Source organism: Panthera uncia, unplaced genomic scaffold, assembly GCF_023721935.1.
Source record: "Panthera uncia isolate 11264 unplaced genomic scaffold, Puncia_PCG_1.0 HiC_scaffold_1538, whole genome shotgun sequence".
NCBI classification, from domain to species: domain Eukaryota; kingdom Metazoa; phylum Chordata; class Mammalia; order Carnivora; family Felidae; genus Panthera; species Panthera uncia.
The window spans coordinates 1-55,800 of record NW_026058182.1 but is presented as its reverse complement, the minus strand read 5'-3'; the positions used below and the strand labels follow the sequence as shown (position 1 = coordinate 55,800).

General features: G+C 40.6%; 1 protein-coding gene and 1 long non-coding RNA gene across 2 annotated transcripts; one reads left to right on the top strand and one right to left on the bottom strand.

The window, feature by feature from the left end:
- Positions 1-3,982: 3,982 nt before the first annotated feature.
- Positions 3,983-4,270, top strand: LOC125917154 (small integral membrane protein 3-like). The gene has a single exon (XM_049623422.1). The coding sequence runs from the start codon at positions 3,983-3,985 to the stop codon at positions 4,268-4,270; it is 288 nt and encodes a 95-aa protein (XP_049479379.1).
- Positions 4,271-16,626: 12,356 nt separating this feature from the next.
- On the bottom strand, positions 16,627-45,451 carry LOC125917153 (uncharacterized). Its single transcript, XR_007456098.1, has 2 exons — positions 44,850-45,451; positions 16,627-21,951 (listed from the first exon to the last, which is right to left on the bottom strand). It is a non-coding gene; the product is annotated as an uncharacterized LOC125917153 (long non-coding RNA).
- Between the last annotated feature and the right edge of the window lie 10,349 nt (positions 45,452-55,800).

Below are 55,800 nucleotides of genomic sequence, written 5' to 3'. Positions count from 1 at the left end.
AGTTACAACTTTGTATAGAGCATTATGAAGAGAGGGGTGGATAACTTTTAGAATGCTTCCACGTATTAGCTCAAAATTTCAACACTGCTTTGCCAGCAATGATTTTCCCACTACAGTTAAATATGCATGAAATGACAGAATTCCTCTTTCTGTTTTTCCACGGCATATTTCTTTAATTTGTGCTTCTTCTTCGGTGTGTGTACAGCTTTCTGTAACTGAAGTGCTGATGCCATTATGGAAACTGTCACTCTTCAGAGTCGCAAAGACCTGAGAATAAAAGCTCACTTTGACTTGTGTTTGGTCTGGCATGGCTGAGTATGCTGCAGGAGTGTATTTGTTTTTCATTAATTTGTTTGTCATTTTTCTCCATGATCTATGGAACATTTATTTCCCCTGAAGCAAAAGGATCTGAAATGTCAGAAGTTTCTCTTGGTTCTGCTGGGGTAATGAATTGTTGAGAAAAAGAAATTTTTCTTATATGCTATTTGATTGTGGAAGGAGACATTTTGTGACCTTTTGCTATTTTACGGTGATAATGAATTTCCTGACAAACCTGGAAACTTTGGGCTTCTTTATTGAAATAATAAGATTTGAGGAATAACTTTGACCTAGACCTTTGCAGAATTAATCAAATACAGATTTGGGAAAAATTGATGAGTTTGGTCTTTACCGAGACACTTTAATTTATTTCTGTCACTGCGGCAGTAGACAGATCTACACCACATAAAAACATCAAACAATTAACTACAGACCTAAGTCCCTGGACAGAGACTGGTGGGAGGGGTATAGGCTCAGAGACTTCCAGCCTGATCATACTGTTGCTTTATTTCCCTTTTCTTTTCTTCCTTTCCTCCTTCTTCTATTTTTAATTGCAAAAGTAATTCAAGCTTATAGAAAATCTGGACTATGCTGAACAGAACTAAAAAGAAAATAAGAAATCATCCATAATCTCATTCTCCAAAGGTAATGGACCATTAGAATGGATGATTCTAATCCTGTGTTTAATATGCCTATAATTTATAATTGAGATGATACTGAATATAAAATTTTATGTTCTTTGGTTTTTTTCTATTACATATGATGTTTTGTTTGTGATCTCTAAATGCTTTAAAGAAAGACTGCACTGAGTCCTTTTACTATGTTCTTAAAAAAGGCCCCAATTCATGAGGAAAAAGAAGGAATAGATCTTCTTTGAAGTACTTTAGGAACATCAGATTGTCCCATTGTCTTCGTGCATGCGATTCAGTTTTCAGATTCTCTGACATTACAGACATGTTTACGCCTTTATGTTTGAAAGGTGAGGAGAGAAAACAAGCTTGTTGAGTCAGGATGCCAGGTGAGCTCACATAAGGATGCCAGGTGAGGGTGCTCTGTGTCTCTCAGATACAGTGACTAACCAACAGGTGTCACAGCTACTGCTTTGCCCGGCCAGATGGATGCATGGATGTCAACACCCACGCCAGAGTAACCTCTCTGCCATTTACATGGGCATGAGCATGGGGAAGACTCCTTCTTCTCCACAGAAGTAGAACCATTAGTCACCTTGCTCGTCTACTTATTCTCTCTGGGAGCTTGTTAGTTTGTCTACACCCATTCCCAATATTCTGCAAGATCTGAGAAGTACTTGAAAGGTGTCGGAACTCAATCCAACTTGGAGTCTCAGAGTCTACCTCATCTTTAGGTAGAAATAGTACTATTACTGAGTTGGTAACCACTTCCTGGGCGGGAGGTGAGGGGAGGGGTAGATGTTAAGTTCACTGCCATTTTTTGGAAGTTCAGATTTTCTTCCTGAATGCTGACAGAATGAGAACATCAGGAACAAAAGGAAAAAGGAACTGAGCTACTGAGCTGAGCTCTAAAATCTCCATGCCTTGCTGGACTGAACATATTGTGAATTTTTTTCATCAAACACCAGATTACTTTAGGATCAGAAAACAATTTGGTATTTAGATGATGAGAAAGATCATGTAAAATGGTATCCAGCTAGTCTAAATAGGAGCTCCAGGGGAAATGACAAAGTTTTAATGACAAGTAATACATTAATTACATCATTGATTATATAATTAATATATTAGCAATTATAAAACAGTTCTGAAAGTTAACGTCTTCTATCTCTGTCTTCAACTGCATATCTCACAAAATATTTACTTAGTATTAAATTACATCTTCATACAAATATTTTAAATTATAAATCTTGGACTCCAAATTGGGTAAAAGCGCTTTCTCGATCGGGGGCTGGCTGCTCCAAGTGAAGTGTGGTCAGAGAGCCAGCAGCACTGGCACCACCTGGGAGTTTGCCAGAAATGCTGAATTAGGTGTTCCCTAGAGTTAGTCAAGTCTAGAAGCTCTGGTTTAGAGTGAGGTGATGGGACAGAACTTTACAATGCACGTATTTTCACCTGGTGATCAGAGGCAAGTTCCTAGAAGATTCAGCAAAGCTGTTAGCCCTGTTCACAGACTGCTTTTTTTCTTCCCCATTAACAGGCTAATTTCTAGAATTTTCTTTTCCTCACCACCTTCCTGGTGGTGAGAATCTGCCCCTGACTGCTGAGAGAGACTACAGCTCAAGTAACCATCCTTGATTTTCTGAAGTGGAAAACAGTGCCAAGGTCATTATCCTCTTGATTTGGGGTCAAGTTAAGATAGAGAAGAGGATGATTGGTCTGAAAGCATCTGAAAGGTTGGAGAAATGCACTGATAATGTAGTGCATTTGGGCAGATTATTTTGACTGATTATTGACTTTAAAACGTGCGTTTTCTCTCACCCGCTTACTTCTCTTCTAGAAGTCAAGCAGCCTATAGACAAGGTAAGTCTGAGTGCTCAAAAGCAGGCCTAAGGTCAGGAATGTGTTTGGTTTCTCAGTTAGGGGAATTTAAACTCAACCCCAGTTGGTTTTTAATTCAACGCAATCACCAAACTTGATGAAGTGCCATCAAGTTATCTAAAAGAAAGCAGTTTACTGCACAACAAAAGAGTTGATGTCATCCTAGGAGCTGCCAAACTGTCAACCGTTTGGAAAGTGATTTTTAGGGGGGAAAATGTAAGATTATAAAAAGCACGTAGTTCTTAGATTTGCCTGTCCTCTTCCAAGTGTCTGGTGATTTACATGTATCTCTTTCCATTCTTTTTAAATTTGGTTTCCACCGTCAACATTTTCATTTTAAAGGAATTGTGTAATCATTTCAGCTCAATGCAGGATAAATGCTACTCTTTATAATGCATGGAAAGATCAAGAAAAAAATAACCTTATATGCCTTTGAAAATAGTTAAAATTAGAAGAAGGGAACAGTGTGGATTTTTCTTTTTTTTTAGTTTCTAACATTAAAATGTTTAAACATTAGTTGTTAATAGTTAGAAATCAAGTACTATATTCTAGCTTGTCCAAGAAATAACCCAAACCCAACTCTCAGCTTTCTTTAAATGAAATAGATATATAACCAATAACTCTTATATCTCAGGCAAAATATTATAAGCAAGAGTGATACCTGCGTTGAATTTCTCTCTTTCCTCTTTTATTCTTATTTTCACTTTTGAGAAAGGAGTTAAAAATCAGGTAAGTACCGAATTTTTTGGAAGAAATTATGGAAGAAATTTTTACAAAATGCTATCAGAGAAAGGCTGTGAAATGAATTTTTATAAGTTGCCAAAATAATCATGACTTCCTGATAAGTCACTGTAAATTTATACTCATGTTGGACTCGAGCACTCTTGAGTCTCTTAAACTAGCCATCAAGTAAACCAAATCTAAGTTTTTTACATCTTACTTTATGAACAAACATTAGCTATTGCAAATCAAGTACCTCTGGACAGGTGTTATTACCCTCACTTGGTGAAGCCGCTTGTTATGGATCTTAAACTACGTACACCGCAAAGCAGAGCTCTGAGTACCGGCCCCTCAGCCCAAATGCATCGGCTAGACTTTCAGGTGTGTAGACTACAGCAGGAAAGGATTCTGGAGGACGCATTTCAGAGTGAAGTAGCATGGATGCCGTCAGCCAGGTCCCCATGGAGGCTGTGCTCCCCAAGCACATCCTGGCTATCTGGGTCATTGTCCTCATCATCCTGGCCATCATGGTCATCATGACCTCCTTATTGCTGTGCCTGGTCATTGCGATCATTATCTGTCACATGCAAACTTATTCTGTCCTCAATGGGACTGAGAATCTCCCAAGAGGGGCAGTGAGGGATGTGGGTGGTGTCCCCTCCCCTAGCCTCTTCCTTCTCAGAAAAGCGACGGACAGGCTTTGTTGTGTGAACTCGGGAGCTTGACACGTGACAGGAGATCTGAGCTCTTGTTTGGATTTTGCCACTGGCCAGCTGTGTGAGTTCAGTCAAGGGACCTAATTCTGTGGGTTCCGGGTTTCTTTTAAATGGGGATCGTGATCTCTGCCCCTTCTGCCTCATGGGGTTGTAAGAACCAATGGTTTGGTGGAGGTTAAAGCTGTTTGCGACTGTGAGCAGCAAACCCACCACAGATACACAGGGGTTACTGCTGAATGCTGAGAAGCTTTGAAGAGCCAAACAACCTAATTACTGATGGTGGACTTCAAGGTGGTGAGGGAGACACTGGGGGAAGAGGAGCCTTTGCCAGCGCCCCTCCGGTCAAACCAAGCAAAGGCACCCTATCCTCATTCCAAGGGGCCGGCAGCACTTTGGCTCAGAGTTATTTTCTTTGCGGTGCCCCTCCCTCATGTTATGTAATTTGGAGGGAATTACGCATGGCAGGGGAGGGAGATGGGTAGAACTTCCCAGGACCTCTGTGCCAGAATGTCTACAATCAGGAGGAGGGCTCTGCCATTTCTTGGCTACGCAAGGGACCTGGGGTGATGGGCTTCTTTCTGCATTGGAGTCTCATCACTTTGATAGTTGAGCAATGTGGGAAAACACACGGTGGCTGAGTTCCCTGGCCAGCTTTCACGATCTCCAGCCCCCACGCCCTTGTGTGCCCCACACTTGAGGAGCTCTGTCCCCCCACCCCAGTACCTGCTATATCAGCTCTGTGGTATAAAGTGCACGCCCTTCATTCCCTCCCACCAGCACTGCAGCCAATCTAAGCTACAGATTTTAAGAGATCTTCCAGGGGGTTTTGGAACTAACTTAAAACAATGATGGTTGTTTAGATGCTATGATCTATATTTATAGAGAGAGATTTCTGGACTGCTCAAGCTTTTGACCAAAATCAGAAACATCTTGGGACTTATTAAATTATGTAACAGCACAGACATCAGAATATTGTGTGGAAGTAATGCTTTTACTTTGGTCTGATTTCATTTATGTACACAGCCAATCTCCAATAAAGTGCTAGAATGAGAAAACAAACAAATTAAGTACCTCTGACATCTGTCTGATCTCTTTTGAAAAGATGTGTTAGGTTGCCTGGGTGGCTCAGTCTGTTAAGTGGCTGACTCTTGGTCTTGACTCACGTCATGACCTCATGGTTCATGGGATTGAGCCCCTTGTTGGGCTCTGTGCTGACAGTGCAGAACCTGCTTGGGATTCTCTCTCCTCTCTGCCCCTCCCACACGTGCATGCACACTCTCTCTCTCTCTCAAAATACATAAATATTAAAAAAATATCTGGTAAAGGCCTTCCCGAGTCTTTCCTTTTGTTCATTTTCCTTTATTTTTTTTAATGTTTATTTTTGAGAGAGAGAGAGAGAGAGAGAGAGAGAGAGAGGGAGGCAAGCAGGGGAGAGGCAGAGAGAGAGGGAGACATAGAATCCGAAGCAGGCTCCAGGCTCCAAGCTGTCAGCACAGAGCCTGATGTGGGGTTCAAACTCATGACCTTAGCCAAAGTCGGACACTCAACCGACTGAGCCACCCAGGCACCCCTCATTTTCCTTTAAATAAAGGACATATATTCGGGGTGCCTGGGTGGCTCAGTTGGTTGAGGATCTGACTTCGGCTCAGGTTATGATCTCATGTTTTGTGAGTTCAAGTCCTGGGTTGGGCTCTCTGCTGTCAGCACAGAGCCTGCCTCAGATCCTCTGTCCCCTCCTCTCTCAGCCCCTCTCCTGCACAATCTCTCAAAAAAAAAACAAACATCAAAAAAAACAAAACAAAACAAAACAGGACATATATTCAACAACTGCTTTTTGTCATGCCATGTTCTACATACTTGGGTACAGTAATGAATACAAAAGACAAAAGTGTCTGCCCTTGTGGAGCTTCTATTTTAATGGGAGTGGAAGATGATAAACAAATATTTAGAATATAATTATGACAGATGGTGATATGTGCTCTAAAGAAAGTAATGCAGGCAGGGGCTAAGTGTCAGTGGTGGGAGTTTGCTTAGACAGTGTCTAGAATACAGTGCATTGTCAACATTAGTTTCTTCTCTATATCTCTCCATGTGATTGCTCTCAACTCCTTTACTGTATCATGTATTTAACCTCTTTAAAACTGCTTATTTAGGCGAGAGGGCAACTAATAAGCACAGGTATGGGACACCCCTGACATTTTTTTTTTTAATTTTTTTTTTTTTAACGTTTATTTATTTTTGAGACAGAGAGAGAGCATGAACGGGGGAGGGGCAGAGAGAGAGTGAGACACAGAATCGGAAGCAGGCTCCAGGCTCTGAGCCATCAGCCCAGAGCCCGACGCGGGGCTCGAACTCGCGGACCGCGAGATCGTGACCTGAGCTGAAGTCGGACGCTTAACCGACTTTAATCTGACTTAAAGTCAGATGCTCAACTGACTGAGCCACCCAGGCGCCCCAAGAACACCCCTGACATTTTAAAGGAAGAAGCTAGAGCTGACTAAAAACTCCTTTCCTGAGAAAATAGTATGGGCGCCAAGAAATAAATAAGAGATCTGCTAACAGACTTTCACAAACATTCATAATTTGGAAATCAGGGCAGGACAGAACAGAAAGGAAGCCTTCGGGCGAGAACCTCTTTGACTACTGCGCGTCAAGAGGATTAGGAGTCACCCCAGGCACCTGGGTGGCTCAGTCAGTTGAGCATCTCTTGATTTTGGCTCAGGTCATGATCCCAGGTCATGATTTTGACTCTTGATTTTGGCTCAGGTCATGATCCCAGGTCTGTGGGATCCAGTCCTGCATCGGGCCCCATATTGAGCATGGAGCCTGCTTAAGATTCTCTCTCTCTCCCTCTGCCCCGCATGCATGTGCTTTCTCTTCTAATATTAAAAATAAATAAATAAATAAAAGATTAGGAGTCACCCACGCCAGGAAGTCCAAGGGCATCTCTAGCACACTAGACAAAAAGGCTGCACGCAGGAGGATCCATCCTAATACAGGGTCCAAAAGCACCAGGACAGGAAATGGCCATAGTCACTTGCATACCTGGAACAGAATCCAGCTGACTGCAAAAGGACCATAAAATTGGCTCCCGATCTATGGCTCCGTTGGATACAAAGAAACCACCTAGACACTATTTTCCCTTATGAGGAGGGCCCACTGCATTGGACCACTCTTCCTTATCCACTGGCCATTAGATCACTGAACTGGTTCTATATATCTTTTCTAAATGAGTCCTCCTGCTTTTATATTTGAAATGATTCTAATGGCATGAAAGGTGGAACACAAAGATAATTAATATAGGCAATTATTAGCAAAACCCACCTAATTTACACTCAGTAATAAAATATTAAGGACATGGAACATAATAAAATACACCTAAATATGAAAATATTTCACAACATAAAAGGAGATGAACATATCACTGTAGAGGTATAGGGACTGCATACTTAAGAACTATTTACTGAAGAAAAAGAATCAACTGTCGACCTCAACTTCATGTACTTAATACAATCAATGAAATATTAAATCTACAAAAGAGGCAAAAGATACAGTGATAAAACTGACTTTTTTTTTTTTTTTTTAATTAAAAGAGCTGGAAAGCCTATAGAAAGGCAGTGAGGAAAAAATCTGCCATATTACTTTTGAAATGCCACTGGAAGCATTAAAGGGACACAGAATGAGATCTGTAAAAAAAATAAAATAAAAATAAAAAAAAAATTAAGATCAGTGAAGGGGAACTCATCCTGAAATGTGGGGGGGGAAATGGCAAAGATATAAAAATGATTAAGAAGAAACGTATGAAGGACAAAGGATATCTAACATACATGTAAGTGGTGCTACTGCCCAAAAGACAGGAGTAAATTGAACAGAGATAAAAATCCCAACATCTGTCAGATTAAATCTTTCCCGGAATGAAAAATCTTGAATTGTGCAGTGCTCACTCTCTACCAAGAAAAACTGATGAAATAAAATCCAAAATACTGGTGACATATGGATATCTAGATATCTGTATCTATATCTATTTTCTAACCATCGATGCCAAAGACAGAACACTATAATTATCTAGTCAAGAAAAGAAAAACTGGATACCTCCAAAGTAAGTATCAGGCTATACTGAGATTACTTTTCTGCAACAATAGATGTCAGAGACCAGGAGCAATGTCTACAGAATTTTGAAGGGAAAAAAAAAAAAAAAAAGACCACGCGAATATTTACCCAACAAAGTTGTCATTATGGGCAATAATAACAGAAAGCCATATTCTCAAATATGCAAGGCTTCAGAAAGCATATTACTCATGAAATTTCCATGAAAAGAAGATAACTCAAAGATGTACGAAACAAACAAACAAAAAAGAATCAAAGTAAAAATTTGTATCTCAAGATGAAATTGTAAAAGGAAGTAAAGTACTGAAGCCTAAATGTAATTTATATACAATTAAATCTGTTCTTCACTCCTGCACCCTGGGATTATTCCCCAAGTAAACCAACTAAATTCAAGTCTTTGTCTCATGTTTTACTTTTTGTGAACTAAGACTAAGACAGTGAGCAAGAATGAGTAATTTAATACATGATGGTGAAAATAGGGATTAACTAAATTAAAAAAATTTAGTTCTCTAACTTATACCACATAGTAAACACTCATTTCTGGCAGCATGGTGAACAAGAAATCTCAACAGACCTTCCTTCCAAAAACAGTTTGTTTGTTTATGTTTATTTATTTATTTTGAGAGAGAGAGGTGGGGGGAGGGACGAAGGGCAGAGAGAGAGGGAGAGAGAGAATCCCAAGCAGGCTCCATACTGCCAGAATGGAGCCCAATGCAGGGCTTGAAATTACCAACCATGAGATCATGACCTGAGCTGAGATCAAGAGTTGGATACTTAATCGACTGAGCCACCCAGGCACCCCTATAAGTTTATTTTTAAAAGAAAAACTCTTCAAATGCCTTAGGTATATGTTAAGAAATTAACTTTGAAAATTACAAGGTGAGGAATGCTACTTAGCAAGTGGTAAGGGCTGGGTTTACCTTTCTATCATCAACGCCTAGAAAAGTGGACAAAATATAAGCAGCAATGGTTTTCAAGGATTTAACAAATACAAAATAAAACCACAATGACATATCACTGCATACCTGATAGCATGGCTAGAATTAAAAAGACTACCAATGTTAAATGTTGGTAAGAAAGCAGAGTAACTGAAACTCTCATATACTCATACAGGGCTGAAGTTTGTTAGACTGGATTAAAGAAAAGAAAATAGGTGCATGCTCCTTCGAAAAGAACATACTTAAAACACTTAAAATTCAGAGAGATTGGAAGTAAAAAGGTTGACAAAGATGTATCATCAGAATATTAACCAAAAGATGAAAAAGAGAGCTGGTATTCCTAGATTTAAATCAGATAAAATGGGCTTTCAGGCAAATTTTAAAAACTACCACCACACACTTTTAAAAAAAGACTACTGTGATGGGGTTCCTGGGTGGCTCAGTCGGTTGAGTGTCTGACTTTGGCTCAAGTCATAATCTCACGGTTCATGAGTTCGAGCCCCGTGTCGGGCTCTGTGGTGACAGCTCAGAGCCTGGAGACTGCTTTGGATTCTGTGTCTCCCTCTCTCTTTGCCCCTCCCCTGCTCATGCTCTGTCTCTTTCTCTCTCTCTCTCTCTCTCAAAAAAATAATATTAAAAAATATCTAAGTTAAAAAAAAAAAGACCACTTTGCTCTGGAAAAATGTTCATAAAGTTTGAATTTCAACTTAGAAAAAGAGCAGGAAAAAAACAAAGGAAGTAAATAATTACTAGTATAAAAGCAGACATATGGCCAACGGAACAAAAAGCCCAGAAATAAACCCAAGAACACACATGGGGGAAAGGACAGTCTCTTCAACAAATGGTGCTGGAAAAACTGAATACCCGCATGCAAAAGATGAAATTGTACCCTTATCTTATACCATACACAAAACCCAACTCGAAATGGACAAAAAAACTTCTTGGCATTGATTTTTTGGATATGACACCAAAAACACAAGCCACAAAGGCAAAAATAGTCTAGTGAAACTACATCATACTAAAAAGCTTGTGTACAGCAAAAGAAAACAAAATCAACAGACCTATAGAATGGGAGAAAATATTTGCAAACCATACATCTGATAAGGAGTTAATACCCAAAAGGAACACATACCACTCAAGAGAAAAAAATCCAATGAAAAAATAGGCAGAGGATCAAAAAGAAAAGAGTGATGGTGACACTGTGGAGAAAAGGGAACCCTTGTGCACTGTTGGTAATGTGAATTGGCATACCCACTATGGAAAGTAGCATGAAGGGTCCTCAAAAAATTAAAAATAGAACTATTATGGGGCACCTGGGTGGCTCGGTCAGTTAAGCATCCAACTCTTGATTTTGGCTCAGCTCGTGATCTCATGGTTTGTAGGTTTGAGCCCCGCATGGAGCCCCGTGCTGCCAGTGTGGAGCCTGCTTGGGATTCTTTCTCTCTCTCTCTCTCTCTCTCTCTCTCTCTCTCTCTTCCTCTGCCCCTCTCCACTTGCTCTAAATAAATAAATAAACTTTAAAAAAATTTAAAAGATTAAAAGTGGAAGAGGTCAGAGGAGGCATGATAACAGAAGCAAGGCTACGAGAAGGACTCAGCCCTCCATTGCTGGCTTTGAAGATGGAGGAAGGAGGCATGGGCCAAATAATGTGGGCAGCCGCTCCAGGCTGGAAAAGGCAAGGACATGGATTCTCCCTTAAATCCCCCAGGAAGGAATGCGGCCCTGCCAACACCCTGGATTTTTGTCCCGTGAGATCCATGTCAGACTTTGAACCTACAGGACTGTAACGTGAATGTGTGTGGTGTTAAGTCACTGAGTTTATGGTAACTTGTTCCAGCAGCCACAGAAAATTAATACAGTGTTAAATATTATTTTCCTTCATTCACATTTAAATCAAGAAAGATAAAACCAAAGTTATTAAAATAACGGGAAATTTTAAACTATACTTTTCGAGGAAATCTATCCTAATCACCCCCAAATGCCTCTCATCATTTCTTTGTTTCTCCTGAGTGCTTATGTATTCAATTTACATCACTTATCATTTGTTGCTACTTTGTTTTACTACTGTGTTAATATCACTTCCTGGGCATACAGTTTTTCCTCTCATCCTAAGGCTCTTCAGAAGCAGGGGCCATGTATTCTTTCCCTAGGTATTTGCTGCCAGAGGTAACAGGCTCAGTCTATAAATGCCTGATTACCAACATCTCACATTATGGATTGCTTAAGGTAGACCAGGTACTCAGCTTTCTTCCCAGAAATGTTTTTAAAAGTTTAATTTCAGGCTTATACAGAAGCACCCTAAAGGCCCTGAAACTCTCATATACTCATACAGGGCTGAAGTTTGTTAGACTGGATTAAAGAAAAGAAAATAGGTACATGCTCCTTAGAAAAGGACATACTTAAAACACTTAAAATTCAGAGAGATTGAAAGTAAAAAGGTTGACAAAGATGTATCATGAGAATATTAACCAAAAGATGAAAAAGAGACCAGATTAGTAAATATTTAGAAAAGGGACTTACTACACTTTAAGTCCATTGGATATGTCCCACAAAATTTAGTGAGGTTTTGGTTTTCCAAACTTTCATGGTTTGAAGAAAGGCATATGCATTTACCTTACAGATTGTAAGATTGGGGAAGTGAGGTAGGAAGATGTCAGGTCTAGACTGGGAGAGAAAAGGGGGAGTGTGGACATCCTCAAATTTTAAAAAAGTATATATTTTTAGTGTTTATTTAAAAAAACTATTTTATACTTATTCATTTTTGAGACAGAGAGAGAGTGAGAGAAAGTGCCAGAGAGGGAGGGGCAGAAAGAGAGAGAGGGAGAGGGACAGAGACAGAGAGAGACAGAATCCAAAGCAGGCTCCAGGCTTTGAGCTGTCAGCACAGAGCCCGACACGGGGCTCGAACTCATGCACCGTGAGATCATGACCTGAGCTGAAGCCGCATACTTAACAAAGGGAGCCACCCAGGTGCCCCCGGACATCCTCAAATCTTGAACAGACCTGGGTACTGAGTAGGTTTCAGTGTGGAGGGTGGGGGGCAGAGCCGCCATATCTGAAAAGGACTATGTGAAGGGTCGTCTATTTTGTGTGGGGTGTCAAGATCAGCCTAGCCCTTTGATCAACCCTTTTGATCCAGCTACTCTTGGAAGCCGTTAAGTAAAATTTCTAGGCTCTACCAGAATTAAAGAAAAGTAAGCAAATAAATAAGTGGTCAGTTGGAAATGAGAGGATTTGGCATCATTGTAACCCCGGGGGAAAAAATAAAGGCTGATGTGTAAATAGAGTTCTGGGCAAGTAACCACATGGTGTTGTGCAGGAGGGAATTCAGCGAGGCAGCTGGCCCTGGCCACATGCCCTTCCCCAGGAGGCAGGGCCAGCCCTAACCCTTCAAGTCAGCTTCTGTTATCCAGCCCTGGGAACCCTTAAAAAAAGTTGCTTACTCTGATTTCTCCAAACATAAAATTGGGGCAGTGGGATTTGCCATTGCTGTGTAGTCCAGGCCTGTGGTGAGGATTAATTAGTGTTTTTAAAGGGCTGTGGGTTTGGTGTGGTTTATTTATTTTCTCAGGATGAAAGCCAGGACGCCAGCACCAAGTGTTAACAGCAAAGGTTTGATGTATGTTACTTGAGATGCACTGTGTGAAGTGGGGTGGATGGGATACAAGGCTTGTGGGACTGCCTTCAGCATCCAAACACATTTTAATGCTCCCCAAAGTGAAGGAGGCAGAAGAAAAGTCTTTGAAAATTAAAAAGGAGCAAAGATATCTGAGTTTAGGCTCTGCGACTGAGGGCATATACCAACCCACACCAAGGAAAATCTGATGAGTCCCTACAGACAAATAGTGGCATGTAGAGAAGACACAAAATTTTGCCAACTTTGTGTCAAGCTGCAAAATGTGCTCCTATATTCAGCAGAGAGAAAGAGTCCCAGCAGAGGCAGTCAGGGGCTCGCGGCTGGTGGTGGTGGAGAAGGGTCACACAGCAGCTTCCCCACCATGGTACAGGTGGGCATGGGGGTCAAGGACACTGGTGTGGCCCCAATTCCCACTCACTGAAGACCCAGCAGCTTTCCAGATAGGACAGTCTCACAAGAACCCTCCTGACTGGTTTAGAAAAGTAAATCTTTACAGCTTTATTCCTGATTATGGAAGTTATATGTGCTCATTACTAGAATTTGAAATGGGAGAAATACATCTAAAAAAAGTACACATATGCCCCCTCCCAATCCCAGCAGCCAGAATATAATCGCCATTAACTGTTTTCGAGACATATTTATAGGACACAGATTTAATCGTCCTCAATTTAGAGGCGATGAAATGGGAAACTCAAAGAACTTATCCACAGGCTTATGGGAACTAAGTCAAAGCTGCAATTCTAACCCAGACTTCTGGACACCTCGGAACTCTGTGTGTTCCAGTAGGCTACACGCCCTGTCCCTACACCCCTCTCTCTCATCCCACCACCATCCTGCAGTGTAATTACTACAAGGCACTGCAGCACTTACATAACTAGCTTTACAAACAGAAGCTGGAGTCATGCACACAGGCTGGTTGTACATGAAAGTGCAAGACTAGTGTCACGGTTGTGTCCATTTTTCTAGCCACACTTGTGTGTGTAATGTTCCACTGACATGCTGTTATTTGAGTAAGATGACTGAAACACAGATCTGGGCATCCCTTTCGCCCAAATCCCGTGCAAAACAGAAAACAAAGAGACTCCTGAAATTAGTAGGACGTGACTGTTGTGTGAGGCCTGAACCTGGAACGCTGTGCATTTCAGGTCTGTTACTTATCAGCTCTGTGTGACCAATGACTCAGCGTCTCCTTCCTAGTTATAAAGAGGGTGGGTGAACTGAATGCCTTCTAATTTCTGGTATCCTATGCAATGATGAACACTCTCCTAAGGGAGAGGTGGTGGGCCTCATGCAGCCCACCTAACTTTTCTTCCTCTGCTCAGGATCACATTTCAGCCTGAAAGGCAGAAGGTTGCTTCTGGATTGCCACTTCGCAAATACGCCAGGAAGAATGAAAGTGCTTTGATAATAACATATGATATTATTGCTCTTGCTAGATTTATTCTATTTAAATGAATGAGTGATAATCAACTTCACTGGTTAATTTCTTAGCACGCATTGTTTCAGTGTGTACAAATCTCCACAACAAAACAGACTGAGAGAGCTATAGGTAAAATCTTGTCCTCCTTGGAACTTATGGCTCTGGTTGGGGAAAAGACACAAATACAAATAACTGGAATGAGGGAGCGAGAGCTCAGTGTCCTAGGGTGCTCCAGAGAAGCTCGAGGGACTCAGGTGTGGAGGGGTCAGACAGAGTTTCATGGAGGAGAAGGGATGTGAACTAGTCCCTAGAGGAGCATCAGAAAAACACAGGAAGATGACAGTGGCTGGAGGCGGACAGGGCAACGGTCCTGAGGGGTCACGTCAGCTGAATGATGGAGGTTGCAGCCCACATCACGTCAGCTGAATGATGGAGGTTGCAGCCCACAGGCTGAGGAGTCTGCGCGTGGCTGTGGGCAGTGGGGGACCACCGACAGCCGTCAAGCAGGGAAGTCGGAAGCTGTGTCCACAGCCTCTCCCAGACAGCTTCTAACAAAACTTAAAGTCTAACTGACCTCCAGTGTGTACATCAGTACCTAGCTCGTCACACCTGCTAAATAAATAATCTCAGAAATGGACTGAAGGTTGCTCCAAGGAGGACATGGGGAGGAGCTCGAGGCAGGCAAACCTGGACAACTCTTAGAACTCAAGTATAGATTTGCCAATTTTACCACAGAAAATGAGTGTGTGAGAGGGAGGGAGGGAAAGACTGTTCTTGCACTCTGTAATCAAGAGCAGAAATAACATCTCATTATAACCTTTAAAGAAAGGAGGCCTTTTAAACGAAATAGTAATAAAGCTGTATGGAATCACTTTGAAGACTTGGCCTTTGGTGGTGTGGAAAACGCTAACATCTGTCAGTGCCCTTCATCTATGATCAAGCTTCTACCAGAAGAATCTGAGGGCTTTATGTGTGTGCACGTCTGTCAGGTATATAGGTATACACTGTGCGACCAGATGTAGGTGAGAATTCTAAGGATGCGCAGGAAGCCACGTCTGACTTCCCAGGTGAGCTGGTGGTCTCAGACGGGGTGGGCTCATTAACTTCAGAACAGCCCATGTCAAGCCTGGTGCCTGTAGGATGGGTGTATATATTCTCTATCAGGCAAATGAATGCCTTTGAATTATTTCCCCTCGTGGTCTGGGGCACTATGGCTGGAACCTAAGGGAGTGTGGAGCTCCTCACAAGCACGTAGAGCTGGGCTCGCACCCACAGGAGCTCAGGCCCTGACTTGGAATCATGGCTGCTCCCTAGCACCGTGGATGTTTCCCAGCTTTTTGTAAATCAGCTTAAACAGCATCATCCCTGTCCCTCGAGCTCACACAGGTTTCCCCCACTGACTACCCTGACTGCTCGAGAAGGACCCTGAGTCTTGGGAGGATTAAAAGGTACTATCTGGACAGACCAACACAGGTCTGTCCAAGGTTACCTTACAACAAAGCCTCTAAAGATGAATAAAATGTTTCCTCAAAGCACACAGGAAAGCGAATACAGCCCACACGTCCGATACTGGCCCTGGGGTGGGGGGCGAGGTAGAGATAAAAGCAGAGCCAAATTGGGGCACTGAGAGGACAGTGGTCAATGAAACAATGACAGGGAACTTGCCAGAAAGGGAACACAAAGAGAACAGCCAGGAGAGGCAGCTCCCTGGACTCAGAGGGGAAGTCAGGCTGAGCTGCACACAGAGGCAGGGACTTTATTAATATATGTATTTGTCTAGCAAGGAGGTCCAGGGAAAGGACTGAAGAAAGGCAGGGAAAATCCCACATCATCTCTCTTCTGGCTGATATTTTCAATGCAGGGGAAGGGTGAGGGTGAACATTTATAAACTGGATAAGTAGCTTCAGACGTCTGTATATGATCATGTTAATGGTCACAAGCCACTTCTTTAACGGTAATTAAACTATTTTTATTTAGGAACAAAACGTAGGATGCAAGTTCAGGGATGAAAAGGCGGGTGTGAATTGCCATCTGGAGGTACTTTTAGGTTCAGGAAATGCTAAACGACAGTAAGACAATGACTTTAGCCTGTTGATCTATGATCACTCATTAACAAGTATTTATTGAGAAATCACTATCATGGCAGATTCCATGCTATGCACTGGGAATATGGCAGTAAATGAAAAAGATACAGACCCTGTCCTCATGAATTTCTATGCTTTTGTTTGTTTGTTTTACATTCTATTTATTTTTCATTGTGGTTAAAAAAAAATATATATATATATATATATAAACTCTGGGGGCGCCTGGGGGGATCAGTCAGTGGGGCATCCGACTTTGGCTCAGGTCACGATCTCACGGTTCATGAGCTCGAACCCCACGCTGGGCTTGCTGCTGTCAGCGCAGAGCCCGTTGCGGATCATCTGTCCCCCTCTGTCTCTGCCCCTAACCCACTCTTGTGTGTGCTCTCTCTCTCTCAAAAATAAATAAAAACACTAAAAACTATATTTTTAAAAAATATATAAAACTTACCATTTAACTACTTTTAAATGGACAGCTGAGTGGCATTAAGTACATTCACGTTGTTGAGCCACCATCACCCCACTCCCAACCACACAACTCTTTTCATCTTGCAAAACTGAAACTACACCCATTAGGCACTAAGCCCCATCTCGCCTCCTCCAGCCCCTGGCAGCCACCATTCCACTTTCTGTCTCTATAATTTTGACTACATAGTTACCTCATATAAGTGGAAGCATGCAGTATTTGTCTTTTGGTGACTGGCTCATTCTACAAATGTTCTTAAGGTTCATCCGTGTTGTAGCATGTGCCAGAATTTCTGTCCTTTTTAAGGCTGATATTCCACTTATGTGTGTACTGCATTTTGTTCACCCTTTCATGCCACCAACTGTGCGTTCCCATTTTACATTCCCACCAACAGTACATAAGTGTTTAACAGCATTCTACCGTCCCACCAACATTCCCACCAGTAGTGCATAAGTGTCCAAATTTCTCCACATCCTCACCAACACTTGTTATTTGTCTTCCTTCCTTTTTTTTTCTTTTGATGGTAGCCAGCCTAACGAGTGTGACCTGTGGTTCGTTGAGACTATTTATGCTTTACCACAGAATCTCCTGGTCTATGAGAAATCCTATGAACTCTAGTATGTGTTTATGTCTGTGTCCCAGTCTTTTGGGAATATCTTTGTTATTAACACCTAACTCAAAAAGTACCAAGGGTATGTGTCCATGAAAAGTGCCCCAACTCCACCAGTAGGAAGGGCCTTGGGGGCACCTTAGAATAAGAGGGAGGGAGTATAGCTGCTAAACCCCAACAGGCCAGCTTCTCAGGGGATCTGGTACTACATAGAAGGCAGGGCTCCCCTGAGAAATGTCTAATGCCTGTTTCTCTGATTCATCATAGGAGGGGATATTGGTCCACAACCCCCAACAAGACCCACTAAAGGGGAGAGAGCAGATGGGTAAGTAAATTGATGCAGTGATGTTTTACAACAGGGATCAAAAAAGTGGGCAGGATGTGGTAATAACAAAATCCTATAATTCAAATTACTCGAGCGCTGATTTTGTTTCTCATCTTTCCTTTTTTTTTTTTTTTATTTTAGAGACAACGAGAGAGCACATGCATGAGTGGGGGATGGGAGGAAGACAGAGGAGCCAAAATCAAGAGTTGGATGCTCAACCGACTGAGCCACACAGGTGCCGACAAATTACTTCAGCGCTTCTAATGTTTCTAACATTTTCACTTGTATTCATCTCTTTTACAACCATGCCTTTGGCTATGTTACTGCTTATCAATGAGCACAGGGTGGAAAAGGAGAGAGACTGAGTCAGGGGCTTTGCCCCTTTGAGATCCTGTTTAGAGACCCGAAGAATGTTGAAGCTGGAAGGAACTTCAGACATTTTAATTCAATGTTCACTTGACAGCTGAGGAGACTGGTGAACTAAGTGGCGTTTGGGAAGGAGAGGTAGAACACCACCCTCTTGTGCTATAAGGAAGGACAAACAATCTGGGAAGTGCTGGGGTTAGAAACCAAAGAAATGGCTCTGTGATAACATTGACTCAATCGTTAACCTTTCACATAAATTCTAGATCGGCTGCTGTATGATCTTATTCCACAAAGCCTCTAGAACATATTCATGAAACATACCCTATAAGTAGGATTTGGGGCGCCTGGGTGGCTCAGTCGGTTAAGCGTCCAACTCTTGGTTTTGGCTCAGGTCATGATCTCACAGTTTCGTGAGTTTGAGCCCCGCACCGGGCTCTGTGGTGACAGTGTGGATCCTGCTTGGGATTCTCTCTCTCTCTCTCTCTCTCTCTCTCTCTCTCTCTCTCTCTCTCTATCTATCTCTCTGCCTCTCCCCCACTCATGCTGTCTCTGTCTCTCTCAAAAATAAGTAAATAAACTTTGGAAAAAAAGAATGTGTAAATTTGAAGACTTGGTTGTCCTATAAATACATATTTTCTTATAGATGGATTTAATCCCCCCAATTAGTTGCATAGAAAAGGCAATGAGCTTGTTTCATCCTCCCATAAAGGAGCAGGACCCCAAAGATAGCTCTCCTTTTTTCAACTTCTGCTGCAAGGTAGATTGAAATGAATATAAAAACTGGGGAGAAAAGCCCATGGTGTTGTCCATGTACGAGGAGGAGTGGCACTTGGCCACTGGCAGGCAGAGACAGAAGTGAGCACCCCGTTTCTGTGGACCAACGGTGAATGTGGTTCCACGTCGATGCCAGCACCAGACAATGTCCCTCATGACAGGCAGGAGTTCCTAGTTGGCAGGGCAGGCCAACAGGGAGGCCTGGAGGGGGCTTTAAGGAAGGGGGGTGGGAGCAGCAGAAGGCCAGAAAATGTCCCTGACTTTGTGACAGCAGTAAAGGGTCTTCATAAGTCCATCACTTAATATGTGGGAAACTGAGTCCAGGAAAAGTGGAGGGACTTGCTCAAGGCCCTAGAATCGATGGGTGGCAAAACTAAGATGATTCTCTCTTCTGATTTCCATGCCTTCTCAACTTTTACACTGGAGAAACCTTGTGCCATGCTGTGATTTAGCTGCGGCACTTTAGGGGAGGTAGCAGATCCACAGCGGGTTGTACGTACTAAGAACCTGCCGCAGGCAGCATTACAACCGACTTACCCAGAAACATACAACCTACGCCCCCATTTCTGCTGCTAAGAAAAATTCAGCTTGGCGAGTGGAGGGGGCTTAAGGCTTTTCTTCTGTAGATGGAACATAGTTGGTTAAGGACAGTGGCAACTATTACAATGTGTGCAGCATACTCAGCACATCCTTGGTCTTCATACTGGGTTTCTCAGTGTGTTAAATTACCTACAAGTCTTAAAAACCCTTCCTGCCTCCCCTCTCTTCCCTTCTTGCGAGAGATTCTGATCTCACTGGTCAAGAATCACTGCTCTCGTGGGGCGCCTGGGTGGCTTAGTCAGTTGAGCGGCCGACCTCGGCTCAGGTCATGATCTCACAGTTCGTGGGTTCGAGCCCCGCGTCAGGCTCTGTGCTGACAGCTCGGAGCCTGGAGCCTGTTTCAGATTCTGTGTCTCCCTCTCTCTGACCCTCCCCCGTTCATGCTCTGTCTCAAAAATAAATAAATGTTAAAAAAAAATATTTAAAAAATAAATAAATAAAAAAGAATCACTGCTCCCGTGAGCCAGTTATGGACTATAACGTGTCACACCCCTTTGCTGTGCTGGGGCAGAGAAAAGGTTAAAAACCATGGATGTTGGGTTCTTAGTAACTAGTCATGGGAGTCTCTGCTCCTCTCACACTGCTGATCAAATCACTTCCTAGCACCTTCTAGAACAATCCTTGTAGACTAACAGAAATATAATGCAAATTCATATGTAATTCTACATTCTCTATTAACCACAGGAAAAGGAAAGAGGTGGAATTAATAATAATGTATTTAACTCAACATATCCAAAATATTGCCATTTCAACTAGTAAATATATTTTATGATATATTTCACATTTTTTAATACTAAATCCTCAGAATCTGATATGTATTTTATACTTTAGCACATCTCAATCCACAATTAGCCACATTTCAAATGTTCAATGGCCACAAATGGCTAGTGGCTACCATATGGACATAGAAGTACCCTTGTCTCTCCCAGGGACATAAGTGACTCCAATTTCTCCATACTGCCTCAGGCCCTTTCCTTTCCAAGTCTAATGCTTCTACTCTGGTCCTAATGCTATCCCAACGCCCCTCCATTAGTCATCACGAAATTATTACCAAGGGCCTACCCAGTGCTGGGTATTCATGTTAACTTATGAGGATGAAAAGATGAATCAGCCACAGAGCTTGACTTCCAGGAGCTCTCAGCTTAGTGGGAAATGAAGGCACAGTATAAGAGAATTCGATGAAGGATTTACACACAGATATGTACAAAGGGATGCTGAGGAAGGACTTTCTGGGGCTCCAAGGAGTGTTCACATAGATGGGACGTTTCTATTGAGTTTTAAGGAATGAGGAGAACCTGTGGGAGGGCAGGGTAAGGTGTTTCAGCCACAGAGAAAAGCATTTTCAAGACAAAAATAGGACGATCTGCCTCCTTAGAAAAGGCAAGCGTCTAGCAGGGCAAGGAGTGGCAGGTGGGAGAGTGGGGCCGCGGATGCCCGTGGACAGAGTTACTGTGGGGTTGCTGTCCAAGCAAGGAAACCCTGTGCCAGGCTGTGACACAGACTGGAGAGGACAAAGAAGTAAGGAGAGCCTGAAGGAAGGAACGAATAAAGGGGGTGGCAGTATACCTAGAAAGGAGGCGAATGTACAATGAATGAAAGAAATGGAGGAGCATTATTTTCTGAAGACACCAGGCTTTATGATGGAGGCTGGACAAAGGGCCTAAGAGTTAAGGCTTTCCAGGCCCAAACTCACTAAGCTTGGGTCCTCAGGGCCACTAGCATGGCATTTACACAGCACTGTTACAAACTGTAGTGACCTGAGAGCACAAATGGCTTCCTTCCCTGCAGAATCAATGGGGCTACCTATGGCTTAATCTTGGCAGTAGCCAGAATCAAGCTAAATTACTTCCAGGATTGCTGGGTGAGTCACACCTGTGTGATGCAGCAGGTGCTGGGTAGCAGCTGGCCAGCTCCATCAGATGATGTGGTAGCTTATTTGACCTTGGGTTTCCTGGAAGAAGGCTCTGGAACTCTCAGGTGAGAAAAAGGCAACAACAATAACATGACTCCCACAGTGAGCAGGAGCCTCTAGGACCCTCAGGAAAAGCTGAGGCAGGGAGATGAAATGGCTGGAAGATCACATAGCTAGTAATAGGCAGAGCCAAGAACAGAATTTACCCCCTGTGCCACTGAAGCCACGATGTGATCAGTACAGCAGGTGTTATGGAGAACTGTTTACCCTGTCAGCAAACTCAAGTGGCAAAGGAGAACGTTAGGCTAGAGACAAACCAGGCAGTAAAACTGTGTTCGTGAGCCAAAGGGATTCAGTTTAGTAGCAATAAACAAGGTACTCACACGGTGAAATATCCACAAAGTTTGGGTCGATATTATGCAGCAGCTCCTTTCTGGGGGATGGGCTTCCTTCACTAGAAGAGAATTTTTTAGGACACATTAATTTCCTCTCTCAAATCAATATGATGATTTTTAATATTTCCCTTTCTTGCACTACAGGAAATAACAAACCTGCCAATTAACAACTTTGTCATGCATTCAGAGATCTCTAAAATCTGCAGTTGGTGCGTCTTCAATTCATCATTTGTCCCCATGATAGCAATGATGAACATCTGATAAGACTTTCAGTGTCAAGTACTATGACAATTAAAAAATAAGAGTCCTGTTACCCTTGGGGCACCTGGGTGGCTCAGTCGGTTAAACGTCCAACTTCGGCTCAGGTCATGATCTCACGGTTCGTGAGTTCGAGGCCCGCATCGGGCTCCGTGCTGACAGCTGGGAGCCTGAAGCCTGCTTCGGATTCTGTGTCTCCCTCTCTCTCTCTCTGCCCCTCCTCTGCTTGCTCATTCTCTCTCTCTCTCTCTCTCAAAAATAAAATAAAAGATTAAAAAAAAAATTAAAGACTCCTGTGACCCTTTGCAATGAACGATGTGGCTGTATTTATACGCGGCCGTTCCTTACAGAGGGGCAATGAGAACCCAAGTTGTTCTGTGTAGGCTTCACGCTGACCATTCACAGGCAGACGCGGAAATAACATCTGCCAGGATAGCAGCATCAATACTACTATCACAACCTACATTAGTGGTGAACAGAAACTTGGGGATCACAGACCAACCCCTTATGTTACAAGTAAGGAAGGCACAAAGTTATTGGTCAAATCGTAGATCATGTGACTCTCAAAATGGTGTTCTCAAAAAAATGAGAGTATTAACACCACCAGATGTATGTGGGGAGTGCATGATGCACCCAGGACATTTGCTAGTATGTACTCAGCCTTATGTAAGAAGTTGTTAGATGCAATTTCAACTGTGGGGAGAGGACTATTTGAGAACCCAATAAAAGGTTGCAAAGTACTACTTGTTAACACTGTAGGCTTTGTATACAACTGAATAATCACTAAGGTCCCTGATGTAACCAAGAGGACATGGTTTCAGGCAGCCCAATAGCCACACCCCCAAATCACAGGTAGCTATCAGCAGCAATGGCTTAGGATTTCAAGGAACATAGAATTGTGTATTTGCCAAGTAAAAAAAAATATTTTTTAGCAAAATTTAATTAATTAAGAAAACCCCAAGTTTCAACTACCATCAGCATTATTTTATGAAATAAAGACGATTTTAACAGCCAAAAAGGTAGGAAGAATATGATCTCAGAATAAAGGACAGCTCTTCAAAGTGAGTGCTTTTAACTTCAGTATTCTATAAGATTTCCTTGTTCTCCACTCCATAAAACACACCAATTAGAGACTGGGAGGGAAATACACAGGGATGCCTCTAGTCCCGCAGGCACCAGAGGCAGGGTTGCTGGGGAGAGGGGGCTATTTCCCAGGACTTTTCTCATTTTCTTCCTGAGGCAACTAACTATCTGATTGTCCTGGAGACTGTCAACCAGTCCAAAATGATAGGAACTAGAGTTTGATTCCAGAAACTCTGAATGCAAATAAGCACGATTAGCAAAGAAAATGGTAAACATGAGAAAATCTAAACAGGATAATGATGATGATGATGATAATGATGATGTCTAATTTGTGGGTTCAAAGTAAATAGAGTTAAAATCTGGATAATAATAGCAAGTAAGTCAGGAGGGGAAATCAGAATGGATGCATTTTATAAAGTCTTATCATTGAGAAAAAGTTAATACTATTGATGAGATTTACAGTTAGCTGAGTAAAATCTGCATGTTAAAATTTTAAGGTGACTTAAAAATAAAGATAGAATTTTTCTGGACTACCTAAAAACAAAACAAAATTCATTCAATTCAAAAAAATATCCAAAAACGTCAGGGCCAAGATATTAGTACATAACCACTTGTCTTTAAAAGCAAAGTTCACTGGAATACCCCAAAGCATTAGGCACAGTTAAATAAAGGATATTTTTCTAATAACTTTTAGAAAGAGTTTCTCTGTATGTTACTCATTCATATTTTTTTCATTACTCAGAAGAGTCACAGATATTTCAAAATAAGGAAACTAAAAAGAAGAGATGACGTTTGGAATACCTGAGTTTGTGAGTAATCCTGGTGACGGATTAGGTCCTGGAAAAATCTCCACAGGCAGAATCACCATGATGCAAATAGGAACAAAAACAACAACAAAACCCAAACAAAAAACAACCAATTCTCTTGAGCATGTTATGATACTACTTTTTAAAATGTAGTCATTGGAATATTTTGAAAAGGATGTGGTTACGGATATGAGGCAAGAAGACAGTATGTGATCAGTGAATAAAACAGTGATCAAACACCCTTAGTCACTCCAAGAAATTTATTAAATAAACCAAAGAAATCAAATGTACATTTAGCGACTGAGTAAAATACCATAAATCTTGGATTACTCCCCCTCAAAATATAAATTAAAAGCCCAGACAAGTTCATGTACTAATTCCCTGGGGCTAGCCTTTTGGGAAATGATGGATTTTAGAAATATCTCCAGGTGGATTTTTAAAAAGATACATACCTACATGGGAAGTAATTATGGGAATATGAAAAAAAAATACACACCAAACTGTTAACTGGGGGGGGATGGATGGGTGGAGTGAGGTTATCAGGACTTTTAATTTTTATAACTAGTATGTATTATGATAATTGGGAAATTTTTAAGATTTTTTAAAAGTAGTATATAATTTCTAAAAATTTCTAAGGCCCCACAAACACATTTAAAAGCGTAACAAGGGGGAAAACTCAGGTATTTTACAGGATTTTAAAGACAGGAAAAACTATCCAAACTAGGACATACATGTAATATTTAAACATGTTAACTTTTGGAATGTGATTGTATTCTACCTGCTTGCAATGTAGTCATCACAACGATTGATCATGTAATTCCCTCTCAGGAGTCTGAGAATTCCCATGCACATTTAAGAACAGGATTGCTTTTACCAAAACGGAGAAAACACAATAATGGGTTTAGAGTCACTGGGTTCTCAAATCTCGACACTAAAGGCTTTGTTTCAATAATGGGTGCAGGGTCTTAATGCCTGAGAAGGAGGGGAGGAGAGGAAAGGAGGATGGGGAGGAGAGAAGATGGAGGAAGAAAAGGCGGGGGGGGGGGGGGGGGAAGAAGAGGGAGAAGGAAAGAAGGGGGTAGGGAGAGAGGGAGGGACTGTGGGTTTCCTTTAACAGCTATGCCGCACTAAGTTACCGGTACAGTTGCACGAAAGTGATTATGCACACACATATACACATACACACATCCACTCGGGAAGGCACAGAAACCGTGTGGCTCACTGCAGGGGAGACCAGGGCACAGCACACTGATGCTGGATGGGAGAAGGGGACTCAAGCCTCCGGAGAAGAACACAGGAGAACCCGGCAGGTGAGGGGTGTTGGGGAGTCGGGTGATAAACAGGGATCTCAAAGACCAGCCCTGCAAGCTCCATAGTATTGCATAGGGAATAGTTTAGAGTCATGATTCTCAAGTGACCAGCAAAGGGCACAGAACTACTGGTCATTATAGAGGTGTAGCCCAATAATGACGATGCCTGGAAGGAAGAATAAACACCTCCCTGACTCGGCTCAGCTCCCAGGAGGAACTCGGTTTCCCCAGAACCAAGAAACTGGACTCCAGCGCTCTGGTTACTGGGAGAAAAATCTCTACCACTGGATTAATAAACGGACATTCTCTTTTTAGATTAAAAGAGAGGAAAGTTCAATGAGCAGGCACGTGTTTTCAGTGCAGTTTAAAATACTCTTAAAGGCTCACAAATCCTTGATCATCTAAAGTTGAGTGGTCTCTAATAATCATATAAAAGATCTCACTCCTGTACCTGGAGAGAAAAATGCTTAGGCTTTTCTTTTTTTATCTTTTCCTCTTCCTGCGTATTTTTAGGGCAAACCTCTTGCACTGCCGTCATAGTGCCATCCTTTCTTCTCTGCGCCTCTGGAAATTTTTGTCACCAATAACCTCTACTTTTTTATGCAGTTTTTCCACATATTTATGTATTTATTTTACCTTTAACCATCATATCTTCTCTTCACCATTAAATGTCTCCGAACAGTATTGTAACTGAAGTTATTCTCACTTTATCTCACGTTAGAATTACCCGAGGAGCGGGGCCCCTGGGTGGCTCAGTCAGAAAAGTGCCAGACTTTCGCTCAGGTCATGAACTCGTGGTTCGTGGGTTTGAGCCCCATGTCAGGCTCTGTGCTGACAGCTGAGAGCCTGGGGCTGCTTCTCATTCTGTGTCTCCCTCTCTCTGCCCCTCTCCAACTCGTGCTCTACCTGTGTCTCTCTCTCTCTCTCTGTCAAAAATAAATAAAAGTAAAGAATTACCTGAGGAGCTTTCACATCCAGATGCTCCGACTACATCTCGTAACCAGAAAGATCACTGTGGGGCAGAACCCAGGCATCAGTACTTTTTTGAACTCCTAGCTGATTCCAGTGTGCAACCGAGAGGCACCGGGTTGCGACCACTGCTCTGGAACAGAGCTATTCAAACATTAATGTACATGCAGATCCCTAGGAGATCCTGTTAAACGGTGGATCTGATTTATTTGAGCAGGTGGGGCCAGGAATCTGCATTTCTAGCAGGTTCCCGGGTAGTACGGTTGTTGCTGGTCTGAGGACCACACTTTGAGTAGCAAGATTGGAGAAAGTCCCTTGGAGCCCTGTTACACAGGACTGGAACTCCTTCAGCGTTTCCTAAATTAGAAATTCATTTAGTTTAGACCTGATTCTAGAGCGATGGTTCTTGACCCTGGCTACACAATGCAATCACCTGGGAAGCTTTAAAACATACTGATGCATGAGTTCCACCAAAAGAGCGTGATCTCATTGACATGTGCTTCAGCCTGGGCATGCAGATTCATAAAAGTAATTTGTTTTAAATTAGCTTTATTAAAATATAATTTACAAATCATACAATTCACCCATTTAAAGTGTTCAGTTGGGGGTGCCTGGGTGGCTCAGTCGGTTAAGCATCCCACTCTTGATTTTAGCTCAGGTCATGATCTCACTGTTTGTGAGCTTGAGCCCTGCAATAGGCTCTGTGCTAACAGGGCGGAGCCTGCTTGGCATTCTCTCTCTCCTCTCTCTCTGCCCTTCCCCCATGCTCTCTTTCTCTCTCTCACTCTCTTTCTCAAAATAAATAAACATAAAAAAAAATAAAGTGTACGGTTAAATATTTTTAGAGTATTCAGAATTATAAAATAACATCTAATAAAACAAAATCGAATTTTATTTTTTTCCCCTACTAAATAAAAATTATGTACCCTCGCAGAAGCCCTAGGCAATCACTAATCTGTAGCGTTCCTTCAGATGTGCCTATTCCAGACATTTTATAGAAATGGGATCATAGAATATGTGGTCTTATGTGACTAGCTTCTTTAACTAAGTGTAATGTTTTCAAGGTTCATCCATGTTGTAACATTTATCAAGTACTTCATTCCTTTAAATGGCTGAATAATATTTCATTGTACGGATATAACATGTTTTCTTTATCCACCCATCAGCTGATGGACATTCGGTCCACTTTTTGGCTATTATGAATAATCCTGTTATGGCTGCTCATGTACAAGTTTTTGTATGGACCCTTGTTGTCATTTCTCTTGCATATATATCTAGGACTGGACTTGCTGGATCATATGGTAATTCTATATTTAACATTTAACGACCTGCCAAACTGTTTTCCAAAGCAGCTGTGCCATTTACACTCTCACCAGCCTGGTATGAGCATTCCAATTTGTCCACATCCTCAGTATCGCTTGTTAATGTCTGTCTTTTTGATTATCGCCATCTTAGTATGAAGTGGTATCTCACTGTGGTTTTGATTTACATTTTCCTTTTCATGTGGATATCGACTATTTGTATAGCTTCTTTGGAGAAATGTCTATTCAGATACTTTGCTCATTTTTAAATTGGATTGTCTTTTTATAATTTGTAACTGGGTTGTATATATTCTGGATATATTCTGGATGCAAGTCCCTTATCAGATATGTGATTTGTTAATGTTCTCTCCAAGTCTCTGGGTTGTTTTTTTTTGTTTTGTTTTGTTTTTTTGTTTTTTTGCTTTCTTGATAGTATCATTTGCAGAACAAAGGTTCAAAATTTTTGATGTGTTCCAACTTATCTATTTTTCCTTTTGTTGCTTTTGGTGTTTTATCTATGAAACCAGGGCTTAATCCAGGGTCGCAGAGATTTACTTCTACATTTTCTTCTGAGAGCATTATAGTTTTAGCTCTTACACTTAGGTCTCTGACCCATTTTAAGTGAATTTTTGTGTATGCTGTGAGGTAGGGATCCAATTTCATCCTTTCACATGTGGATATCCAGTTATCCCAGTAACATTTATTGAAAAGGTTATTCTTTCCCAGCTGAACTATCTTGGTACCCTTGTCACAAATGCAGCTGATTCTACCACACAGCTCAGGGTGAGAATCACTAATCTTGAGACTTGTTACAGGAAGTCACATGTGATTATATGTTCTAACTTCTTGATTTTCTTCAATAGAGCAAAAGATGGGTGACTAGCTTCTAGGACACTTATGTAATGAGCCCATGTATAATGATAATGGCTTACCCTTGAAAATACATCCTAGGTCCTCAGAAAGTACCTTAGGAAACCCATTGATAACTCCCTACCATCAGTCCCTTTAAAACACCCCTGTATAGGGATATAAGTACCTTGAACACAATTGTTTTGCATATGATGCAGTTTCTTCCCCAGAGATATGTGTACCAAAGTGAGATGGAAAAAAAAAAGTGTTTTGTGTGTTCATGACACAGTCTTCAGTGAAATCAAATGTGTGATCACCACAATCTTATACATAAATAGTGGCTTCATCAAACTCATAAATGCTTATGGGGATGGAATATTGTTATATTACAACATGTGTTAGCTTCTATCTTCTTTATGTATCTATGTATTTATAGGTAATGTGACAAATATTGTAGTACTTCCTGATAATTTTGTACCTTATACTGTTCGGAAGTTTTATTTCCATACAACCAAAGCACTAGAAAGTAGACTGTGAACTGCTTCAGTAGTTTGTGGTCCTCCTCCTGACCAGTTCTGAAGACCTCACTCTCTGACATGCAGTCCTGCACAGTCTGGAAGGGCATAGCCTTTCAGGGTCTGCATCTCAAGTCCACAAGGCTCTATAATCCAGAGCCTTTTTTCCCCACTCACTAGCAGAAGGTGGATAAAAGTGGGGTGCCTGGGTGGCTCAGTCGGTTAAGCGTCCGACTTTGGCTCAGGTCACGATCTCGCGGTCCGTGAGTTCGAGCCCCGCGTCGGGCTCTGTGCTGACTGCTCAGAGCCTGGAGCCTGTTTCAGATTCTGTGTCTCCCTCTCTCTCTGACCCTCCCCCGTTCATGCTCTGTCTCTGTCTCAAAAATAAATAAACGTTAAAAAAAAATTAAAAAAAACAAAACAAAACAAAAAAAAGAAGGTGGATAAAAGTACCTTCTTACAGAACTGTTTTGAGAATTCAATGAGGTAGCCTACATAAAGCACATACACATAAAGCTTGAGATACAATATGTGCTGAATAAGCTGGTAGCTTAAAAACAACACCTTTATTGCAGAATGGGATCGTGACTCTGCGGACATGGAAAGAATATAACCACACATACAAGACTATAACCTGAGACACGCATATAAGAATAATATGGAACAGTGGAACATTTATATTCCCATCCTTTCTTCTTGCTGGTAAGAATTCCCCTTATGAAATATACTGGTGTAGCTATAACTTCAGTTTCTAAGACGTGTAACATATTCTCTCCCATGTGAGACTCTTGTTTCAGAAGTATCAGTGTCAAAAATAGCTAAGTCGCAGTCTACTTATCATGAACTGCATATAAAAAAGATATAATGTCATCTGTTATCTAGGGATTTTCCCTATTTTTCAGATTAAAGGACATGGTGTAGTTTGCTATACAAGCAATACTATCTTCATTAGGTTGTTGATTCCATTTGTGAAATTTATATCTCTGAATAATGACTGATGATGTATGTGGGAAATGAGTTTTCAATAATGAAGTTCATGTAAATGACCTCATTTTATTACGGCAAGGTAATGGAAGTTTTTACTATGACAAATGTTTGGGCTCCAGACTGATAGGGACAAAGCAGAGCTCTCTAATTAGCTTCTTAAGATAGGCACCTAAAGGACTGTTCAAAGATCTTTGCTGTGCAATGCTCACTACCCACCCCAGCTTACATTAATGATTATGGCAGTAAGTTGGCAAAGAACTATGTGAAGAAAAAGAACCGTAGCATGTTGTTCCCATTGACCGCTTAATGACAGAGACCTATCTCTAAACCAGTGAAATGGGCATGTTTCATCCATGTCTGTAACAGCCAAACTGGAGTTTGGTTGCAGTTTTATGTTGCAGTTTGTTTTGGCCAGGCTACTTTGAATAACAGTAGCTAGTATTAATAGAGCATTTATTATGTGCCACATATCACTTTAGATGCTTTACATGCATTATTGTATTTAATCCTTGACACTAGGACATAGATACAACCTTGGCACGGAGAAACTAAATGATTTGCAAGATCATGTGGTTGAACAGGTGATAGAATTGGGTTTGAGACTCAGGCAAATTAACTCCTGAATTCCCAACTTCTCACCACTATGCTAAACTGTCTCCTTAGTAAGATGTGGGCGTGGCCTCACTATCTCCTTGAATGTCTTACGTTTCCATTCATTCAGCTTATTTTCAAGGCTCTATTACCAAATATCTCTATTAACTTCAAAATGCCTCTACTAACAAAAGAGATAATCATTTCCTCCACCCTCTTCTCTTAAAAACTTACATAATATGGTATGCAGTTAATTATCTTTGATGACATTTTAGCATTCAATTTTAACTTAACTCAAATTTCATATTCTCCGGATTTGCTTTAAAAATAACAGGACCCTGATCAGTGACTAGTTTCCAATATGCTATAAATATTTTCTAAAAGTCTACAGTTTCAGACACTGAGATCACAGCACTGTCCATTTATAAATAGAGTTTCCAGTATTTGACTTTCATTTTCCAACTAGTTGAAGGGTGGGGCAGTAAAACATTCCCCATAAATAAATGAAATGCTATTAAATTCCATACTCATTTTGCCACTAGCTGCTGACCATCTGTCATAAAAAGCCACACCCTGAAAAGCAGTATCAAATATTTAGAATAGAAATAGGCATGATGATATTTTTGCAGATGAGATTTTGAAAAAAAAAAAAAAAAGTTACTGATTAAAAAACTCAAGAAACACCCGCATAGTAATATCCGTCCTGTTACCTCCTCGTGAGCATCATCATCATCGTTACCATTTCATCTCGAGCAACTGAGCTGTGACCGTATTCCAGGCACTACGCTAGCTAGATGTTTTATACATAGTCTTTCTCTAAATGCTCACGTAAGTGCCTGTGAGGTAGGTACTCCTAATGTTACATTTTACACACAAAGGAACGGACGCTTATAGATGGTAAGTAACTTGCCCAAGGTCACACAAATAACAAATGGAAGAGATAAGACCTAAATCAGATCTAACCACAAAGGTCACATTTTTAGCCGTTATACAGTTGACCTTTAACAATTTGAGGATTAGGGGTGCTGACCCCTGTGAAGTCAAACCTCCATGTACAACTTTTGACTCTCTCAAAACTTAATTACTTACAACTTAGCCTACTGTTGACCAGAACCCTTGCCAATAACATAAGTGGTTGATTAACACATGTATTATATGTTATATGTAGTATATACTATGTTCTTATAACCAAGTAAACTAGAAAAAACAAAATACATTTGCTGTACTGTGCTGTATTTATATTTAAAATTCTGTGTATAAGTGGACCCATGTGGTTCAAACCTGTGCCATTCAAGGGTCAACTGTACCAGTGAAATTCCTGGAGGGACTTCTTTTCCTTGTTATGTGGGTCCAGGTGACTGGGTTTGCATAAATCCCATGTTCCTTAAAAAGTCATTTTAACATGCATACATAACCATGAATAAAGAATTTAGGCATGGGAATTACAAGATTTTGACTAAATGTGGTGAGGAAATATGTAACTTAAATTCACTTGATATAAAGTTATATATGGAGAGATTGTTTTCATGTATATTTTTATTAAGAAATCTTATTAAATTTTTAAAGTAGACTACTTAAGAGATAAGTAATATTACTAAGAATAACTGCATCAGTCCCCTAAATATCATCTTTTCCTATTCATTACTGAAAAATAATTGGTAGGACTTCTGGGTTAGTCTCAGGGCAAACCAGCAGGGCCTAATATGCCTTTCTTCCAATTTCCATGATAATACCCATGAAGAATTACAAAAAGATGAAAACTGGCAAGCGCACTGGAAACTAAAGACCAGATGCCAAAGTCTCCAGGGGATTTTCACTAATGCCAGTGCTGAAGACATGAACAACATATTCTTGAATTCCACCATAAGAATCAAAACCTGGTCCCAAAGAAAACAGAAAAAGATGGATTTGCTCTGTCTACCTCTAACTATGGGACTCAGAGATCACACTACAGATAAAAAGGGCAATGAACTCCCATTAGCTGTCTTCAGAACTAGCCCGTCACGGTTCTTCCTCCCTCACTCCCAGTTACATCCCACCCCCCCACCCCCGCCCCATGTCCACCAAGGCAGCAAACACTAGCCTCCACGAGAGGAAACAGAAGAAACTAGACATAATATGTAGCATCCTTGCATGTGAACCCACCTGACCAAAGGGGGTAAAAAATCTGAACCAAACCTCAGAGCACTACATACTGTGGGCTTAGGGTAGAAGCAGGTTTACTAAAAACGTTGGTAGAGAATCAAAGAACAATACATCATTTCTTAAACATTTTGCTTTAACTTACAAACACATATATATTCCCTTGGCAGTCTTTGAATGCAGGGCTACTGGACAGAAATACCTACCATCTTCATGACCATACTTATAATATGGTTGCACACTTACATGCTTCTTCTAGAGTTTCTAGGGCTGTTTTCTTAAGCTGGAGCAAGAGCCTAAGAACATGTGAGTTTCAAGATTTCTGCAGAATAACGGTGGCCATGTAAATTTTAATCTCTCCACACATTCTCCCTAGAAACCATCTTGAAAAGGAAAGAAAGTAAAATCACTCCGTGGCTAAAGCCTACAACATACGTGGGAGATAGAACGTGTTTAAACCCTGGATGGCTGTGAGGAAATAAGCATCTGAGGCCTGAAGAGTCAGCACCAGGGTCAACTAGAGTAGAGTCAGGCGGGGATTATGCAAAAGAGGGTCAGGGAGCACAAGAGGGAAGGACTCACATTGTGCTTGGAAATATACACCCCAGAAATAGAGGGCCCCGCCCGGCGTGATAAAAGATTGAGATACAGTTCTGATACCGAGTGGATCAGAGAACAGGTTACTGAGGGTTCAAAAGGAAGGGCTTGGACAGTGTGCAGGACAAGAGTGGCACTCTCAGGCAGGCACCAATTCTGACAGGAGCAGTTGGAAGGTGGATAGTAAAGGGAAAGAAGGAAGGGCAAAAGATCAGGGTCCTACTGAAACAACCGAGCATCACAGAATCACAAGAAGGTGGACCAGAAAGACAAGGGAACATTTATTTGTTTGTTTGTTTGTTTGTTTATTTATTTATTTATTTTAACGTTTATTCATTTTTGAGAGACAAAGAGAGACACAGCATGAGCAGGGAAGGGACGGAGAGAGGGAGACATAGAATCCGAAGCAGGCTCCAGGCTCTGAGCTGTCAGCACAGAGCCCGACACGGGGCTTGAACTCACGAACTGCGAGATCATGACCTGAGCCGAAGTTGGACGCTCAACCTACTGAGCCATCCAGGCGCCCCATGGGAACGTTTATTTTTTAAAGTGCACTTCTTGGGGTGCCTGGGTGGTTCAGTCGGTTAAACATCTGACTCTTGGTTTCAGGTCAGGCCATGATCTCATGGTTCGTGAGTTCAAACCCAGCGTCAGGCTCCACACTCACAAGTGCAGAGCCTGCTTGGTATTCTCTCTCTCTCTCTCTCTCTCTCTCTCTCTGTCCCTCCCCCAAATAAATAAACTTTTTTTAAAAAAAGTATATTTTATTTTGCAGTAAAAGAAGGTACTCTTGAACTAAGAAATAAATGAAACTATCCAAATCCCATCTGCACAGACTGCCTGCCCATCATGTCCAGGAAAGGCTGACCTATGTACATGTGAACAACAAAAAGAACCCAGCATCTAAACCAAGTTAATACGGGAGTTTAAAAAATAGGAGATGAGAATTAAAACTTTTGGGCAAATGAAAGCATTCTCCCCACTACAGCAAACAACAAACAACAACAACAACAACAACAAAAGAAAGAAAAAGAAAAAGAAAGAAAAGAAAGCCACAAAGCAGAAAAAAATGGTTACATGATATTTCAACATGAATTAAATAGAATTAAATCAGCAACTGCCAGTATAAAAAAATACCATGAATCAAAAATTTTAAAACTCTGACAACGAACTAAGGGAAGAAACTAAAAGAAAAGACAAAATCTCATAAATGAAGGGATAGTATACATAACTGAAAGTATGTGAAGGCGTGTAAAGGATAAAAAATGAAAAGAGAGAAGATAATTAGAATAAAGAAAAAGGGCCAGAGAGAAACACCAACAAAAGATATATAAATAAGATTCAATAATATCTATAATGGGAGTCACTGAAGAAGAAACACAAAACAGTAAAACATTTAAAACTGTAATTCACAGCTCTCTGAAATGAAAGACCTGAATGTACAGACTGAAAGAACTCACGGTACATTTAAGAAAATTGACCCAGCACAGTCACTTTGAGACAGAGCTAGTAAATGTCTTAGACTTTAAATCATAATAATAGTAACAATTAAAATCTTCTGAGACTCCAGGCAAAAGGACCAAATCACTTGAAAAGGAAATGAAATCAGGTTGACATTAAGCTTACCAACAGCAGCATAAAAAAACAAAGAGTGGGATAACATTTTCAAGAAACTCAAGCAAAGAAAGTATGAAACAAGGATTTAATATCAGTTGAACTGTTTTTCAATTATCAAGGTTATAGAAAACGCTTCAATAAATATGCAAGAATTCAAAGAATCCTGAGAAATCTATTTAAGAATTAATTCCTCCAACTAAGAGATAGTTGATAACATTTCAGAAAAGGACAAGGGGGGGCGCCTGGGTGGCTCAGTCAGTTAAGCGGCCGACTTCAGCTCAGGTCATGATCTCGCACTCCGTGAATTTGAGCCCTGCGTCGGGCTCTGTGCTGACAGCTCAGAGCCTGGAGCCTGTTTCAGATTCTGTGTCTCCCTCTCTCTGACCCTCCCCCGTTCATGCTCTGTCTCTCTCTGTCTCAAAAATAAATAAACATTAAAAAAAAATTAAAAAAAAAAAAAAAAAGAAAAGGACAAGGGGTTAGCAGGGAATATATTATTCTAAAATAAAATTGTGAGTAAGGATAGAAGAACAGTATCATGTATATTACATGCTCTGATTAGGTAGAAATAATACAACTAAGAATAAAACTGGAAGAAAGGGTAAAACACGAGAGGTGAAAGTTCAATACGCTGGTTAGTTTCCTCGTAGGTAATAAGCAGAAGTCAAAGATGCCAGGTAGTAGAACCTAAGTAAAAGAGGAGGACTAAGAAAATTATATACAGATCCTCCTTGACTTATAATGGGAATATGTCCTAATAAACCCATTTGAAGTTGAAAATAGAATAAACTGAAAATGCATTTAATACACCCAACCTATGGAACATCATAGCTTGGCCTGCCTTAAATGCGCTCAGAACACTCACATTAGCTTACAACAGGGCAAATCATCGAACACAAGCCTATTTTACAACAAAGTGTTAAATACATCATGTAATTTAATAAATACTGTACTGCAAGTGAAAAACAAAATGGTTGTCCACGTATCAGTTGTTCATACTCTCAAGATTGCTTTGACTGGCTGCGAGCTTGCCAGCAGCATCGTACCGCATATTACTAGTGGTGGAAAAGATCAAAAGTCAAGATTTAAAGTGTGGTTTCTACTGAATGTGTACCATTTTTGCACCATCATGAAGTCAAAAAATTATAAACCAAGGACTGTCTGTAAAGATATCAGTATAATGGTGAACACTAGAATACCAGTAGTAGAATAAACAGTAGAATAAAACGTAACTCATTCTAAATATTAAAAGAACTAAAAAATCAAAGGTCAAAGATCTGAGTAAATATAACATAAAACAATACGACGAAGCTAGGAATAAAAATACCAGTCATAGCAATATATATAAACTTACCTCCTAAAATAAAATATTTTCTGATTGGATCATCAAGAAAAACCTAACACTGCACCTAACAACTACAGAATACACATTCTTTTCAAGTTTCCATGGCACAGACACCACAAAAGATCATATGTGGAGCCAAGCTCAATTTAAAAGGACTCAGTAATAAAAGTATGTCTTCTGACCACAAGAGAATTAAGCTAAAAATCAATAACTAGAGAAAACCTAACACATTTGTAAATTAAGCAACATGCTTCTAGAGACTTAGGTCAAGGAAGAAATCACTTGCACTGTCCCCACTGTTATATTTACCACAAATTTTGACATAAATTCTGCCTTGTCAGATACCAGGATGGCAATCTCAGCCTTCTTTTTTGTTTGTAGGAAAACCTTTGCTGTAATGGTACTTACCAGAAGACAATAGAGCAATGTCTATAGAATCTTGAGGAGAAGAGATTTGGCAAGAATTGTGAAATTATTATCTATGCTTGAAGGTAATTGATACTCTTTCATATGCAAAGATTTTTTAAAAAAACTCATCATTTATGTACCTCTGCTGAAAACTACTTTAAAATATTAAGCAACCAACCAAAAGATTAATTAAAATTAGGAACTGAAGAATGGCGAACCTATATAATAAAAGGAATGTTGGTAACCTTAAAGATAATTAAACGTAGAGATCAACATATATAATTTCTCTATAGGTGGTTACAAAGTTGAATGCAGAAGAAAAACTTTTTGAAAAGAAGAGTTATAAGATTCATAATATTATGTTTCAGAAAGCTGGGTCTACAATACCAGATTGAATTAACAAGCCCTTGAAAATAGAAAATAAGCAGGAAAATCTTGATCAAGAAAGTAAAGGCACAATAAAATTTTCTTTGAGTATTTCTGCTTGCAGCCAAGATGGAGTAGCAGGCAGAGTAGACTTGCCCTCCTGCCTAAAACAACCTAAAGAAAACCAGAAAGAATAAATGAAACAAAAGTTTTCAAAACACGGAATACCAGGGAAAGGACAGTGATCCCTGAGGGGTAGGAAACAAAGGAGGTGAGTCTGGTCATTAACCTAGCTTACTACCTTGAGAGAGTTTCCAGGCCCTGGTGCAGAGAAGGGAAGGTAATAGCCCAACAGAATCTCTGAGTTGAGAAGGTAGAACTGAGGGTCTAGGGAGACTGAGGGAACTAAAGTACATAGGACAGCGTACCAGAGAAGAGAAAGCTGCACAGAAGGAAATTTGCAGAGGGTCCCATAAAGTACTTAGCTGAGCACTGATCAGATGTATGTGAGGGAACTACCCCAAACTGGGGAAAGAACCTTCAGAAAGGATGAGAGGGAACAGTGCCCAGCATTTCACACAGAGTTGGGAATAGCACCTGCTCCCTCCAGCCAGATTCACAGAGCACCGTGTAGATTACTAAGGAGGTTCTGACTCAGTCGTGGAGAATAATTAGCCCTAGGCTCAGCACAGGTCTGGACCTGCCTAATAAATTATAGAGCAATACCCAGAAAGATCAAACTATTTCTAAGTAACTACATCTCAGAACAAAGCAAGAAGATTTATAATAATACATAAATATCTAGCACCTAACGAGGCAAAATGCATAATATCTGGCATCAAATCAAAGATTAAAAGTCATGGAAACATGCCCCACTGTAAAGAGAATAATCATTTAGTCACAACCAACCAAGAACTGACATAGATGTTGGAATTAGCAGAAGTCATTAAAAGTTACTTTAACTGTATTCTTTATGTTCATAAAGTTGACTAGACACATGGAGGACATAAAAAAGACCCAAATGAACTTCTAAAAATGAAAACCTACAAAGGGTGAGATGAAAAATATGCTGCATAGAATTAATGGAAGATTAGCCACTGATAAAGAAATAATAAACTTGCAGGTATAGCAATAAAATCTATCCAAAATGAAAGAAAGAAGAAAAGTAATCTTTTTAAAAATGAAAAAAGCATCAGTAAGCTAAGGGCAACTTTAAGTATCCAAGTAAGAAGACTGGATACTTTCATTCTTCCCAAATTAATATTAGGGTTAAATCTCATTCAATCTAATTTATAAGAAGTTTTTTTTTAATTTAACAAAATAATTCTAGAGCTCAGAAAAAAATTTAAACGGTGGGACAGTGAAGAAAACTTTGCAAAGGAAATAGAATGGACAGGTGGATAACTATTTCTACCAGGTATTTAAACATACTCTAAAATGTATATTTACAACACATTACACATTACAACAGTGAGATGCGAACATGAGAGCAGCTAAGTGAGACTAAAACAGATGCACCAAGACAGATCACAGTAGTAATAAGAACTTAAAAAATAATTAAAGTGGTTCTATAAAGTGAAAATGAAAAGAGTATTTAATAATAATAACAATATAAATATTATTCAATAATAATTATTCAATAATCAGTCTGGGTGGTCTTGGTAATACTTGGAGTAAAGTATCATTTTAAATCAGAGGTTCTTAATCTTTGGCTCATTGACCATTGGCCTTCATGGTATCTGTGAAAGTGGGGTGTAGAGTGAGTTTTCCCTTCAACTTTCCTCTTGAAGTTGAATCCATAGGGCAGAAGTTTTAAGTTTTAAAGTTATTAAGTTTTTAAAATATTTTACATCATAATACTTGATTGTCACTATTGTCATGTTCTAACATCCAGAAGAGTTTCCCATTGATGAGAAAGAAAAAAAACATTCCTACCATTATGACTAGGGGTTCTGCTTTTGTTTATTTAAGTGTAATAAAATATAAAATAAGTAAAAAAAAAGAAGAAACACTGTGATATATTGATCCTTTGAAATGTCTTAAAATAACCTATAGGCTGTTTACCAAGTTGAAATGCAGAAAAACTATACAGAAGGGGAAAGAACTTGGAGAAGCCATGTCCCCTAGAAATGATACCGTGCTTTGTGGTTTGGAACGAAGAAAAACTGAAGCAGGTGAAGGAGCTCCTATTGCAAATGATGTCACTCACTCCATAACTGCCATCTCTTCTAAAATGTTAATATTTTGAAGCAGGTCCAAGAGGAACTGATAACTTTGCAGCTAGCTAGTGAGGCCTCTGATGCTCTCAGCACAGCCACCTCTCTTACTGGGATTCCTAGTTCATAAGACCCTCTTGAAATTTTCAAAAACTACCATTATCTTGAAAATGGTATTCCAAGTAAATATCTGACTAGAAGAAAGTTCCAGAACCTTGGGCACAGACCAAGTATCCCTGACATTTGGCTGTCCATTTGTTTTTGCTGCTTTGGATAAGAAGCTCCAGATATCACTGTGACTGGATACTTTCTCTACCAGCAGTTATGGGTGCCGAATGTAGCATCACTGATCCCAAATGATGGCTTGCCTAATGCTATGAGAAGCATCAACTTCAAGGCCAGAGGGGCTGAATCATTTGTTAGGATCTTTCATCAAGGAATAGGAGCAGAATGAAAGTAGTTCTTCATTTACTGAATAGAAATTTGCTGGATTTCCAGAGGAAAGTTTTGAAATGCTTGATTAAATTTGGGCAAGAAATTTTACTGTCTTTTTTTTTTTTTTTTTTTTTTTTCCAAATAGGACAGGAAAGCCCTCTCAATCACAGTATAGCATACTTGGACAATATTTTTGGCCATATCTCTTGGCTAAAGCCCCGCAGTCAATATTATGTATGCTGCTTAAGAATGAAGTGCCCTTGTTCTATGGGAGATGGGTCATTAGGAGGTCAGTATCCTTCTAACACTAAAGAAAGACTTTCCCCAATCCAGAGTTAAGGGTGCCCAAACTTTTTCCAACTTCTTGGCAGGCAGAAGCAAACATATGCCAAACTTTTAAAGGTTATTCATAATCAATATAATCTTAAGATTGAAATGTGGATTTAATAATCTAAAATCTGGCAATATGGATGAACATCCAAGTCTTTGACTTTGCCAAAGATAATAGCCTCAGTGAGTTGGGGACAGAGGAAATTATTCACCCTGAAGTCAACTATGTCTCAACTCAAAACTACCCTCATTTGGCAAAGTGTACTACAGACTTTTGACTCCATTTGCTATGGTGTGCTTTTGCAAGCCAGGATTTACAACACTTCTGCCACTGAAACAAAAATCAAAGCTGATTGGGTATCAAGCATGACCCATATATTGTCATATAAAAACCACTCAAAACTTTCTCCTACTTCTATAAGTCAAACCACAACAGTTTTCACAGTGAAATTAGTGATCTGCTGAGTTGAAGTTGAAATTTTGCTCTGCTTAGAAATTTTTGTTCTATTTCCTTTTCATCATAAAGTAGGTATTAATTTTTACATTAAAAATTAATGACAAATCAGGGTGCCTGGGTGGCTCAGTTGGTTGAGTGTCCAACTCAGGTCATGATCACGTAGTTTGTGAGTTCAAGCCCTGCATCAGGCTCACTGCTGTCAATGCAGAGCCCGCTTTGGATCCTCTGTCCCCCCCTCTCTGTCCCTCCCTTGTTCGTTCTCTTTCTCTTTCTCAAAACTAAATAAAACATTAAAAAATTAATGAGAGAGACACAGGTTGGTAAAGAATGTTTCTCAAATATGTTTCTATGTGTAATCACATAAAAAAGAATGTGTAATCAGTGTCTAATATTATAAAAATTAATTCTTCCCAAATTTTTGTGCATATGTAAATTCATAGTTCTCAGAATCTCAAAGAGGTCCATGAATCAAAAACCTGGATAAAAACCCACTCCTCTGATTTAGATATAACATAACACACACAGGAATCTCACAACAGTTCAGGAATTATATGGAAGAAAATCAAAGCACCACACTTAGAGAAAAATATATAGCACATTTCAGGCTGAAAAAGAGCCTTCTGACCAAAACAGCAAACAAAAAACTGATTTCAGCAAGAAAACACAAACTTCCGTAAATGTAAAAAGTCACAAACATTCCCAAAAGAGAAAATACAAATGGAATATAAAACATTTAAAAATTAATTTCTTTAATAATCAAAGAAATTCAAGTTAAAATGAGACAATTTGCCTATGATATTAACAGAGGTTTGTTTTTTTTTAAGCTGTATAAGGAAAAGTTGTGAAAGTACGTGAGAATTCTCATACACCAGTGGAATAAAAGTACTGTGGTACTTTGTTGGAAAGCAATGTTATAATGTCCATCAAATGTTTTCAAAATGGTCATTCTCTAAATACTGCAGGATATCTCTTATACCTGGAATCTAAAAAAAAAGGGGTGGCTGAAACTCTTAGAATAGAATGGTGGTTGCCAGGGACTGGAGGGTAGGGGAAATAGGAAGATGTTGCTCAAAGGGTACAAACTCCAGCTATAACATGAATAAGCTCAGTGGATCTAATGTACAGCATGCTGACTATAGTCAACAATACTGTATTATAGGGCACCTAGGTGATTCAGTCTGTTAAGCGTCTGACTTCGGCCCAGGTCATGATCTCAGGTTCATGAGTTCAAGCCCCACATCAGGCTCTCTGCTGTCAGTGCCGGGTCCACTTCGGATCTTCTGTCCCCCTCTCTCTGTGCACCCCCCACCCCCGCTCGTGTTCTCTCTCTTTCAGAAATAACAAATGAACATTTTTAAAAAAAAATACTATTGTATACTTAAAATTTATTAAGAGAGTAGATCTTAAATGTTCTCACCACACACAAAAAAATAGTAATTATGGGAGGTGATGAATGTGTTAACTAACCTTATTGAGGTAATCACTTCCTAGTATATATGTATATCAAAATGATCACGATGTGTACCTTAAATTCACACAATGCTTTATGTCAATTATATCTCAATAAAGCTGGAAAAATGAAATTAAGCTATATCATTTTTCCTTACCTTATGAATTCACCAGTCCTAAGTGAGTCAGAGAAGAAAAAGGTGTCAGACACCATTCAACTGGACTATAGAACCCTAACCACCCAGCGCTCCTTGACTATACATCTCTGATTGCTACTTCTTGCCTTGCAGGTGAATGATGAAATATATAGACATTTTAACAAAATTAACCTCCAGATTTTTAAACAAAATTTTGTTTAACATTTATTTACTTTTGAGAGACAGAAAGAAACAGAACATGAGCGGGGGAGGGGAAAAGAGTGGGAAACACAGAATCCGAAGCAGGCTCCAGACTCTGATCCGTCAGCACAAAGCTCGACACAGGGCTCGAACTCAGGAACCGTGAGATCATGACCCGAGCCAAAGTCGGACACTCAACCGACTGAGCCACCCAGGTGCCCCAACCTCCAGATTTAACTCGATATCTATTTTCTTCACTATCCAAAATCAGGCCAACTTTTTCAAGGTTTGTGTTCAATGCAAGAAAAAAAATTTTAGTGTATGCAATGAAACTGAGTGACATTCAAAAACAAATAAAATAGTCATTCTCTAGTTTAAGAATTTAATTTAAAATAATTTCTATCTAGTGGGAAAAAATCCAAAATATAGAGATTTTATGAATAAATTGTTTACTCTAGTGTTATTAATAAAAAAAATAAAAATTAATCTACATTAAGGGAATGGTTAAGTTGACATATCAAGGTATATGATAGAATATGCATTCAGGGTCCCTGGGTGGCTCAGTCGGTTCAGCATCTGACTCTTGATTTTGGCTCAGATCATGATCTCATGGTTCATGAGACTGAGCCCCACATCAGGCTCTGTGCTGACAGCTTGGAACCTGCTTAGGAGTCTCTCTCCCTCTCTCTCGGCCCCTGCCCTGCTTGTGCAAGCTCTCTCTTAAAATAAATAAATAAACTGAAAAAAAAAAAAGAATATGCAGCCATTGAAATAATGTTTGTAATGGGTTTTTTGGATGACATGATCAAAATTGATGATGTATTAAGTGAGGAAAAAAGGTAGTAAAAAATACTAAGAAACATTTTAAGGAAATATGACACATATTTATGGTAGCTGTTTCCAGGTAAGATTTGGGTGATTATTTTTATCACAAATTACTTTTGTGATACTTTGCAAATTATCTACAATGAGTATATATTACTCACACTCGGGAAAATTAAATAAAAATAGAGTAACTGCAGAACACATGTACATATCAAGTTTAGATCATGGATAAGGGACAGAAATATTTTAAAGAAAAAGAAAACCGTCATCTTATATGAATGAGCAAATAATGAGTATAAACTTTCAAAACAACTAATGAAAGAAGAAGTTTTGTTGTTTACTTCTTGGCTTAGCTGTTAGATGATGTGGATATGACTGAGTTCTGTTTAAATGGTAAATAATAGGGGCCCCTGGGTGGCTCAGTTGGTTAAGCATCTGACTCTTGATTCCAGCTCAGGTCATGATCTGATGGTTTGAGAGTTGCAAAAATAAGAAACGGTAAAAGAACACCCATGCCCTTTACCCAGATTATCCTATTTTTCATATTTTACTAGATATGTACACTTTATCTCTCCATGTATCTTGAAATATGTATTGAAATACACACAATTTTTTCTAAACCATTTGAGGGTAGGTTAACGTGTCATCATGACCTTTTACTCCTACTTCATTGTATATTTCCTAAGAATAGAAACCCTACTATTTTTGAGATGGGGCCTCTGAAGTGGGATGAAGAAGGAGAGTATGAGGAGGTTGTCTCCTTCTGGTCACTAGGGACCAATCATCCACGTTTTCTCCTTCTGTAACACCAACAGAGGTTGCAAACTATTGCACTAGACAAATGCCATTCCATCAATAACAACAATACCCCCAATATATATATATACACATAATTATAATTTAGATATATGTGCTCATCTATTATGTACCTTATAAGGCCTATTCTTAAACAAGGATAAGATAAAATTAAATACAAATACAAGTTGATAGTTTTCTTTCAGCACCCTCGAAGGTGTATACCGTGTCCTCACCTTGGACGCCATTTTTCTACACTGTGGCGGTAAACAGGAGAAGGACTGTCATCACTTCCAAAGCGGAGCCCCGGTTCTGCTCCCCAGATTGTACCCCCCTTACATTCTGTCAGTTCTCTCTATCACAATGCACTGTTTTATTACCTTCATAGTGTTTATTGCTGCTGGAAGTCACCTTGCTTATTTATGTGTTTACTTGTTTATTTCCTGCTCCCCCACCCCGCCCTTCCCCACTAGAATATAAGCTCCATGAGAGCCAAGATCTTGCCTCTTGTTCATTCCTAATTCCTTCACCCCTAAAACAGGGCTTGGCTCATAATGGGTGCTCATTAGATACTTATGCACAGATGCTCCCTGGCTCACATTCCAGCTCTACCCGCTGCTTGGTTCTCTACTCTCCCAGCAAACAATAGGGTAGGACCCCTGAGGGAGCAAACAATACCCTATCCTACATCTTAGAGAAGCTTCTCTGATTAAAACACCCCTGTACAAGGTGTGCAGCTGAGGACAATCTTCCTCTTTATGTAACACACAGGGCCACAGTCTCAAATCCAGAATGTAAAAGATATATATAATTAAAATATTCCTAAAGACATTTCTACTTCTTTGTAATCATTTATTTGTAAGCTGAACTATCATTTTTCACACAAAAGCTATCATTCTCACTCAATCCTGTCAGGCTGTTCTTGCCGTTTCTGCCCTAGGAGGGAAAAAAGGAAGATGTACAGGTACCTGATGGTTTTCCACACATCAAAGCCATCCAGAGGCTTGGTGCCTTTTGTGCTTCCCCTGGCCAGCTTCACGAGAGTCGGCAACCAGTCAGAAATGTGGATGAGCTCCCGGTTCTTCACACCCTTCTGCTTCAGCAAGGGGCTTGCCACAAAGCCCACTCCTCGAATGCCTCCTTCCCACAGGCTCCATTTTCTTCCTCGAAGGGGCCAGTTATTGCCCCCTGCCAATGTCTGTCCTCCATTATCTGAAATACAGTTAGGTCTTTGCGTGAGGACAATGGTAGACACATTTAAGAACAGAAAACTTCTTTTTTAAAAAAAATTGTTTTTGAGTGTTTATTTTTTTTCTTGTGGGTATTATTTTATGCAAAATAAAAAAATTATGGAGAAAGAAGACATACATAATTTTGGAGCTTTTTCTCCATGTGAAATTTTAAGGCACTGAAATTGACAATACAAATTCTCTTTTTAATTTATTTTCATGAAAACTGAAGAATTCCTTTTTTTTTTAATATGAAATTTATTGTCAAATTGGTTTCCATACAACACCCAGTACTCATTCCAACAGGTGCCCTCCTCAATACCCATCACCCACCTGCCCCTCCCTCCCACCCCCCATCAACCCTCAGTTTGTTCTCAGTTTTTAAGAGTCTCTTAAGTTTTGGCTCCCTCCCTCTCTTTTTTTTTCCTTCCCCTCCCCCACGGTCTTCTGTTAAGTTTCTCAGGATCCACATAAGAGTGCATGTTTATTTATCTTTGAGAGAGAGATAGAGTGCAAGCGGGGGAGGGGCAGAGAGAGGGGGAGACACAGAATCCGAAGCAGGCTCCAGGCTCTGAGCTGTCAGCACAGAGCCCAACACAGGGCACCGTGAGATCACGACCTGAGCTGAAGTCAGACACCCAACCGACTGAGCCACCCAGGCACCTCAAGAACAGAAGACTTCTAGGTTGCTTTTAAATGGTGCTTAAGAACTAAAAAGATACCTCCTCCTTACCTCTTCCAGTACCAAGAGGTACTCAACACTCTTTTCCACTCAACACTCCCTCCATTGCACAGACATAACCAGAGGGCAGTGTGGCACAACTCTGACATGAGACCTTCAAATCCCCTTGGATAAGGTCACTGAAAAACAAGGAAGCCCCCTGAAGATATCTGCTTGGGACAGAGCCCTGTACTAATAATCAATGATGAGGTTGCAATTGCATGCAGGCAATTTTGTGTCACATAGGAGAATGAATCCAGGTAAGCTGAGCTCCCCCCGGTACACGGAAAGAAACCTTAGGGCACCTGTGTGGCTCAGTCGATTTAGTGTCTGACTCTGGATTTCAGCTCAGGTCATGACCCTAGGGTTGTGGGACTGAGTCTCTCATTGGGCTCCTTGCTGAGCGTGGAGCCTTCTGAAGATTCTTTCTCCCTCTGCCCAGCTCCCCCACTCTCTCTCTCTCTCTAAAATAAAATAAAATTTAAAAAAGAAACTTCTGAGTGAAATTTCACTTAGTCCTACTGAGTGGGGACAGAAGACCTTTTCATTTTACTCACCTGGAAAAACTTTCTAACATTTACACTGGTAACTGAATTAAACTTCTACTCCCTAGTGATATGAACTCTTTTTTAAGTGTGAAAGTTGAAAATTTCCCCAGTGGGCTCAACGTCTCTGTAAACAGAGCAGTTGGGTGGAAAAAATAATTGCAAGTAAAGTTCCTCCTTTCTTGACAGGATGGCAAGACGAAGCTTAATCATGCACTGTGTCCAGGGAAGAGGGGTATTCTTCCAAAACAACTGAAGTTGAAGCCAGAGGAGAAGTTATGAGTGACTGAAATTAAGTATCTTACCAGCTGGTTGCAGCTCAGTTAGAAATTAAGTTGGACCGTAGGGAAGAGGAGAGATATTGCTTTTACAGTAAGGTTGGAGAATCATCAGTACCTCCAAAAGTATCCATACATTTAGGTGACTCTAGAGACACATTTGAAATAGCTCTTATTTGCATACATAGTACACTTGGATTAAATCTTTTTTTAGAAAACCACTGTTATCCAAAGGAGCCACATGAGGGCAGTATGACAGACCCGCTCTGTGATGTAAAAATCTAACACAGAAATCAAGATCAAAGCCACAGGAAACACACGGAAGGAAAAAGAACTAACATTTGTTAAGCACCTCCTATGCAACAGGCACCACTTTAATTTTACATTATCTCTCAAAGAATCTAAAGTCTGATCGGCCTGGAATCGAAGCCTCATGCTAACTGCTCAGTAGCTGTGTGACTCAGGGCAATACCTACCTCGGTTTCTTTATATGTAATGTAGAACCAATGATTCCTACCTCAGGTACTATGATGAAAATTAAATGACACCACTTACGATCACTGCTTGGCTGAGTACCTGGCACAACCTAAGTGTTCAATAAATGGTAGCTAGTATAATTTATAACAACTCAGTCTAGTATTATCCATTTTGTTGTTAAAAAAAAAAAAAAAAAGGAGTTTGACAAGTCCAAATAACTAAAAAGTGGCAAAGCTAGGCTTCAAACAAGGTCTGCGTGACTCCCCAGGTGCCTTCTGCCCTCAGAGCGCCATGTTCCTGACGTCCCTGGGCTAGATTGAGTTTTATGCCTACGGGCCACATAAAGCTTGACTTCCCTAGGAGAACCACAAGCAGAGTAAATCTCAGCAAAGTGTATACTCTTCCTCTTGATATAGCAGAAGGTGATGGTATCTCAAGGCGGTTATAGTTCCCTTTAGAGGAACCTTTGTTGCTGGTAAGAAATTCAAGGTTCTGCCTCTAAGGATGCTTCTGCTCATCCTTAACACACTAGGTCCCCGGATCTTCTGTGTGCTTTGCGAAGGGAGGGAGAAGAGTCTGGAGCTAGACTACATGAAGATAACAATTCTGCAGCACATGGGTGGGTGACAATTAGTCTTATCGTTTGCTATCACAGACTTAAAAGAACCTTTCCTAAAACCTTACATCTCTTCTTGACAAAAAGTCAAGGCCCAAACAGTCACCCAAGCCAGTTTATTCAATACGCTTTCTATTTTCCGTGAGCCAACCTGTATATTCCCAGCAAGAAGTCGCCATCTTTTGACAGAGGGAATGCCTCTGTATTGCTTATACCTCACAGAGTATGTCACCCAAAACCAACGTTTCAAAACTTAAAAGGAGGCACTGTTCATGTTATACAAAAATACACTGGAAAGAAACGTTTACACTCTGTGCCCTGAGGTCAAGAATGGCTGAGCTGGCACTATTATTTTCCCTCTGTTGTCTAGACTGCCATAAACGATACTGGCTCAGGGCTTTTAGCAGATGCCTGTTGTCTGTATTTTAAATAGATTCACTCCTTTGAGAGATCATATAATCTCTTCCAGTTCCACACACTTGTCAGTGCTCAATACAAAAATACTGGATGATGATGGTGGAGGAAATGCACGTGGAGATGAGGAGGAGGGGGGCTGGGGCTGCGATCTGACTGACGCTAGGAGCAGGTCTGACTCCAAAAGGAAAATACTCTGTGCTGTAATAGAGAATTTGGCCACTGTGGCTACTGTGGGAGCTGGAAGGGGTTTCTACATCTTAGCAGGGGAGGGTGCTGATGCAGTGAGTAGGACTGTTTTTGCCACTGCTCATTGGGCCGTTCTTCCCATCGGCAACGGTAAGGGATTCTATCATCTGCTATCAGTCATGTTTTCAAGAGCACTCTAGACAGAAAGCACTGTCAACTGGCACACTGCAATGTCTCTCGGACTCCCCTATCACCGAGCCAAGAGCACAAGTGGCAGCATAAAGAGGGCGATTTGGCTTTGCCAGGGGTCTGCATCTCTGCAGGTGACACCTGTCTGAAGGCTGCCACTTATCAGCTAAGGGGTAGAATCCACAGTTGGGCTCTTCAGAAATAGCGTTGTGCATCAGTTCCAGCACAGTCTCCTGGGTATTTCAAGAAGTTGGACATAAAACCTGATCACAGGGGCGCCTGGGTGGCTCGGTCAGTTAAGCATTCGATTCTTGGTATCAGCTCAGGCCATGATCTCATGGTGATGAGATCAAGCCCCTCGTCAGGCTCCACACTGAGGGTGGACACTGCTTGGGATTCTCTCTCTCCCTCTCTCTCTGTCCCTCCCCTGCTCACATGTGCTCTCTCTCTCAAAATGAATAAACTTAAAAAAAAAAAAAACTGATCACAGTTGCAGCAAGAATACAATAAGCTCGGAGGTGGGGGACAGGGAAAGTGGGTGATGGGCACTGAGGAGGGCACTTGTTGGGATGAGCACTGGGTGTTGTATGGAAACCAATTTGACAATAAATTATATTTTAAAAAAATAAATAAATGGAAAATGAGCCTTAAAAAAAAAAAAGAATACGATAAGCTCATTTGAAATAAGGTTTCCAATATTGCTCACTTAAATCTGACAAATTAAAACTGAAAAAGACAATGGAACCATCACCATTTATTTTCTTTTTCCTTTCTTTTTATTTTTGAAAGAGAGAAAGAGAGAGAAAGAGAGGGAGTGAGCAGGGGAGGGCAGAGAGAGAGGGAGACACAGAATCCAAAGCAGGCTCCAAGCTCTAAGCTGTCAGCACAGAGCCCGATGCGGGGCTCGAACCCATAAGCCGTGAGATCATGACCTGAGTCGAAGTTGGATGTTTAACCAACTGAGCCACCTAGGTGCCCCACCATCACCATTTCAAACATGGTTCTTTTCACTTTCTGTCCTAATTTTCTTTTGGGCAGAAGTTACCTTTCGTTCTTGCTAAGAATTTTCAAGAGAAAATTTTGTTTCATTTCCTGACTTACAAAAAATCTTCCAAATCAATATAAGATGATTCCAACTAGTAAAGGAAGCTCTGAATTTTTTTTTTTCAGGGAAATAGTTTTTCCGCAATGTTTTTGGCAGAGGGAAAACCTAATTATAAACACTTTGCTGTCTAGAAAAGAAATGTCAAAAATAAATGTCGTCATATACAGATGGTAAATTTCACTTTATTATTCCTTACTGAACAAAAATAACTGTCAAAAGGTCATGGAAAAACATCGGTTAGCCAAAGATCTGAGCCAAAGCATTAAGTATATGACCATGAAGCCTCATCCTTACCCAGCTGATAAAAGTTAAGATGGAACCATGACAACAACATTAGTTTTTAGGACGACTCCCAAACAGTATAATGCTGTGGCTTGGCTGTGGAAAGCTGCCCTGAATATCGGTATATTTCCATCTCACTGCCCCCAACCTGGACTTACCCAAGACATCCTCCTCACTCTGACTCAGGGATCCTAAAAGAAAAAGCAAGAAAAGCTCCAACAGCCTCAAAGGGCCTGGACTTTCCTCTGAACAGGGCCAGCAACATAACTGTGACAAATGAGTAGACAACATGACTTCAAATACCAAGAAATACCAAGACACCTCCTTTTCTGAAAAAGAGGACTGCTTGCTGATGGTTGATTTTTTTTAGCCTACTTTTTTTTTCAAAACTTTTTAACTAAAATGCAAATTGGAGGGTTTGAAGTCATCTAAAGGATCAAGGAAACTCAATTTTCTCCTATGAAAAGATCTTGGAGAAAATACCTATCTGACACTGAATTTACAATTTAATGTTCTTCTCTGTCCCTCTTGTTCTACATTCAATTTCTTTTTTTTTTTTTCATGTTTTTTATTTAGTTTTCCAGAAAGAGCGTAAGTGGAGGAGGGGCAGAGAGAGAGGGGGACAGAGGATTTGAAGCAGGCTCTGTGCTTACAGACAGAGAGCAGCAAGCCCCATGTGGGGCTCAAACTCACCAACCACGAGATCATGACCTGAGCATAAGTTGGACACTCAACCGAGTCACCCAGGCAGCCCTGTACATCAATTTCTGATTGAATGTGCATTCCCTTCTGCCAAGTCGATCTTTCAAATAGATTTCAAATCCATTCACCCCCATCTATCCCAGAGCCTCGGGTCTGGCACTCCTCCCACCTGGACTGGGGGTAACTTACAGATTGTTTCACTTTGTTGTCAGAGGCATCACTGTGAAACCCCAAACCAATCAAGCCATGTTCATGTTTAAAGACCTCTAATTGGTTTCTAATCAGGAAAAAGTTCAAACTTCAGCCCACATATAGAATCCTTTATATCTGGCCCCAATCTACTTATTGGGCATCAACTCCTGCCCTTCCCAAAGAAAGTGCCCTGTGCTGGGGCACGTGGCTGGCTCAGTCAGTGGAGCATGCGGTTCTTGATCTCCAGGCTATAGGTTCAAGTCCCACACTGGGTATAGAAATTATTTAAAAATAAAATCTTAGGGAGCCTTGGTGGCTCAGTCAGTTAAGCGTCCAATTCTTGGCTTTGGCTCAGGTCATGATCTCATGGTTCATGGATTCAAGCCCCACGATGGGCTCTGCAGTTACAGTACAGAGCCTGCTTGGGATTCTCTTTCTCTCCTTCTCTCTCTGCGCCTCCCCTGCTCACTCACACACACACTCTCTCGCAAAATAAATAAATAAACTTAAAAAAAATAATAATATCTTACAAAAAAGAAAAAGTGCCCTGTGCTTCATTCACAGAGAACTAACTTTGCCCTGTTGTTAGGGTATGTCATGCCCTTTCGTGCTCATTTTGCCTTTGTACATGTTGGTTCCTCTCCCTAAAATGCTCTCCCTCTTCTTTCCTGCCTGACTTAAATTTTAATTCTCAGGATAAATGTCACATCTTCTGTTAAACTTTTCATATACTGCTCTCCACCACCCCCCTGCCTAGACAGTGTCTCTGTACATCTGCACTTTATATACACCTTTCCTATCACACTTATCTCTATATCTTGTTAATTAGTTGTTCACTATATATTGTTGATTAGTTGTTCATGGGTTCATCTTCCAGAACTCTGCCTCCCAAGGACAAGGACAATGTCTCATTCATCTTTGCATTCCCAGGACCTAGCATAGGACCCACTGAAGAGAAGGGCTCAAGAATGGGGGTGGGGTGCAGAGTAAGGAACAAATAAACAAATGGAGAAAGGGCCACTAAATATTGAGACTGAAGGCACTAAAAGTTTCCTTTGCTTATTGGATAGTGTTTTCTGAGCCGTCATCTAGCCATTCCATGATCTTGACTTTTAAGAAACCGTTGTGTACAAAGATGCTGCTTATTTAATAGGATATTTGGGGGTGGGGGTGCCTCCTGGTCCCCGTGAGAATTTAAGCAAATCAAAGTCACGATACTGGAATTTTTAGTCCTATGTGGCCCCTGATCAGCCACACTGAAGTCAAAGGGGATTGTTTGAAAGCATTCGAGGGAGCGCGGTCCTGGCCAGGAAGAGAGTCCTCGCTTACCCCCTTAACAAATCTTTTGGGAGTGCTCACCATGTACCAAGAACCATTCCAGCTTTGGGGAAATGGGAGCCAGGAAGACAGACAAGGCTTGCTATCTCATGGAGTGAGTAGAAAAAGAGATACGATCTCTTCATTCATGGGCCTCTCAGAAGAGCTGAAACCAGAATGACAGGACAGGGCTGACCAGCATCAGAGAGGGGGAGCCCAGGAACTGAGAAAAGGAGGCTCCAGGGCCTTACTCAGTTACACATTGGATCGTGGTGTGCTCTGCATCAAGGCTTCTCCTTAATTAAAGATTAAGTTAACTATACTCTTAAGAACACTCTGTTGCCAGAACGTAAGGAAAACTTGAGCTGAATGATGACTAGATATAAACAAAAACGTGTCTAGCTGGCTTCCGACTGTCAGCGTTTTTCTCTATCATCCCCACTGCCACATTTCTAAGTTCACTGAAATGGATTCAAAGAATTGGAGTTAAGTGCTGTAAGTTTGGAGAGATTGCTCACCGTCTAATTTCCTCATTCGTAAAGTGAGGATAACAATAATGCCTATCTTAATATAGAGGCTGGCACAAAAGTAGTGCTCAATAAATATTAACCATCTTCACTGATGGTAATCACAACCAGCAGCAGCATCAACTAGCAGAAAAGCCTCCTATCTAGGTATTTATTACACATATACTAGATTTAGGTATTACAAGCGCACTCTAAAACCCCATGCTTTCATTAACAAGAAAAGATTTTATGCACAGAGCCCTTCTCAATTACATTCTCTTCTCTGTAGGTAATTTCTTGAGAGTCATAAAAACACAATGCATTTGAGGGATTTTTCTGTTATTTTGGGGACAGAGCCAGCTGACACCTTCCTGTTTCTAGGAGTCTAAATAAAGCATATCAATTATCAAGGAAACAGGAACAATGGCCATAGCCTGTGCTTCAAATAAAATGTCAGAAACTGAAGCTCTATTCAGTCATTCACTTGAATATTTGTAGGGGTTTCAAATGGTTTGCAGCACTCAGGGCAGATCAATGCTGTGAGCTCAGTCCCAGCCAGACACAGTCTGACTTACATCTGGATGAAAGAACCAGCAATGGGAGCGCTGCTGCTGAACTAGCATTGGGAAGATGCTGCTGGAATGGGCCTGGCAACCAGACCCCAAATAACTGATGCAGCCTCCAAAAGGGCTGAAGATAAAGGGATAGAGATGCAGGGAAAGGCAAAATCAGGAATAAATGAGGATTAAAAGGAAGATGATCCAGGGTGATAGTAAAAGATTTCTTCCTTTCCATGGGCCTAATGTCATGGCTTATAATGATGAGACACCAATGGGATTTTATCTCTCCTTTAAAATTTAAGGATGAGAAGACTCAAAAGTCTGTTGAAAGAGTTGAAACATTTGGTCTCTAAAAGTTATAATGTCAGGCGGGGGGGGGGGGGGGGGGCTGGGTCGGTCGGTGGAACATGCAACTCTTGATCTCGGGGTTGTGAGTTCGAGCCAATTCACGAAAGAAAGAAAGAAAGAAAGAAAGAAAGAAAGAAAGAAAGAAAGACAGACATGCTGAAAATGGAACTGGAAACTGGAAAACAGTGTCCTAATTTATTATATATTGGTAGGCAAACATCTGAACTTTTTCTATAATTGAAAGTGTAGGTAGTCACAGATCTTAGTGATCCTTAAAAGTACAGAATGTTGTTACTCCCATTCGGGAGGCATGGATTTGGGCTCCATATTCCTGATCCCTATCAAGTAGCACAGGAGCCCAATGTCTACAGTATTTGGGGACCAGCAAAAGTACATGTTTGTTCTATCCCTTTTTTAAATTAAAGCCTTCCTTGTTTTCCCTTCAGCTTGATACTTTTAACTAATGAAGTTATGAATTTCAGGGCAAACTAAAGTTATTTGGCAGCTTGAGGGAGAAACATGGTTTACTCACAAATTATTCGGCTCCCTTTCCAGACCTGAAACTCCTTTAAGGCAGATTTTTTTTTTTTTAAACTAGGTATCTGTTTATCCATCAGTAATGCTAATTCAGAAGTAATAGATGAAAAAGTATCACAGAAGTGATTCAGAGTCTGGCAAGTTTGAGAATAAGAGCGAAGTGAAAATAACAGCAACAGACAGAAAAAAGTAGAAGTATAGTTGTGAAAGAATAAGTGCATTAATTCCTCGTATGATATGAAACGATGGGAATTGAGGTCAATGATTTTTCAGAGAGAATTATGCCAGAGAAAGCTAAAATACTCTTTTTTGGGCAAGCATCCACTACTTTACTTTGTCTTTATGTTTCCAAATATATGATACAAGTTAAATGTTCTGAATTTACCTTTGATGCAGAAGCAACATTTTATTGGATGTCTACTTCAGAGATAGCGAGATACGCTTTTAGGGTTACCCAAAAAACACAATAAAACAAACTGAGTGACCCGGTGATTCTGTTTGCCCAACGCTCTTTTCTGAGGTTTGTTCAGTGCTAAAGCAACTCACTGAGGTATGGGTGTCCACTTACGGAAGAGAGACAAACAACTCATGAGGACACTGATCAACACAATTCTCTTTGAAGAACAAGGTAAGAGTGAAACATTTAATGGCAGAAACAAAAATAACCTAATATACCTAGATATTACAAAGTCTGTTACAAGAATTAACAAATAATTCTAACATTGAATGCATACTTAATAAAGATACAAGAACAAGATTCCCTTGGATTTGCAGATGACACTTGTTCCAAAGCCAAAGTAAAACAAACTGTGAATCCTCAGACTCTGGGTCCTCCTGATCATACAGGTGGCAGAACCCCTTCTGACGGGGTACACAGTGAGAGTGAGGAGAAATCAAGTAACACTGGACATTCCAAGCAGGTGCTCAGAAGGGAAGCCAGCTGGAGAAGAGGAAGTGTGGGAAGCAGTGAGGTCCCTGTGCTTAATGAGAAGCAAGAGGTTAAATGAAGGCATTTCACCAGGAGACAAAGGGATGTGGAAAGAGAGAGTTCTGAGAAAGACAAATACGATGTGATTTCACTCATATGCGCAATCTAAAAACAAACAACAAATAAACAAAAAGTGGCATCAGACCCATAAATACAGAGAGGAAACTGGTTGCTATCACGGGGCTGGGAATGGAAGGATGAGTACAATAAGTCAAGGGAAGTGGGAGACATAGGCTTCCAGTTATGGAATGAAGAAGTCATGGGCATAAAAGGCAGGAAATATACTCAACAGTACCGTAATAGTGATGTTTTGTGACAAATGCGACCTACACCAGTGGTGAGTATAGCATAACATATGGAGATGTTGAATAACTATGTTGTACACCTGAAACTAATGTAACACTGCATGCCAACTACACTCAAATTTAAAAATTATCAGGAAGGAAGGAAGGAAGGGAGGGAGGGAGGGAGGGAGGAAGGGAGGGAGGAAGGAAGGGAGGGAGGAAGGAAAGAAGGAAGGAAGGAAGGAAGGAAGGGAGGGAGGAAGGGAGGGAGGGAGGGAGGGAGGAAGGAAGGAAGGAAGGAAGGGAGGAAGGAAGGAAGGGAGGAAGGAAGGAAGGGAGGGAGGGAGGTAGGAAGGAAGGGAGGGAGGAAGGAAGGAAGGGAGGGAGGGAGGTAGGAAGGAAGGGAGGGAGGAAGGAAGGGAGGGAGGGAGGAAAGAAGG

Excerpts from the sequence above, each read along its gene's own strand:
- LOC125917154 (XM_049623422.1), top strand. The coding sequence starts at position 3,983 with ATGGATGCCGTCAGCCAGGTCCCCATGGAGGCTGTGCTCCCCAAGCAC.